We start from the raw sequence: 72,089 nt of genomic DNA, 5'->3' as shown, positions 1-72,089 counted from the left end.
CTACGGTTGCAGTCTTCTCTATACATCACTCACATCAAGAAACATTCTTTGTAGCCTAAAGGGATAGTAGCAATAGATTTGGTTAGTCAGATGCACCCTTTCTCCCAGTGGTAAAAAATATAAATACGATAACTCTGGATAACCTCCCGGGTGAAATGCTCACCGATATCCGTGTGCTTGCGGATCATTTCCTGATTGCGTTACCAAATATCAACAAGCATTTCTGGCGCCGTTGCCGGGGAGAAAGACGGTTTGCTGAGATAATTTTGAATCTTGCTATTATCTTGTATTATACTTTTATACTTTTATTCTTTTATCTTTTTATTTTTATCTTTATGGATAACTTAAATTCCATACCTATTATTGAATTCTTTGCACCTTCAGAGACCAGCCATAGACCATGGGAGTCAACAAGTCCTGCCCCTAATTATGATCTGTGTCCGGAGTTGATTGCAATAGGTCAAAACTAACCCTTTTCTATAGCTGAGGTCCTATCTTTTAATCAAGAAGATAATGCACTTTTAGCTACACCTAGGGAATCTTTTAATATTTCTACAAATTCTGGTTTAAACCTAGCCCTACAAGACCATGTTTTTCCTCGATATTTTCACATTGGTCTTAATTATATAAACTTTGGTATAGTTTTTCTTTCTTTATCTGTTAGTAAAGAAACGTATGTCTTCATCCGTGGACATCCTTCTTATACTAGTCTTCATAGAAAAATCTTAGAGATAGAGAAGGAATCATCTCCCAGACGAGGAAAGGAAGTTTCAATAGCCAATTTCCAAACATATCAATCCCATGATTCGACTATCCATCCCATCCTTGAGCTTAATAGTTTCTACTATGCTCTTTCTCTTGAACCTCCCGATAATCCTATGAATCTCTCTAGACATCCCATGCATAAGAAGGAGGATCGAGAAGAGCAACATCAATGGCTAGAGGGCATTAAAAATCTATGTGCTATCACCATTGAATGGATAGATAAAACAAACTTGAGAGACAATCCTAGAGGAATTTTAAGCATTTATGAAGAATCATCCTTGGAGTTTGAGAATGAGAGAAATAACAGTGAGCATGGAAGTTATTTCATAAATACCTCACTCAGTCCTTGCTCATATAAAACATCTCCCCAATCAATTGGTCTCTCCAACATCACCACATTTAAGATCTCCTTTTCTATTTATAACAACTTTAAAAGAGCGGTTGTCGGTGCAAACGTCTATAATAAATATTGCAGATCTCGTTGAGTTGATCTTGATATAGGTTAGCGTTGGAGGGGAAACCACTTCGCTGACATAAATTGATGGTTTCCCAAAGCTTAGTGTCCTAAAACAAGCACTGATCATGAACTTCTAATTATTTGCAACATTGCCTTGTGTATCGAGCATATAAAGATAATTGTAGAAATATTCTTTCGGGTATTCTTGCCACTAACCTTTCTAGGATTGGAGCAAGAAGATCCGATGAATGACAAGCACAAGGTATGTCCAACCAACCATCATACAACATTGAATTAAATTCATCCAAACTTGAATTTCGCAAAATTCAAGCTTGGGGGAGTACTTTACATAAAAACATCCTTTGCCATGTTGCTATGTTGGTTGTCCCTACCTTTGAGACATGCTCAATTTGTTAAGTACTAATCACACTACTTCATCTCCACTTGAGTAGATATCTATAAATGCTGTCATGCTACCTTTATCTATTTACTAGCAAGTGTTGGTTTGGAAGTACTCGACATACTTCCATTGGCATTTAAATTAAGCATGGTGCTTAGGTTAAATAGCCTTCCTTAATCTGATTAGACATGGAGTCTGGTTTGGTTACTGAACTAAAAACTGCTTGAGTAGGCATTGGTATATTTTGTCGGACTAACCCCTGCAGGAAAACTTTCAATATTAACCTGGGAAGTCCTGAGCTACAAGCTCATTGGAGATAAAGGAGACACATGAAATTTAACAATTTACACAAGGAATACATAGCTCATTCATCATAGAGAGATGATCCATGGAACAAGACAAAGAGTGTCACAAACACAGTGCACAACTGCTAAGAAAGGAAAGCTTCCACAAGGTGATACTATACCATCACTCTTCAAGTAAGGTAACACCTTAAGGTACTTGACTATCACTTTTATAAACTTCTCCTTGGTTCTAACATTCACATAAATAAAGAGACAAACATGTATGATTTGTAGCTCCAAATTAACCAACCCAACTGATTCAGCATGTTTAGTCCTTTGCTCTGTGTTCTTAGTACTACCTTCGTGATCCCACACTCCTAATCATATAAGCTAAAGTATTGAACATTCAATCTTTGGAAGATATAAACAAAACATAAATATAGATAGATTATCTTTCCATCAGGTTGAGCCATCTGATCTGACAAATGCTACACTCATGATCCATCAACTTTTTCTTGCTCACTATGCTTAAAGTTAGAGAAGAACAAATACACTTTTGGTTCTGTTGGTGTTTTCCACCAACAGGGCCCATGCACTTGATCTCTGCCTTGTCTCTATGAGCAGGTACACTTCAAGCAAAACATGGAGAAGTTTTACAACTCCCAGACTCCACCAAGTGAAGAACCAGGATCTACGAGCACAAACACACTGGAGATACTGGACACTCAGGCAATCACTGCCCTGAGATGCTTGAGGACGTGAACTACATCAACAACAATAACAACTATTACTACAACCATCCTCAACAAAATCAAGGTTGGAATCAACAGAGGCCTAATTACTCAGAGAGGTGATCCAGGACGCCCCGTCATCCCGATCTCCATCGGCATGGTGGACTTCCCAGAAGCACTCTGCGACTTTGGCTCCAGCGTCAACATTATGCCCAGGGTTGCAGATCGGACACTCAGTTTCCCAAAGGAAATATTGAAGAACCTCTATGTCCGAGTTGGTACCTGTACGCACTAGCAGACTTCGTGGTGATAGAGACTGGTACTGAGGAGAGGGCACCCATCATCTTAGGGAGGCCATTCCTAAACACCAGAGCTGTCATCTACGTTAATGCTGCCAAGATCAGTTTCTACATCAAGGGGAAGAAGGAGACTTTCCTTCAAGAACAAGACTAATCCTGACACGAACCAAGAAAGAAGACCAACAGGAGGAACAGGAACAAGCAAATGTGGACCGAGTCAGCTAAGATGGTCACTGCAGTTCAAAGAGGTCAAGATCGTCGACTCAAGTCACCTTTCCTCATTAAGAAGGACGACCCTGGTGTTCCAAGCATCGAGTGCACATTCAATGGATACTCTTTTCAGAAGACACTCTATGACACCGGATCTGACAACAACATAATGGCCAAAGTCACTTATCAGCTCCTGCATGGAACCATGCCCCTACAACCAATATACATTCAGCTCTAGATGATTTTTAGGTCATTGATATGGGAGAAGACGAGTACGATCCACCCATCATCCTTGGAAGACCGTTCTTCAACACTATCAAAGTTATCATCTGTATTGGAACCGGAGAAGTCCACATGCACTTCCCCTCTGAGAAGAAGGCGACTCAACCAAAACCAGAGGAGGCAAATCATCAAGGACGGATGCGTAGACTACGAAGGAGAAGTGATAAGGTCTGAAGACATACAGCTTGAACAGAACTGTCCTGAGGAGACCGTAGCACCGAGTCAGGTGTGGAGAGAGAAGATAGTTACACACGAAGAGGAGGCGCCACCGGAACCACCGACTACGCCATCCAGCGAATCCCAGGACGACTGAGAAAACGGAGAGTCCCGTTCGGAGGACTTAAAAATACCGAACGCCTTGCCAAGAGGTAAACTTGGTAGTTATCCTTTTCCTTTCAATTATTTAATTATAGTTTGCTTAGTTAATTAGGTTCATATCATCTCGAAAAGCAAATAAAAAAGTTAAAAAGCCTCATGTGAGTATGCTCATGGCATAAAACCCATAGGTACATTCACTGTGGTGGCATAAAATAAATATGTTTTCATCTTAAAATAATAATATAAATAATAAGTGTATGATCCTGCTAAATAAATAACATTTATTGAGGAGGCTCAACATGATAAAGGCTAGATATTTATGCTAACACTTAACCAGTTCCACAAAGCTTTGTTGTCTATTTGAGCTCCACAGAATTCAAGGATCAAAAAAGACTAGCAGACGGAGGACATCCTAATCGCTCTCAGGGTGCTGCCAACATTCAAACACACCTCCGTCACTTGCTAGCTACATTAGATGAAATTACGTCAAAATCCAGCTTGGGGGAGAGCACCCCCATTTATCCAGCTAAGTGTTTCTACTCATGTTTATACTTTACTCAAATAATAAAAGATGCATAATCATGAAAACCCAAATAAAGATTTTGTGCTTTTATATATATATATCTTTGCTTAGTTTGCTACATATATAAATAAATAAAGTTTGCTATGAACCCTCATGATAATCTCTCACATGGAAATGATGAATAGTTGCTCTGCCATGACTAGTTCTCAAAATTGAAATCTCTCTCAAGTTTAGGCATGACTGTTATGAATTAAGATTTGCTCTAAAACTGAACTTGTGGGAAGAGTACTTGATCTAAAATCTAAGTCGTTAACGGATACGATATGGGAAGGTTGAGCTGCTATTTATCTGTTTCTAGAGATGCTAGAATTCTAGAGAATTTTATCTTTGAAAATCTTTAAAATAACACATGATGAGTTCCTGTATGATGAGAGTTTAAATTCCTACCACAGCCATATATACATGCTTATTAGACTTTGAGCCACACATTTACTTACTGCTTATGAGCATTGAGTGTGGTCAAGCTGTGTAGACCCTTAGGAGCTTGTCATGTGGTTAAAATCAAGATTCACTTGCACGTTCACTCATACATGCTACTTCTACTCCGGAAGTACCATCCACATATATCCACTCATTTCCATCTTCAGAACCACCCAAAAACATTCTACTCCTAATCCAGGAAAGAATGGCCAAAAAAAATATTTCTGTTTTCCCCTGTGGAATAAATGCTCGAGTTATTTTAGTTACTACCACTTGCTACATTATTTCAGGAGATGAGTGCTCTAGTAAAGAAAAGAAAAGAAAAAAAATACGAGGAAATAAAAAGGGACAAGTGCCCGGAACCTCGAAAGAAAATAAAAAGTGAGACGAGAGGTAAAAATGGACAAGTGTCCGACAGTAGAATTAGGGGTACAAAGCTACCCACCTGAGAGGAAAGAAAAAAAATATAGAGCATCTCATTCTCCTCAAAAAGCTTCAAAGTGCAAGAAAGGTATGTATCCCCTCAAAAGAGCAAAAGTAGAATTAGACTTTCACCATTGTTATCACCATCATCACCATACACCATTCACTCGCCACACATGCACATCTTGATTTGACTTATTGACTTGTTTCTTTGGATCCATGGTTTGACTATGCAATAAATGTCTTGTAAGTATGTATTAGCTGTCTCCCACCTATGAGCTCTAGATATCAAAACCTTATTAGAGTAGGGTGAGAGAGAAGGTAATATCACTATGCCTTATACCAAAAATACCACATACTTTGAGAGAAGGCATATACCATTACTACCTTGGTAAGGATCCAGAAATACCACAAAAGAGAGATCTGAGAGAGTCATACAAGGAATCTCTGAGTTTTATTTGAAAATCTGCAAAAACTCCAGAGCTATAGCTGATCAAGAATAAGAGACATGGCGCTTGACTTGACCGTTCTATCTTTTAACTGCTCAAGACACAAGTGACGGTTACAAGCCCCATGGTGAAAGGTAAAATGAGTAAGTTTTAAGTCTTAACAGTTTATTCTAACTCAGAGATGAGATCTTGCTTGAATGCGTGTATACTTTTAAGGCATGAAACCACTGCAGAAACTCTTGAGTTCATCCTTCCTCAGGGACGAGCAAGAGGTAAGCTTGGGGGAGTTGTTGACGGTCCTTAAGTACCAAATATAATCATCAAATAAATAAAGAAAAGGATCCAAATGCAACCAACACCTAGACTTAGGGTTTTATCTGATATAATTCCATGAGTTTTGGTGTTTGTCTATTTCTGCAGGGGGATATCAGGAAATAAGGAAGAAAGGCCCACATGTCGGGATCACATAGAGATATCAGCGCACCGCACAATTTTCTACCATCTAGAAGACTCCAGAAGCCACGGGAAGAAAGCAAAGGCCGAAAGGGGCCAGGCCCAGGGCGCCCGCCCTGAGGACCTGGGCGCCCGCCCACCTCTGGACTCCGTTCGGGACTCTCTTCGCACACGATGTTCCACCGACCTAAAGGATCAAGGATAACGTAGTACCACATCGCCTACCGACCCAAAAACGCATAGAGGAGGAGGACTATATAAGGAGACCCCCCTGGCCCCTGGAAGAGACAAGAAGTTATCATAGAGATTGAGGGGTGCCCTCGAAGGAAAACCTCTTCTCTAAATAATATTTCTTTTTAGGCTTAGCAACCAATGTAAGTAGAAATAGATCTTCTAGTTTCTACTAGATTGAGAGAGATAGAGTGGAGGTGTAGATCGGAGGAAGGCCGGTCTGTCGGTGTCTACTCTGAGTTTTACCTGCGGGATCAAGTCTTCTAACCCGAGGCTTGCTCCTAAGATTCTTCAGTAATTCGACTTCTAATTCCAGTAAGTTCTTGTTTTATTGTTCTTTGGTTTATGAGTTTACTTTAATCCTCTTCCGGTTGAGTATTAGAGTAATCACTGCTAGCGTAAACGTGGTGTTTAGGCTAGGGTACTCATAGATATCCCCTGACTAGCTGGACCATGGTAGTAGCGAGGAACGTGACATTTCCGAGTTACCTTTGTATCCCATATCTTGTTAGCAGGACGGGTAGGTTTATAGGTGTGGGTCGAACATCCTTTGTGGTGTCTAGATTCCGTAAGCTTCCCCAATAGAATAGTAGATCATTCTTACCAAGGTTAGAACGAGACTACGGTTGCAGTCTTCTCTATACATCACTCACATCGAGAAACATTCTTTGTAGCCTAAAGGGATAGTAGCAATAGATTTGGTTAGTCAGATGCACCCTTTCTCCTAGTGGTAAAAAATATAAATACGATAACTCTGGATAACCTCCCGGGTGAAATGCTCACCGATATCCGTGCGCTTGCGGATCATTTCCTGATTGCGTTACCAAATATCAACACTCTCAACTTGCCACGCCACTCAATCCTAACACGTATGCAAAGTTATTAGATCGCTCAAGTGGCACTAGATGACCGATATGCAAACAAGTTTGCCCCTCTTGATAGTACGGACATCTATCCTAAATCCGGTCATAAACTTCTCTACACACCTATGACCGGTGAAATGGAAATGCCCCTAGGTTATACCTTTGCCTTGCGCTTTCCATTTCATCTCCTCCAATATTGATGCAACACATGCACCAACCAATCACCAAATGATATGATCCACTTCATATCATCACGTGACCGTATTGGTTCATCGATCTTGACCTCACTTGCTCTTCACCGTTGCCTCGGTCCATCGGCGCTAAGTTTTGATCAAGCTTCACCGTTGTTGACACTAGCTAACACCACTTAGATACTAGATTGTCATCCCCAGCATGATGCCAGAGTGTACAAAGGTATTTATAAATGTAAAGGCTCTCTAGAAAATAATCTATTCTATCCGCAAGCGCATAGATAAAACACCTCATTGTAGCAATTCACTAGAATAAGTATTCCAGGTATCGTTATTTATAATTTTGCTTAAGAGAACAAAAGGGATGAAATTAAAATAAGGACAAAAATCTAGTAAGGCATAGACTAGAGATAAACTTGCAAGAACATGATTACTAATGAGAAACTCGTCACACAATCACTTACTTTGGCAGGGGGTAAACCATAAAGATAATGATAATGAATTATAAGTTCATGGGTAAATAACACAGCGATTAGAAAATAGACTACTCCTCATATATGTAGGTGACGTCGGATTAGCTAGAGAATGGATTCTAAGTTATCAACTATCTACTAAGTCATAATCTACTCTAGTTATCTACAAGATCATATATAGCATAAAAGACTCTTTATTCATGTATAAGAACATTGCTAAAGTAAATCAGAACATCGCAAGACTTACTCCACAATACCAATTCTGCCTGTCCTATCAACGGAGGGTGGACTATAGAAGAAGTTGTCACTATCGCGAACTACCACACAACCCGGCCAATAGGATACATTTGTAGGTAAACAACATCTAAGCACCACGCCCACATGTGATCTACCACTTAACTCCCTCGCGTCAAGAGCTAAGCGCTTTGCAAACTTATACATAAACTCATTATCAATCATAACTATATCAAATATAGAACTAGAGCAAACTAAGAACATAATAATTAGAGACATAATGCAATTAGAACAAAGAATTAGAGAAAGATATGAATAATACCAATCTTTATTACCGAAGATCTGAATCCAGAGCGTAGTGCTCTACTTCTCTAATTGCTATCTAATCAAACCTCTAAACTTGAAGGATTAGGGAGTAGCTAATTCTAATTCTCTGTGGGAGAGAAGCTCTAAACCCTAACTTTGATGGCTACCTCTGATAATGATTTCTTCTCTTCTCTTCTCTTCTCTAGGGGTGGAGGGGCCTTGGTTATATAGTCCTTTCAAGTGAATTTGGGCCGTTGGATCAAATCGATATTGATTGGACGATTTTCCTTGATCCTTTAGGTCGGTGGAGCGTAGTCCTGAAAGAGAGTCCTGATTGGACTCTAACCCTGGGCGGGCGCCCAAGGGGGGTGGGCGGGCGCCCTGCCCCCGAGCCCGATCATCTTCTCGTTCGTTCCCGTGGCTTCTGGACTCTTCTAGATTGAGGAAAATTGCACGGCACGTAATAATCTCGTTGTAAACATGACATGTGGGCCTTCTCTCCATATTTCCTGATAACCCCCTACAGAAATAGATAAACACCAAAGCTCGTGGAATTCTGTCAGATAAAACCCTAATTCTAGATATTTGGTGCATATTGATCCTTTTCCATGTTTATTTAATGGTTAATTTTAGTACTTAAGGACCGTCACACGCGGTCCCTTGCTTCAAAGCCTCCGACTTGCCCTTCACTCTTGCAACTGGTCCATCGAGCTAAGCCTCATCTTGATCTTCTCCACCTTGGTCACATGACTCCATGTCATGTCTCATATGCAATGAGCTCCTCCATCATCACATAATCACCTGTGGACTAATCTCATGTGTATCTCACATAAACACTATTACTCCACCTAAGTTGTCACTCAATTACCAAAACCAAACAAGGACCTTCCAAAAGTGACTTGAATCATTTCAACACATGTGAGTTCAATCCATGGCTTCAAGTCACTTCCATTAATGATTTGATCCTCAACACAATATGACTTCTCATAGCTCAATTAGTACCTCGACTCAATGCAAGTACTATCTTCTTCACCTTAGCCATGGTACCTCGGTCTATAAACCATTGCTTGCTCTTCACCTTCACTTGCCCCTCGAAGCCCTTTCCTTGCTATCTTCACCTTATCGAGCCATACTCAAGCCACATCATATTAAGCATCCATTGAAAAATTATTTCTTCAATATTGTGATCCTTCCTTGAATATCTTCTTGATATGAGTGTTGATATCAATCAAGCTTCAGTTTATAACAGTAAGCAACTCTGGCCTTCATTTGAACATTATATGAAATACCATCAAGTTTGCTTTCTTGTTGAACCTTTGATACCATCAACATTATATGAAATATCAATCAAACTTGTTAGACCTTTAATTGTGTTGTCATTCAATTAAACAAAATCCACTAAAAAGCTAGATGCACTTACACACATGCTACATGTTCTTTAAAAGCACCGTCTTTCCTAAAGTAAACTTCAGAACGACCGTACCAACACCAAGAACATCTGCACGTGAGTCGTTCCCCATCAACAAAGCGCCAGTCCCACTGACCTGATAGGAAGCAAATAAAGAGATATCAGCACATAAATATTTGTACCACTATCCATCCACCACTCAGGTGAATAATAAACTGAAAGAATAAAAGGTAAAGAATAACCATACTCAGATGTTCCTCATCCAGTTTCATCTAACACTATGTTTGCTGATTTTTTTTTCTTTTGTTTATATTTGTAGTTTGGGCATGAACTTGCCCAATGCTCCTTGCTCCTGCAAACAAAGTATCCTCCACCTTTCTTGTTATATGTCTTCTTGAACTCAGGTGTCTGTTTAGACTTTGTGTTTTCTCTTGCTTGTTCTTCTTCTTCTTGTTACAGAATGCAAATGAGTTCTTTTCTGCACCATATTTGCAGCAGAGGTCTCAGCCCCATTTTTATGACTGTCCTTTGCTCTCGCCCTCTCCTCAACATAAAGGGAACCAATGAGCTTAGCCACATTGAATTCTTGCCTATTATGCTTTAGAGAGGTAGCAAAATCCTTCCAAGAAGGTGGCAACTTTTTTTTCGAAAACACAGGAGAGCTATGTTTCATTGTATTAAAGAGAATGGGTGGTCCTCAACATGATCCTCACTCATATGAGGACCAAATATGAGTGAGGCAACTTCATATCAAAACTTTTCCACATAGCTCACACACGACTCACTGCCCTAGGTTGCAAAAGTAAGCTCACACATGCCTCACTGCCCTTGGTTGCAAAAGTAAGTCCTAACCCCTGCAGTTTCTTCGCACCAGCCAAGCACCATAAGTCGTGCCCATCCTTTAGTTCCCACAAAATTGTGTTAACTAAAGGAGAAACCCCTTGAAACACACAAGCATTTCTATGTTTCCAAATAGTCCAGGCACCAAGAATAATTAGAGTGTTCACTCCTTTTTTCTGCACCTTCTTTACTCTACTCAACATCTTACGCCACCAATCTGCAAAGCTCCTTTCATTTTGCAGGGGGACTAAATCCGTTAGCTCCAAAGGCTGGAGCAATCTGGACCACACTTGTCTTGCCACCATGCATGTTGTTAATAGGTGTTGTATCGTCTCATCTTCTTGATCACATAGAGGGCATTTATCTAGATGAGGGAGGCCCCTCTTAGCAAGCCTATCTGCTGTCCAACATCTGTTTTGAATTGCCAACCATAGAAACATTTTGCATTTAGCTGGGACCCAGGTCTTCCACAATCGACGCCAAGGTTCAAAGGTCACATCACCAAAGAAATAAGCATTATAGGCAGATTTGGAGTAACATCCGCTAGCATCTAACCTCTAAATGTGATGATCCTCTTGATCAGTCAAAGCAATTTCTATGAGGCAGTCCCATAACTGTAGGATTTCCCTAATGCCAACCTAAGACAGGCCTCCTTGGATGTCCCTGGGCCATTCCCCATTGTTGAGAGCCTCAGCCACCATCTGGGTCCTACGTATTCTTGGGGGGGATACATGCAAAGACCATTGGCGCAAGATTTTCAATAGAGCAACCGTGCAGCCAATGATCAGTCCAAAAAAGAGTGTTATTTCCATTCCCTACCTCCGTAGTGACCGCAATGTTAAAAAGGGCTATCTAGTTGGGATGCGAGGGGAGCTCAAGGTCAGTCCATGGCCGATCAGCTCTGGTCTTCTTAAACCATTGCCATCTGATTTGTAGTGTCTAGGCCATTCCCTCTAGATTGGGGATGCCTAAGCCTCCAAGATCTAATGGTCTCAAAACCTTCTCCCAAGCCACCAGATAGCAACCTCTATTAGCCTTTTCCTTTCCTTGCCATAGGAAAGCTCTTCTAATTTTGTCCACTACCTTGATGAATGTTGGTACCCCTTATATTATAATTATAAACATCATTTTAATAAATAAAATAAATAGATGGTAGGGCTTTGAACTAACCATTCCACAAGTTTTGTTGCAAATATCAATTTCAGGTATGACACGTGGAAAGGCGCAAAAGACACGAGAAAGCGCACTTCAAGAAAGTGTATTCAGAAAAGGCACAAATCAAAGATAAATGGAAAAGCCCACCAAAACACCGAACTGCATCCATCCGAAACCACAGGAAGGATCAGGGCCTAGGAACGAACCGACCATGCGAAGGCGGTGGCCAGGGGGGCCCACTAGTGGTGCGGCCGCACCGTGGTGCGGGCGCACCCCCCGTGGCGGTAACTCGGTCCCACCTTTTTGAGGCGGTTGCATGGCGGTATGCATAGGACGGTTTCACCTCCTACCAAATTTAGATCACCATGAACCGTCCTTATTGGGCTATAAATAGATGGCTCCACTCCATTCAACACACACACACCATCATTTGGAGCAATACACCTCACATTTCTACACTTGTTCTTTAGTTTAGATTCAGTAGTAGAGCAAGGCAAAGCTAGCAAGGAGAGCTTGTCTCCTTGGAGGATCTTAGAGCTTCTTGGTATGAATACAATTTAGTTCTCCTCCATGAGCAAGTTCTTATCTTATTTATATGATTATGCAATTGAATTAGAGTATAGTTGTGTTCATATTTTGTTCATAGTATATGAACTAGTTCTTAGTTCTTGTGCTATGTTCTTGATGTGTTCATCCTTGTTCTTCATCGTTCATTGAATTAGTATGAATAGACAAAGAATTAAGATTGGGGTAACGGTTTGTTGGGCTATGATGGCCACTCTTAGCCGAGCCTGTCAATCTGAAGGGTTGGGGTCCCGGGAGGCTAGGAGGCGTTTCCAAGTACACGGGTGAGGTGCTCGGGTATGCGGAGATCAGCGGATGCGCGGGTCCCTTTCGGGTAGAGGGGTAGGTGGCAGGGTAGTGACAGCCCTGTCGTCCCTGGTATTCCTCCATGATCACGTATTCCGGTAGGAGTTCTGTAAAGTCCGTATCGGCTGGATGTCCAGCTGCGGGGATCTCCCTAGAGCCTCAGACTTAGTTCTAACTCTAGGTATATTGATTAGATGTTCTACTAACAATTCTTTGCATAGTTATATAAGATCAATGCCGGCTCAAGTAGTTGTTCTTTATTTCTTTTATTTCCTTATTTTCTCTTTATTCCTTGAGGTTGCCCCGATGAGTGTGTCCACTATCAATATTTTAAAGAGCCTGCCGTGACCCCTAATTAGACTATGTCTACCTATGCATCTCAATAAGTGATCATGCTACAAACCAAGCTAGATGCATTTGTTACGCCGTCCTACGGGATTAAATACGATAACCATTGAATACTCACGGGTTGAAATGCTACAATGATAGTTCTGTTCGCTTGCTATTTTATTCTTTATATTCATGAACTATTGATTGGCGTACCTAAGTACCATTACTTAAGATTGTAAACTCTGTGCATTTATCTGGACCGTGCTACAGCTTTGCATATCGAAAGTAAGGATGGTTAGGATGGCCAACCCGGTATTCCTAATTATTGTTACCAGACTGCACTGCTAAGGCCGACGCCGTTAAAGGCCTTGGGTTATCTCTCTGACGTAACGATAGTTATGGTATACCAACACCCGACATTTCTAGTGCCATTGGTAATGATGGATTTATATTCTATCTTTAGTAGTGACGCTAAGAAATGCCAACAAGCATTTTTGGTGCCGTTGCCGGGGAGGGCAAAGAACAATGCAAACATCTAGCTTTGGCATTTAGCATTGATTACAAAATAACCATTGGTAGCCATAGTTTGAGCAGGCTAATCTTTGTTGTTTTCTTCCTCTTTTTATTAGAATGAAAACATGATAGTGTATGAGCGGTTTCCACTTGCTGGCAAACTTCAACAGCAATCCGGAGGCACTCCTAAGGAAGAAAAGGACTCATGCTGTTTCTTCCTCTGCCACACCGCCGATAGTCGAACCAATCACCCCCGCACCATCCGTTTCAACCACCATGGCTAGGTCACTCCGCGACTATTCCACCCTCGTTGTTGCCAACGTGCCCGTTGGCCCCGCAGTCAACACTCGGAATGGAAACTTCGAGCTTCGCACTGGCCTACTCATGATGGTGTAGGCAAACCAGTTCTATAGTTTGCCAAGTGCGGACGCAAACGCGCATCTACAGAACTTCCTTGAGCTGTGCGAAACCATCATCATCAAGGATGTCGCACCTGAAAGTGTCAAGCTCCGCTTGTTTCCCTTCTCCCTCTCGAGGAAGGCGAAGCAATGGTTCTACCAGAGCAAGGAAGCTGTCAACACGTGGGACAAATGTTCCGCGGCGTTCCTTGCAAAATTTTCCCCATGAGCAAAACAAATGCTATGAGGGGAAAGATATCAAACTTCCAGCAGACTTCACTCGAATCCATTCCTAAGGCTTGGGAAAGGCTCCAGGAGTACATCCAGGCCTGCCCCCACCACGGGATGGAAGATTGGCTCGTGCTTTAGAATTTCTATGAGGGGCTCACGCCCATGTCTAAGGGGCACATCGATGCCGCTGCTAGAGGCGCGTTCCTCTCCCAGACCATCGAGAATGCTACGGCATTAATTGAGAAGATGGTAGCCAACCAGAATTGGGGAGAGGGACGCAAAACACAAAAAGGCATGCATACCGTGAAGGAGACAGATCTGTTTGCCACAAAAATAGACCTACTAATGAAGAGATTGGATGGACAGGCCACCGACACTGTCCAAGCCATCGACTCATGCATGACGTGTGAGGAATTTGGGAATGTTGGCCACATGGGGATCAATTGCCCTGGAACCTAGGAGGACGCATCATTCATCAACAACGGGTTCCGCTAACAACAGCAAGGTAATGGGTGGAACAACCAGAACCGCCGCCTAGGTAATTACTCTAGTTTTAATTCCTCCCAGCCTTCGCTGAAAGATCTTGTGCTAGGTCAGGCCAAAATCAATGAAAATCTTGTTAAAAAGCTTTCTGAAAATGATCAAATATTTATCAACATAAATACAAAGCTTGATGGCCAGTCCCTTTCTGTTAGAGATCAGCTAGCTTTTAATAAGAAAATCGAGTTAAAAGTAGCTCAGCTTGCTTCTGCCGCTAAAGCTGTTGTTTCTCCTGATTTTGTGGAAAATGTAAATGCGGTGACCACGAGAGGGGGTAAGACCACTCGTGATCCCCCTTATCCTAACCATAAGACAGGAAGGGCGCCACGACAATAGGAAGAAACATAGGCAGAAGGGCCTGCTCAACCATCAGAAGAATCCATGGAAGACGAGCCGACCCCAAACAACTATGGGGACAGCATGATGCTACCCTTTCCCACAAGAGAAAGGAGGAAGAAGAAGGACAGAAATGAACAGTTCCTCCACTTCATGGAAATGGTCGAAAAGACGCACGTCAGTGTACCGTTGATGGATGTCTTGCATATTCCGTCCAACTCCAAGTTCATCAAGGACATCATCAACAAGAAGCGACCATTGCCGTCCACTGAAGTTGTCAAGCTGTCAGAAGAATGTAGTGTAGCTATACTCAATGAGCTCCCCGAGAAGAAGCAGGATCCTGGGTGCCCCCACAATCTCTTGCTCACATGGGGCCCAGCAATTCGACCACGCCCTATGTGATTTGGGGGCGAGTGTGAGTGTCATGCCGAAATCAGTCTTTGACAGGCTGAACTTCACCAACTTGGAGCCAACCACCATGACACTCCAGTTGGCAGACTCGTCAGTCCGGTACCCGGTAGGGATTGCTCAAGACATCCCTGTCAAGATCAGAGGATACTATGTTCCAGTGGATTTTGTGGTGCTCAACATGGAGCTCACTAAAGAAACACCACTAATCCTAGGAAGACCATTCTTGAGTACGGCTGGAGCATAGATTGATGTTGGGGCTGGAGAAATCTGCTTCAACATTAATGGCCAAGAAGAGAAGTTCGAGTTCAGGCCACGCCGTCAACAAGAGTGCAACATGATAAGCATCCTCTATGGGCCAAACCCCCAAGGCATCAGGCAGGTTGAGATCCAGCCTCAACTTATTAAAAATACAAAAATATCTAAGCAAAAGCCGGAGCCAAAAGAAAAGGCAGCTCCTAAGAAAAATAATAAGAAGTAGAAAAAGAAAATAGCTCCTAAAAAGAATGAAAAGAGGGACCAAGTCCCCAAGCCTTCACAACCGAAGCAGGTGTGGAAACCAAAGCAGAAGGTTGAACAAACTTCCACACCTCCAAAGGTGATACTGCTAAAGTGGAGGCCCAAGCAGGTGCAACCGTCTACTCCTCCCAAGACGGATGTGCCATCATCAAGCAAAAAGTAATGGGAGAAGAGTCCCGCTTAACGGACTATAAAGATGAGCCCTTGCTGAAGGTAAATCGGTAAGTTATCCCTAGGTAAGTTTTTACTTATAAAAAATATATATAAATATATATTTTCTTTTGACTTATTTATTTTGAATAAATTCTTTCTATTTATGTTTTGAATAAATGGTGCATTTGTTGTATTTATGAGTAGTCCATATTGCCTCTATGATCTTTTCTTCACTTTTGAATCTTTTTGATCATGGGTATCAATCACTCATAAATGCATGATAGTGTGATAGCTTTTAGAAAGTTTTCAAAATTCAAAACTCTATCCCACACACTATCACTCTGATTCCACTGCGCATCACGATTGATCGTAACCAGGATCGTGAAATACTCAGAGAGGGAAAGAAATACCCGAAAGACTAAGGCCGACTGGTGGACCCAGTGGTGCGGCCGCACCCTGGTGTGGGCGCACCCCCAGGTCCGCCAATCGGCCCCAATCTTTTTCCTTTCCTCTTCTGCACTGGTTAGCATCACGTCCATGGTTACGATCAAGTTGTTTCCAGATCAGAGATTGTGTTAGCACCTATAAAATCCTCCATAGGCCTCTTCTCTTCTCACACCAACCATTTCTCATCTCCCTCTTGTGAAGATTGCTAAGCTCTCCCATTCTTCAGTAGTGACCATGTCTAGCTATGCCCTCTCGCTGATCAATGCTCCCAAGACCATAGCCAATCTAGACATAGCACCTTACCAAGAGAGTTCTAGCAAGGAGGTCCATGTTGAGAAGAGAAAGTCGTTAGCGTTGTTACCAGCAAACCACAAAGCGCCCACCAATAACGCCGCCAACATACCCGCTACTACCCGTTCGTCCACTAGCAATATAGGACTTAATTAAGAGAAAAGCCCCTAGTGGTGATAGGCAAGGCAATCATGCTGGTAGCAAGATGGGTGGCAAGTCCAAGAAGACGGAATCGTCCAGTACTCTCCCTAGGATCAGGAGGCACTTGCCACAGTCGTCAATCAAGCGTCGTGCAGGACAGTACGAGAGCAGCGATGAAGAAGATGATCCCAATATCATAGCCGAGCTTTTAGCTAAGCAGGCTAGCCTATGTGCTGAGTTACGGGTTTTAGAAGACGACCTAGAGGACAAGAACACTGAGATTAGGAACCTCAGTGATGATGTTAATAGGTTTCGCTTCAAGTTTAATACTAAACTTAGAAAGGTCGTTGAAGCCTTAAGTGTTGGTCGCCTTGTTGAAGATCTTTAGACCACACCTCCTGCACGAATCTTTGTTTAGGCACATTTTTCCTTTTCACAATATTTATGTTTCAAATATTTTTTCCCTTCCAATGTAATGTGCCTATTCAAAGTTATCAATAATAAAAAAAGTTTGTTTATCTTGTGCACTTGTTTTCTATATATATTGTGACTAACCATGACAGGAAAGAAAACAAGTGTGGGGGAAGGACTATTCAATCAAAAATCTCGGTTTGTGCAAACCCTCTTCCCCCAAAAAGATTTTCAAATGAAATGTTTAAAATGATGTTACCTTCATACTCCATCGAACATGTCTCCTATGTTCAAATATGTTTTTGCATACTTTTTATTCTTAGCTAACATCCCTAGAGATTTATGAACACTTGTTATAGGGACCCCATTTTATCTAAGTAATTGACGTATGTGATATAGTGGGATGACATGATGCTTGCTGGTTCTTGCAAAGTACTTGGGTTTTCTTTTATAAAAAGCAAAACTCAATAGCAAGTTTCTTGAATGATCAAGCTTTATTCCAACCATGGCCAAATATTTATTCATGATTAAACCTTCTACATATGTTGCTTGCTCTGTGTTGAGTTTGGTCAAATTTTTGGACCGCTGTAGAGAGATGTTTTATGCCTCTAAGATCAGAATTCACTTGCAACCACCATATAAAAGCCGACTCTCACACTGAGAAGTCGCGCACAACATGCTTTATCCATCCACCCAAAATTTCGCCAACTCTTACACTGAGGGTTGCGCACATATATCCACCAAATAAAAATGCCAATATCTCACCCTGAGAATTGTGCATTCATATACAATCCTTGCATTTGTTATCATAAAGCTCTCTTTCGTTTTCATCAGAATCATAGGAATGGGCTATATATATATAATAATTATTATGAGAAAAGGCCAAAGGGGCAAAACGCGGAAAGATTCATACCCGTCCAAAAAAATAAAATAAAATTTGTGTTATAGCTCATATCCTCTCAAGTTTTCATCTCATTTCAAAAGAGAGTCTTGATGCAAGGAATGTTGCAATAAAAGTAGTGATAGAATTCCACCAAAAATTCCACACATTTGCACATTTTGATCTAAGGGTATGGCGCACTCCCTCCGGTATGGTCCTGGGTTTGACTCGACAACATATGTAGGGTAAGTAAGTTCCACCATCATACCTACCCAAAACTCCAGATAAGCCTTTTAGATGTAGGATGATCAAAAAGAAGGCATCAACTCTTTATGCCTTGGTAAGGAACCACTCACATATTAGGAGGGACTTGAGAGCATCATTCAAGAAACATATGCTATCTTTATTTTTTCAAAATCTTGCAAAACCCCAAGTTTCTGCGCAGGGACTATGTAAGAGGATTTGAATCCAGGTTGTTCCATGTTTCAATTACCCAAGATAGCTTGGTAGACACTTTGAAGTTCATAAATCCAGGTGAAGCTAGGAATAACCTGTATGCAGATTCTTTTGACAAGGAAGATGAACCCATTTGGTCTTTAGTGCCTTCACTCGAGGATGAGCAAAGGACCAAGTGTGGAGGAGTTGTTGGTACCCCTTATCTTATAATTATAAACATCATTTTAATAAAATAAAATAAATAGATGGTAGGGCTTTGAACTAACCTTTCCACAAGTTTTGTTGCAAATATCAATTTCAGGTATGACACGTGGAAAGGCGCAAAAGACATGAGAAAGCGCACTTCAAGAAAGCGTATTCAGAAAAGGCGCAAATCAAAGATAAATGGAAAAGCTCACCAAAACACCAAACTGGATCCATCCGTAACCACGGGAAGGATCAGGGCCCAGAAACGAACCGATCACGCGAAGGCGGTGGCCAGGGGGCCCACCAGTGGTGCGGCCGCACCCTGGTGCGGGCGCACCCCCCGTGGCGGCAACTCGGTCCCACCTTTTTCAGGCGGTTGCATGGCGGCATGCATAGGACGGTTTCACCTCCTACCAAATTTAGATCGTCGTGAACCGTCCTTGTTGGGCTATAAATAGATGGCTCCACACCATTCAACACACACCATCATTTGGAGCAATACACCTCACATTTCTACACTTGTTCTTTAGTTTAGATTCAGTAGTAGAGCAAGGCAAAGCTAGCAAGGAGAGCTTGTCTCCTTGGAGGATCTTAGAGCTTCTTGGTATGAATACAATTCAGTTCTCCTCCATGAGCAAGTTCTTATCTTATTTATATGATTATGCAATTGAATTAGAGTATAGTTGTGTTCATATTTTGTTCATAGTATATGAACTAGTTCTTAGTTCTTGTGCTATGTTCTTGATGTGTTCATCCTTGTTCTTCATCGTTCATTGAATTAGTATGAATAGACAAAGAATTAAGATTGGGGTAACGGTTTGTTGGGCTATGATGGCCACTCTTAGCCGAGCCTGTCAATCCGAAGGGTTGGGGTCCCGGGAGGCTAGGAGGCGTTTCCAAGTACACGGGTGAGGTGCTCGGGTATGCGGAGATCAGCGGATGCACGGGTATCTTTCGGGTAGAGGGGTAGGTGGCAGGGTAGTGACAGCCCTGTCGTCCCTGGTATTCCCCCACGATCACGTATTCCGGTAGGAGTTCTGTAAAGTCCCTATCGGTTGGATGTCCAGCTGCGGGGATCTCCCTAGAGCCTCAGACTTAGTTCTAACTCTAGGTATATTGATTAGATGTTCTACTAACAATTCTTTGCATAGTTATATAAGATCAATGCCGGCTCAAGTAGTTGTTCTTTATTTCTTTTATTTCCTTATTTTCTCTTTATTCCTTGAGGTTGCCCCGATGAGTGTGTCCACTATCCATATTTTAAAGAGCCTGCCGTGACCCCTGATTAGACTATGTCTACCTATGCATCTCAATAAGTGATCATGCTACAAACCAAGCTAGATGCATTTGTTATGCCCTCCTACGGGATTAAATACGATAACCATTGAATACTCACGGGTTAAAATGCTACAATGATAGTTCTGTTCGCTTGCAGTTTTATTCTTTATATTCATGAACTATTGATTGACGTACCTAAGTTCCATTACTTAAGATTGTAAACTCTGTGCATTTATCTAGCACCGTGCTACAACTTTGCATATCGTAAGTAAGGATGGTTAGGATGGCCAACACGGTATTCCTAATTATTGTTACCAGACTGCACTGCTAAGGCCGACGCCGTTAAAGGCCTTGGGTTATCTCTCTGACGTAACGATAGTTATGGTATACCAACACCCGACATTTCTGGTGCCATTGGTAATGATGGATTTATATTCTATCTTTAGTAGTGACGCTAAGAAATGCCAACAATGAACCACTTTGTAACGTTGATGGCAATTAACAAGTGAACATGCATTGCTGAGAGAACAGCCTGAACTAAGGTGGCACGTCCTGCCCTATTCATGAGTGGCAACTTAGCGATAATACTACCAACCATAAACTTGTGTGGTAACAGACATGGAAAAAGTTCTAGTTCCTTAGCTAGTGCCTGAATCTCATGGGCCTATTTCACTACTGAATGGTTCTCAACCATCTTGTAGTCATACAATTGTTCCATGAGGTATAGCTTGCTACCAGCATTAGAAATCTCAAACTTTACCTCAAGAGCATCACATAAATCTTTGCTTGACGGGTAAGATATATAGTTTTTATCATACTTGCTATGAAGAGCACTTATCACAACATCTCAAAATAGGTTATCGGTAGCCCAAAACTTAGCCTCATCCTCAGGAGAGAGTTTCTCAGGCTTCCCTTATGCAACATGATAGCAATTCATAACAGTCAACCATAGTTCCATGTTAGCACCCCATATCATGAAATTTTTCCCATCAAATGTATTCGGCTTCAAAGTGACAACAAAACCACTAAGAGAAATTTGTCTAATACTAGGTTTTTGGATTGTTAGATATTTAGGCAATTTCTAGTTTATTTTAATTTGGAAAAATAACAACATCATGATGATTGTTGACAGTCATTAAACACCAAATATAACCATCAACTATGGCATAAATTGATATGAAATGAATCACAAAGTATAGTTATAGGGTTTGATTCTAACAAGTTCCATAAGTTTTGGTGCTCTCAATTGTCTTATAGGATATCTAAAATTTACATAGAATAAAAGTATCTCAAATGATGAATTGGAGTGGCCATTGCGAAAAGCTCATCGAGACGATTGAAATGGATCTATCATTTGCTATATTTGGAGTCCAAAATCAAAAGATATCAAATCCATGATGAAAACAACTCTAGAAGGTTCCAAAGGACATGAGAGGATTTCACATCGAAGTGGGACCCGTAAGGATCCTAGGTGGGGCCAGCCGGGCCCAACCCCATGTCGACCGGTCTTTGGTTATGCCGCCTCACCTCTAGCTTCTAGAAACTTCCTCCACTGCCTTCTAGGATGCATCTCTACTGTACCTTGAAGTCGGTTTGATCTGAGGGCTCATGTTCATCCCACCGGGCTATATAATCAGACCCCTACATCCCTCCCTAGAGCTATCTAGAAACCCTAATTCATATCTTAGGGGATCAATTGAATAGGTGTCCTGTCAAAGAATAAACTCTCCTTTAGATCAACATCAGGAGAATTAGGACTAGACTCTCCAATGTAGTAGAATAGATTTAGTTAAGAGTTAGGAAGAGTCGAGCTATGCTCAGGTTCTGGCGAAGTCTTTAGAGGTCAGGTATATCTTTGTAAGACTTATGCTTTAATAAATTTATCTTCTCTATTACTTTTATGCATTTAATGTGTATGGTTAGTATCGTTATCATATCTTAGCATAGGATCTTCGCTTTGTATTGAGTGCTCTAGTTAACCTACGTGGCTAGAGTAGTAATCAATAGTGTAGTCATGGTGTCTAGGCTATGGGTTATCTAAGATTGTACCCAATCCTATGGGTAGTTGTGGTAGCCCTAGGGGTGATAGCTCTGGTAGGCCTTTGTAATCCACCACTTTCGGATTGGTGTTTCATAGAGCTTAGACAGCCTTCCCCTAACTACATTTTCATTTATCATGGAATTCTCCAATATGTGTGATATTATTCATAACTCCTATCATTTATCACTTACCCTCACTTTAGTCTAGTCGGTATATTAAGTTAGTAGATACATGATAGTAAATCATCAGTCTCTTTAACCATTGCTTCCTTGTGGATAAATACAATGTTTTGGAATACTCTAGTAAAAGCTATAACGGTATCCGTGCACTTGCGGAATTCTCTATTTGCGTTAACAAATACCAACAATGATGACATAAAAGAAAATAAACAAGTTTAACATGACATCACATATGTTTATTTGAGTAACATAAACATGATCAAAGATATCAAGCCATGGCATATGGATCCTACCAGAAATAATATATAGCATGTAGGTGACATAAACATGATCAAAAGCATAGAAACATATAACCATGACATATAAAGCGTACCAGGAAGAATACATGTCATCATAAATATAAACAAAGCATGATATGGGACATCATATACATGGTTATAGATATATGAAGCACAAACATGTTCAAGAGTATATAACCATAACATATTATGCATAACTGAAAGAACACAAAAGAAACATGTCAAAAAATAAGACAAGCGTTTAAGTTATACCCACAAGAAGGTCCCATGCCAAGAGCGTTTGAAGCGGAAGCGCTTGCAGTAGCATCTTCTCCTCCAGCCATGGTGATGCTGCGCGAGAAGAGGATGATGAGTAGTCGCGTGATCACTCTTCAAAAACCTAATTGCCCACATGTCTCGAATAGGACTCTTAGGCAGCAATGGTTCCGGAGGCACCTGCTCTTACATAACTCCGTGCGAGGAAAGCCAGAGAGATCGTAGGACGAGGAGACAAAAAGATAGGAACTGACAGGATTGAATAATGCAACAGTTTAGGAACTCCCGCAATCAATCCACGCCACCCGCCCATGGCCCGACTCGGCCGGCGGTGCGTGCACGTGGCACACCCTTATCCTTTTCTCAGCTTTTCAATATAAATGAATAATTTTCAATCATATAAGTTGAGTTAATATCTAGTTAAAATCTCGTCCGATACTAAGACCATCTACTACCAACATATTACATACCATAGAGTTTATTAATTTATTAAATTTATAATGGGTCAATCCCATAATAAATCCAACATACATTATATAGAATTCTCTATCCCAATCGTAGCCGGTAGCATTGCAAGATTAATTTAAAATTTTGACTTATATCTTGATGAAAAGATAATAATAAAAAGAAAGCTCCCGACCTTAGCCAGCGACGCTATCAACCAGGTCAGTTTCACACCAGCAAATTAATAAAGCCGTGGGCGGTGGTGACGCAGCAGCCCGTGGCAAAGAGCCACGACGCCACGCCCGCCAAGCTTACCCGTACCCGGGGTCGGCAACAGAGACGCCACCGCCGCCGATTTTCTTTTTCTCGACGCCAGGAAGAAAAAGAAATTCTCGTTCACGGCGGTCAAAATAGGAGATAGGGACGGGGAGCAGAAGAGGAAACAGAACACACCGCGAGTAGCGGCCAGCAGCGTGGCGTGGACTCGTCTCTCGCTCGCGCGCGCCCCCTGCCCTGCACCTGCCAAAGTGGAACTGCAACTGCCTCCGCGGGCCCCACTGGGGCAAATGAAGAGGTTGGAGCTGGCCGTCTCATCCCCCTCCTTTCTCTCTCCTCTCTACTTTCTCTGTCCTCGCCCACTCCCAACCCAAGTCCTCGCCAGCAGCAACCACACTCCGCTTCCTTCCTCTTCGTCGCGCTCATCACCCTCGCCGTGCGCGCGCGCGGGCGCCTAGGGGTTTGGAGATCTCTCGCTTGGCTCCCGAGATCCGCGCCGATCCGCCCGCCGCCGCATTCTCCACCGGCGTGGCGGTTGGGCGCGCCGCCGCCGCCGCACGATCTGTTTCGTTCCGGCGCGGAATCGGGGGACGACGCTGCCAGCGAGCGGGGCGGTCCCGGGTCCTCTGCTGGCCTCCACGCGCGCTCGGGGAGCAGAGCAATGGTTCGGAGTGACCGGCGGCGGCGGCGACGATGAGGTGCGTCGCGTGGTGGGCGGTCCTTATTCTCGCGGCCGCCGCGTTGGTCGGCGCTCGAGGGAACCGCACTCTGTCCGCGCTCGCGTCGGTGTCGGAGACGTGGTACGACGACCGGTTCGCGCTGGTTCCGGTTGAGTTGGGTGTCGGCGGTGCCGGTGACGGCGAGGGCGCGGTGAGGCTTCGCGGGGAGCTCCCGTGCCAGACGTACTCGGCGAACTCGAGGTCCTGCGAGGAACTGAACGGCTCCGGGTCGTTCAACACCACCTGCGTCATAAGCTCCAGCTCTTCGCTGGATGGTGATCTGTGCGTGTACGGCGACGGGAGCGTGGAGATTCGGCCCCACGTCAAGATCATCTGCCCCGTCAGGGGATGCTACATCACCGTCAATGTCTCGGGGAGCATCAGGATTGGCGAGCATGTCGAGGTGATTGCAGGGTCGGTAAGCCTGATGGCCACCAATGTGTCGTTGGATCGCCACTCCACCATCAACACCACTGCGCTCGCTGGTGAGCCTCCTCCCCAGACGAGTGGGACGCCGCACAGCCTGGAAGGGGCAGGTGGTGGACATGGTGGGAGGGGTGCGTCGTGTAAAGTTTCCAATGACACCAACTGGGGAGGCGATGTGTACGCGTGGTCCACGCTAGATTGGCCCTGGAGCTACGGCAGCATGGGCGGCGGCATGTCTGCTGATCAGTTTGGAGGGTATGGTGGAGGCCGCGTCATGCTTAGGACAACCAACTTTCTGAATGTTGATGGAGAGGTGCTTGCTGAAGGTGGTGTTGGCAGTCTCAAAGGTGGTGGCGGCTCTGGGGGAAGCATTATAATACAGGCTTTCAAGCTGTAAGATCCATGTCACCCAAACTCCTATCTGTTTTATTTACTATGAGTTACTGTGGCAATCTAAATTCTTTGGGGAGTTAGAAACCATGTTCTGTTTAGTATTGGGATACTCTGCTAACTGATTCTGTAGTCAGAACCAGTGTGAGAAAAGCCACTGCGATCGTTAGGCTTCTGACAATGCCACTCCAAACTTTTGGGACTACAATATATCACTCACCTTGATGTTTAGCTATCTATGGACCAAAGTGGCTTTGCTTTTCTTTTCTTGACCCATCTTTGATGTTCTCGCTAGTTATAAGTCTTCATTGTGGTCACCTTGGCTTGCTTTGTATTGTGCGTTATGTCCGTTGTCTTAGTTGGGTGTTCTTCCAGCTTGGTAGTACAAGGGCGAGACTCTTTACAATTAACTATGAAGAAAAGTTTAGTTTCTAGCTTCTGATCAGAAAAGGAAGATGGACCCTACACAGTGATGAGCTTGTTCTTTGCTTCATTGCGGAAGCCATACATTGAGATAGTTCTCTCTCCCTGTCATTGATCAGGACATGATCTCGTCAGGGCATCGTGCCAAGAGGTTGAGTTGGACCCAGGTTGCTTTGATCACATAGTGCCTTGGTGAGGAATACAAAATCACGAGACCAGCAGTTAATTGATGACATGAAACATTGCGGCCATAAAAAAAAGCAGAGATATACCTGCCACAGGAGCAATTTGCAACATGCTATAGATAGCCATGATTGATTTACACCCCCAAGCACAGAATGCTCTCCGTGATTACTGAGGAAATGAAGTTGCAGTGGTGATGACCTGCATTCTTTGCTGTGTGCATCTGTAGCATTGTTCTAAACATGCCATTGAATCAAATGGGACCACCTCAGATTATGGGCATGCTTTTGAGTCCTAAGGGAACTGTGCACTTGAAGGTCTGTCAAGGGAGTTAGGGGAAAAAGGTAATGGTCTTTTTGTCCAATGTCACAAAATGCGGTGGTGGCATGGTGTTTTTGTTTTTTCTAAAGCCAGCCTCAAGCGTTTGTAATGGCAGTTTTCAGAGGCTTACGGCTTACCATTGCAGTGGCATTTCTCAAAGTGGTTGATGATTGCAGTGGCATTTCCTAATAAAGTATTTCTAATATTCAAATCATTATATGATTTCCCTGTCATTTTCTCTGTGGGGATTGGCTAGCGTAAAATTTTATTTATAATAGGTAAGTAAATTTGCATCTATTGTTCCTAACAATGCTGATATTAGCTGGGAAAACCCTTAAATGCTGTTTCTTGGTTGTTCCTGCTTGCCATGGAATCAAGGGGGGAAGTAATACATACCTTAGGAACTCATACCATACTAGTCAGGCTTATCTAAATGGTTAAATTGCCATGCATAATCTAGTTGAGTGTTCTCACTTAGAAATTTATAGAATTATATGAACAACCATGCCTCTGCAGAATTTGGTTGGAACTTCACATTCTTTAGAAACACTATATCCGTCAGGAAAAAGAAGGAAGTGTAAAAGAGAATTTATGTGACTTGTAGAGTTGGTTTAACTACAGCCCTGGTCAACCCAGCAACTATTAGTTCATTATTGTATGGACAAGCTTGTCCCTATCAAGGACACTGCCAATGAAGTGGAAAAAGAAATAGAAATTCTGTGACTTGTGGACCTTTTTCCCCTGGAAGGACACTGAAACAATCCCCATACCCTATGCTACACCTTTTTGTTGTGACTTAATCTAACTTTTATTATGGCATGCCATTCTTAGATATGGAAATGGCACAATAAGTGCTGCTGGTGGTAATGGATGGGGTGGTGGCGGCGGTGGGAGGATATCTCTGGAGTGTTACAGCATTCAACAAGATTTGGAAATAACAGTTCATGGTTAGTATTTTTCTGACCTTAATTTTTATGCAAAGTGTTGTATCCACTGTCCAAAACAGTAACCGTCATTAGTTAATGACTACAAGGGCTGTTTAGGGTGATTTATCGATTGGTAGTATCATTAGTTATAAATTTACTATAGGAACTGAGAGTGTGGCATGGTGGTATGCTTTTCGCAGAAATGCTCCGCCAATGCAACTGATAAATTAATTAAAATAAATAGAAAGACTGTTTGCTTATGTTTAGTTAGTGGTCACGGTATGCAAAATTGTGCATTTTTGGAGTCTGTTTTTTGGGTTGTGGCTTTTGGTAAAAAACTGGCTTTCTTGGTTGCTAGTAAAAGCCTGCTTTTGAAAAGTTGTCTCTGTGGATAAGCTTTTGGATGAATGAAATATATAAATACAATGGCCCTTGGAATAGCATTCCCAGAAGCCAGCAAAGCCTCTCCAGATCAGCTTCTGACCTTTAGTAGAAACCAAAGTTCAAAAAGATGATGCCTTAGGCGCGACTAGTCGCTAATTGATGGGTTCCTGCCTGGCCTATGGGGGTAGGCGGACATCCAGGCGCAATGCAGTGATTCAGCGGGCTAGGCAACGCGGAGGCGCGAACGCACGGAAAATTGTCGCAGCAGGAGGTCGCTGGTGGGGAAGGAGGAGCTGCGAGCGGTGGCGGGCGAGAGAGAGAGAGAGAGAGAGAGAGAGGGAGAGAGAGAGGGAGAGGGAGAGAGAGAGGGAGAGAGAGAGGGAGAGAGGGGGAGGGGAGGGAGAGGGAGAGAGAGAGAGGGAGGGAGGGAGAGGTGGTGGCGGCTGATGTGGGATGCGGGAGACTGAGATGCGGCGTATTGCAGGAGACGAGTAGATGGATAAGGTTGGAGTTCTGGAGTGGGATAAGGATGGAATAGTGGGCTGGACTGTTGCCTCTTGGGCCTTTCTATCTCTCTAAGCCAGCCTTTCTATCTATCTAAGCCCACTATTCAGCTGTTTATTTTTTGTTTTAGAATATAAATGTATGTATATTAGTATATATACAAAACGCCTTGGAACGCCTAGGTTGGCCTAGGCGCTAGGCTAAGGGTCAGCGCCTAGAAAGCCGGCTGCCTGTTGGTTTCAGCTTCGTCTTTTCGCCTCCAAAAGTCAACTACAGGCTGAAACAAACAGGCCCTTATTTATGATGATGAACTTAATGCTGATCTAGCTTGGGACTGTTTTTACATATGAATAACTGCCTTGATCTTGTGCACAAGTATCATTCTAACATACATGAGCGTAAGACGTAAACATCTACTGTATAATATTATTGTTATATGTACTCTATAAGCTTAGAGGATTTTTTTTAATTATTGACATACTTCTTTTGCAAGTACAAATCATTAAGATGAAAGTTTTGAATGATGCAATTTCTAAAACCCTTATTTTTGTTCAGCTAAAGCATTAGTTTCCTGTTGCTTTTCTTATGTTGTTGCCAACATATAGCAACAAATCAAAGTCTTTTTGGTTTTTGCTACTGAGCTAAAATTCATCATGATTATGTATTTCTGTGGAAGTGGTACCCTAAATTCACTGCTTTCTTTGGATTGCAATTTGCACGAGATTGGGTCCAATTCCTTCATACAGGGACTGAAGTTAGTTCATTTTCTTCCGAATCCCAAAAGATTTGAGCATCTCCAGCAGTCCTCCAATACCACCCCTCATCCCCATAAAACTGTCATATTGGGGAAGATGGAGCTTTTTTCTTGCTCCAGCAGTCTCCCAATAGCCTCCCCTATTTTTGGTGGTCACCAAAAAACTCCTCTTCTCCCCTCAAATAAAGGGGGAGTAGGATCTCCCCCAATAAGGTGGATCGCATGATAACTGCCTCTTCTTCCTCCTTCGTGCTGTGAACAATGGCTGCCGCTGGGGTGGTTGGCCCTTTCCCGCGCTCGTTGAGGCTGGTGGCTTCCTCCACGGCCTCGTCCTGTTGCTCCTCCATCCCACCATCCAGCATTGGTGGCAGCGACCTTGCCATGGTCTTGTTCTGCGACCCGCATGTGTGGACGGGATCTGGAGGTTCAGCCCAGAGCCCCGCCTTCTGCGACCTGCGCGCTCATGGGAGAGAAGAAGTGGCGGCAACGGGAAAAAAATGAAGTGGCGACCAGAAAGAGAGACGACCGTGTGGGAGAAGAGAAGTGAGAAAAAAAAGAAAATATAAACTTCTCACTGACAAGTAGGGCCTGTTTAGTTCCAAAAATTTTCTTTTTGTCCCATCACATCGAATCTTTGGACGCATGCATGAAACATTAAATATAGATAAAAAATAACTAATTGCACAGTTTGCATGTAATTTGTGAGACGAATCTTTTAAGCCTAATTAGTCCATGATTGGACACTAATTGCCAAACAAAACGAAAATGCTACAGTAGCCAAATTCAAAAAATTTCGCGAACTAAACAAGGCCTAGGACTCATTTATATTGGGGATGAGTTATTGGTGATTTGCAAAAGCATCTCCCCAATAATCTAAAAAGTGGTATTGGGTCATCCCTGTTAACATTTTATTAGGGGGGGGGGGTATTGGAGAGCTGCTGGAGATGCTGTTATCTGCTCAAATACAAATAAACACTAAGATCTCTCTTTTATGACTTCCACCATCCATTCTCTGTGTTTGATAAATGTGCTTTTTGCAATGTAATTCCTCACTCTTTTCTTGTCCTCTAATGATCATTCTGTGAAACACATCAGGTGGCCAGAGTTTCGGGTGTGCTCAGAATGCTGGTGCAGCAGGTACAATATATGATAGTTCATTGCAGACTCTAAAAGTCAGCAATGGGAATTTCACCACACACACGGAAACTCCATTGCTTGGTTTCCCAATGACTAGACTTTGGTCCAATGTGCTTGTTGAGTGCTATGCAAAAGTGCTGGTTCCCTTGTTGTGGTCCAGAGTACAGGTTTGTTACAAGAGCCTCATTAACACCATATTGATGATTTCCCATTATGCCTATGTATCTGTAGATCTCTGTGGTCCTTTGTTGCAATACACTGTATCCATTTTTTCTTAAATATTAAGTGGTTCTGCTGTAAGTCATGCAGCTATCTTCGGATTCTAAACTTGACACCTCAAATTTGATGAGTTCTTTCCAACAAGCTAATTAGCTTATAAAGTTGTGCTAGATTGGGTGTGGAAAAAAAAATTGGATACTGATTAAATTCTCATAATCTTTCTTGTCCACCATGACACATCTGCTCTAGGTTTTCTGTTACATGGTTCAACGAACAATTATGCACTTAAATATATAGAATAGTTTTACTATATTGTTTCCAGGTCTGACCATGCAATAGATATCAGACATCATCATAGTTGTTTAATTTCTATTCTGAAATCTTATTTAATTCCTGATTTCAGTTACTTATTTCTACCATTTTCTCTGTCGCATGCTAGCATTTCCATCCCTATTTTCTCATTGTCAGGTGACAGGTCAAATTAGATTACTAACCAAGGGTAGTATCTGCTTTGGGTTATCAGAAAATCCAATATCAGAATTTGAGCTGGTTGCTGAAGAACTTTTAATGAGTGACTCTGTTATAAAGGTGCAGCTCATTTCCTTCAGATTTTCTTTTGTTGATGGTTCTCGTAAGTAAATATGTAATTAATCCAATATCAGAATTTGAGCTGGTTGCTGAAGAACTTTTAATGAGTGACTGTTATGAAGGTGCAGCTCATTGCCTTCAGATTTTTCTTTTATTGATGGTTCTCATATAAGTAAATAAGTAATTTTCATATGCATACATCATGGCATGTGACGGCAGGAAGTAATTTTCCAAATATGGACTTGGAGGCATAGTAATATATATGTAAGCTGTATTTATCAAATATGGACTTGAGACATGACAACATGCATGTAAAATGTATTTTCTTCCCATTACATCATGGCATCATATATCATACGCTGCATTTGACTTGTCATGCTTGTTTGACAGCTGTCCCTTTCTCTATATGTTGCATGCTAGCGATGTAAAGTTGTCCAATCTTAAGTCACTACTCATTGAAATATATGTGTCATTGATGCTTTGATATGTGCTGTATTTGGCGTCCTCAGTGTACTATATGATTGCTTCATATATGGAATTATGGATGAAAATAGTACAGATAATTGTTGAATCCAATCCAATCTGCATCTGATTTATAAGGTTACAGAGTGTGATTTTGATATTCATGAGGTTATGGATAATCTGATATCGGACTTGGTGCACATGCGGAATAGGATACGGTTTTGCTATTATCTATCATGCGTCATATATGGATTATCTGAACTTCTTAGGCAGATTATCCGATGTTACAAATAGCACTATCTGATTTCACTGTACTTATTCGCTTTTTTCTTGTTTATCTGCACTATTTTGAAAAATAACTCATGTACTACAATATAAAATATGCATATGTTAATGGCATAGCAGTTAGACATAGTTTATTATGAATCTTATTCCTTCCGCATATGTCTATGATTTTTTAAACCAGCGGCTCTCTATACATGCACGTATTATTAGATTATGTTATCCTGTCTCCAATCAATTTCTGCAACTCGAACATATGAACAAATCTCTATTTGGATCTGCATCTGTGCACTATCCGCTCTGAATAGGACAGACATTATATGAACTGATCAATTCCTTTTTGATGTTGTCGTATAGGCCAGAAACAAATTTGTGTGTGGGTGTTTGTGTGCATTGTTCTTTCCTTATTCCTGATTTCTCCTCTTATGGAAGGTCTATGGAGCTTTCAGAATGTATGTTAAAGTGCTCTTGATGTGGGATTCAAATATTCAGATTGATGGTGGGGCTAAGGATGTTGTTCTTGCATCTATGCTTGAGGCAAGAAACCTTGTAGTCCTCAGGGTATGTTGTTTTAAACCTGTATTGCCAAAATCTTTATTAGCATTATTGTTCATTTTTTTATATCATTGTAACAGCACGGGTCAGTGATATCTTCCAATGCTGATTTAATGGTCTATGGACAAGGACTTCTTAACTTGAGTGGCCCTGGTGATGGAATCAAAGCTAAGAGACTGTTTCTATCTCTATTTTACAACGTTGAGGTAAGACTATAATATGTCTACTTTGTTATTGTAGTGCCATGTTACTATGGTGAGTGATTTGTCTTAGTAAATTATTGGAACTATATTGAACACCGATGTTATTGATAGATGAAATATCTAATAATTTGTTCATAATGTATTTGCATAATAATAATTTGTAGTTGGGTGCAACCTCAATCTTGTCTTTTTTTTCGATAAATTGCTTAGGCCTGTTACTGTAATGCAAGGTTGTGCTTGTTTTTCAATGCCTGGCTTCTTGAGGAAGTGGAAACTTTAGAAAACCTTTGAGCTTATATTTGCTGAAAAACCTTAAGCTAGGAAATATAACCACATTGGCCTGAAAGTTCAATGCTGGTTTTATAGTACCGATGCATGACATAAATGAAAGATTCAGTGAATAACTATGGAAAACATATTGTCAAGGATTGGTCTTTGTGCAGAAATAGTCTAGTAACTGATTGGAGGCTAGAAGCTGTTTCTTGTTGGTTGTGGTTGATATTGTTTATCTGCATGTAGCTGGTAAGTCAGTTACCTTTTTGCCCTGGTGCCAAACAAAGTTTGAGCTTAGGTCATACGCAGAGGGAACTAGTCACAGCGGTATTGGGAATGGAATTGCTGTTTACGTGATTTGTTTGGTTTATCCTGTAACAGCCGGTCGAGCCGATGGGGAGAGAAATATCTGGGCTGGAACTCATAACGCTCGATCATGGGCCGGGTTGACCTTAAATAGTATGGGAGCAGATCCCACCATGAACTGATTACAGCCAGGTCCAACCAAATGTGAACTAACAGTGTTGAATGCACTGTGAACTGTTTACACCGCAAAAAGGAGTAAGCAAACACCACTATAATACAGATGAGTGTTACCACCCACAGAAGCTTATTAAAAGAAAGGAAAAAACCTTGACCTGTGGGGAAAATCCACCCCCGTGGCATTGCATTAAGAGGAGACTTCTCTCATGTAGGCTGAGAAACACCCGAATGCTGGCTGCCCTGGATGTCTCACCAAGCGCCCAGGACACATGCCTGCGGTCATGTGCATCTCGTGGAAAGCGACTTAGGTGGTTAGGTTGTTCTTTAACCCACGCCTGTTTAAATTCACTCCCATGGGGAGTTGAACCTTAGGACCTGAGGTGCTGCTAAGGTTGCTGCATACCGCTAGACCACAGACCCGTTCGCTAGAAGCTTTTGTATCATGCAATATAGTTGTCTTATATGGGTGGCATTCTACACCGTTTAATCGTTTATACATAGTAACTTTCTTAATTGTGCTGTATGTAAATACCATGCCAGATTTTAAGATGAAATCTTTGGTCTATTGTGGCTTCATATTCTGCAATTTTATGTGCTTAATCAGCATCAATAGAGCAGTGATTGTTTTATTGAAGTAGTGTTACTAGTTTACTACAATATTTTTCCTCCACTTGTTTCAATTGGTATCAACTAGACCTTATTTACTTTTAACCTCTATGGCTCTATCACTACTACTACCACTGGCGAAAATTTATGTGGTGTGATTCCCCTAAAACAATAAATTACCAGGCATACATGTATGACAAGATTGAAGATTCAAACTTATAGCTTTGATAAACAATTAGACTAACCCCACTACATTGGGTTTAGTGGTTCAAAAGCGATGCCATTAGAATTTTGTTCTAATTTAAACTCCTATGGCTATGACTTTTGTAACTAGCAACATAACTATTATTGAGATTGTCTTGATTTTGTAGCAAGAAATGTTTGAAGAGTTTGTCGTTCAAAAATGTCTTGTATTGATGTATGGAGAGAACATTAAATATGTGACTTTTGTGAATTATCGATTGGTCATTCATATGTACGCTATCATGCTACAATTTGATGTCTTGACTAAGGATTAATGATTCCCAACAGATATGGAGGTGCTTCTGATGGGATAGTTATGTTTTTTATTTTTCTGTAACATCAATGTCATATTCATTTCCGACAGTATCATATTCAATTTGGTTTTTGAGAAGAGAAATGAAATGGAAACAATTTTAATCCCTAACCATTTGGGTACACTGGGTGACAACTTCCTTACAGACAAAAATTAAATTTGCTTTTCATGGCCATTCTGCGATGTGCTATTGTAGATTTATAATCAGTTTCCTTTTGGTGGCCTATTATCCAGCCATTTCATGTTTTGTCATGTCAAAATTGCATGCAATAGTTTTTTTTTCTCGGGACTCAACCTTTACTATGGGTATGTGAGCAGGTTGGCCCTGGTTCCGTTGTTCAGGCTCCACTTGATGAGGCTGTTTCAAGCAGCTTGTAAGTTCTTTTATGTCACTGTGAATTAAGAATATTTAATTCCTTCTAAACAATGTATTTTGATTGAGATTTGTGTTAACCAGGGATGCACTTTCACGCTGTGAAAGTAAAACATGTCCTAGTGAGCTTATTACCCCACCTGATGATTGCCATGTAAATCGCTCCTTGTCATTTACACTGCAAGTAAGGATGATTTATTCTGACATTCTTCTCTTCTGAAAGATGCAATAATGTTCACAGCTTTGCATGTTTTTTCCCATATAATGACCAAATTTACTGTGATGCTACCAATTGCCACCTTTGCTCAACACTTAGCTTTTGGGTGAAATGCTGGGTTCATAAAACCCAAGAGGTCCTAACTTTGAACCTAGAGTGCAGGCTTCATGGAGCCTTTATGTGAGGGGGAGTTTTGGAATGTATTGGGTATCAAGATTCCTCAATAACATAAGCTCTCTGGTGAACTGCATGGCTTATGTCTTCATGAAATACAATTTTTAAGACTAGAGAATCTGAATCTGATAACCTCATTCGTGTTTGTCAGTTCATGATACACCACCTTACCAAGTTTTATTGTTTGTGGTATATATCTTTGCTTTAGGAACCCTGAACGTGGTTCAATTCACTTCTCTAACAATTCTAGAATATATGTCTGTAAATTTTGGGCTTTATTAACCTGATTTCTGTATAGGTTGACCTCAAACAACATTTCCAATACAACAAAAATGAAAAAAAAACAATAGTTTAACACCAAATGTAGCACAGCAGAGGCAAAAAGAAAACATTTCTTGTATCACAACCTGGACAGAATGTGAAAGTAACAGCTAGACACTCCAATCTATCCATCTTGTAATCATATAGTTAATATAATGTTGCCCAGGAAACCAAAAAATGGATTTCAGATTCAGATTGGTAATGTCAGAGGGCAGCTTGGCCCTAGGCCGCTTGTTGGAATTGAAATGCAATAGCTTAGTCTTTACAATACCCTGACCTTGCTTTTATAGGCAAAGAGCCTCTACTTCTCTACCTGCCCCAGCTTATCTCTAACCACTAAAGTCGATACTGGGCATATTCCTAATGCTAGGCTTTAGCAGCTGAAAATAACATGACAGTGCACAGTAAGATACGAGAGCACTGGGCTTAACTCTCAAATCAATATGTGGGAAATTTAGGGAAGTGAATGAAGAAAGATAGACAAAAGTAGAAGAATCTGGTAGGTGGACAAAATTGTCTCATATAGCCATCCTATACTCCCTCTGTCCCTAAATGTGTGTTGCCACGGTTTGCATGCTGATAAGTTTAACTTGATTTATAGAAAATACGTGCAACATTTGTGTGTTCAAATAAATTTGTTAAAAAACTAGATTCAAATATCTATCCAATGATACAAATTATGTGCCATAAATATTAATATTTTTTAATATATATTTAGTCAAAGTTGTTTCTTGGGAAGTGAAAATGACAAACATTTAGGGACGGATGACGGTGGGAGTATTTCTTAAGAGAGGGGAGAGCCTTGTGATTCGTGAACTGTTCCCTTACATCTCACACTTGCACAGCACCCTGAAACAATACACTGACACTAAATCTATTTGGGTGACGAGGCACGAGGGCCACAGCTGAATCCCATGCCTGGGATAGGGCGGGCCAAATTCTGAGGGTGGGCCCAATCTGGGGGTATCTCATCAACTCAAGGCACTCGTCGGTGTGTAGGAGCAGCCAGCTGATCCGCTAATCGGGATCCTCATCCTGCATACTGTGAACAGCTGATCCCCAGAAGTACAGGAACAGTATCAACACTGCAGCAGAGCAGGCTACAGTGCAGCCGTGCAGGTGGTGCTGTACTGCTGTGCACTATTAAGGCACTGTTTTACCTAACCGGTATGGTCTGCACTATATTCGTACTGGCCACCAGGGTACAATCAATGCGGGACAATACTACTGCATACAGTGGACACCGCATAGGAATTCCGGTTACCTCAATAGGAAACCAATCGGTCGGGTGTGATCGTAAATAGATAGGCAATAGTATGGTTGACTGTTAGACTGTCATGGGGCCACCATATAATGTGATCGTAAATAGATAGGCAATAGTTGGTCAAGCTCTAGTTGGATGAACAACAGCTGGTCCCTATCTGTTGCTATGCATCGGGATGAAAATACTGCATTCTATGAAGCTTAACTTGATTTTTGAAAATTATTTCTTCCCCTGCTGATGCAAAAGCGATACTAAGTTCACCTTTTATCATAATCATGTGTATGTGAAATGTGTCAAGATACTTTGCTGTTGTATTCTAACCATTGTTCTAAGTTTTTTTTTCACATTTTGCAGATTTGTCGTGTTGAAGACATAACTGTCAGTGGCATAGTTAGGGGAAGTATAATTCATATTCATAGAGCAAGGACTGTAACTATTGCAAAGGACGGCACAATTAGTGCCTCAGAGTTAGGTGATTCTATGTTTTGGTGTAATAGTTAATATTTAATCAAGGTGCTGGAATATGCTATCTTAGTGACATGACTATTTAACCCTGTAATTTGGATTATTTGATAGGTTGCAAGGAAGGCATTGGAAAAGGAAAATTTCTCAAGTATGGAGCTGGTGGTGGTGCTGGGCATGGAGGCCGAGGTGGCACAGGGATTTACAATGGAATGAGAAGTGAAGGAGGCCTAGAATATGGCAATGCTGATCTTCCATGTGAACTAGGGAGTGGTAGTGGTGGTTCTGCTTTGTCAGCAGATAACACTGCCGGTGGGGGATTAATTGGTTGGTTCCCTCTTATCCCATAAAACTATGTTCTAGAGTCTTGTATATCACATTTGGCTCCCTTTGTTTTTTGTTTTTCATTTTTTTCCCTCTCATGATGCCTGCTACCATCATCTGAGTTTCCTTTCCAGTGCAGTATCTTAGCCTTTACTTGGTGCTTGACACGCATCATGCACCACACTAAGCTAATATTCTTTTCTTTATTTACCTTTTCCTTTCTGCTCTAATTGCTGATCATTTTCACTTCCAGTCATTGGATCCATGAAATGGCCACTTTCAAGGTTGCTAGTGTATGGCTCGCTGAACTCTGACGGGGAAAGCCGTAGAGGCACATCGGAAAATTCAAATGGTACTTTTAAAGGTGGAGTTGGTGGTGGTTCTGGAGGGTCAATTCTTTTATTTCTTCAATGGCTTCTGCTAGAGAAAAACTCATCATTATCGGCATCTGGTGGCAATGGAGGTGTATACGGTGGTGGTGGAGGTGGTGGTGGTAGAATACATTTTCATTGGTCGAATATTGCTACTGGAGATGAATATGTTCAGATTGCTTCTATCAATGGTACAATAGCATCAAGGTACGTTATTCGTGTCTAATGGTGGTTGCTTGTTTGTCATGGCACTTTACATGGTTGCATGATTCTGTAGCTTGTGGGATTGGCTAGTTTACTAGTGTTACATGGTGTGATCTTTTCTTAAGTTGTGCGCTTATGTGCATTGGATTTCTTTGTATAACATGGACCTGCAGAAAGGGCCCATGTAGCACTTGACAGCTTTCCATCTTTTACTACTTCTGGATAGTACCGGGAAAAAAAATCCACGCACAGTCCCATTTCTGCAAAACTGCTATGTATAATGAGGGCTGTAGTTCTGTTGCAATTCCAGTTTACAGTTTCAGTACTTCGCTATCTGATGGTAGTTTATGTAATCACTGCCATTTTTTCTTTTTCGAAATTCCTTGGTTACTTTTACTGTCAATCTTTCCCACGTTGTAAATTACAATGCCATGCATTCAATAAAACTTTTCATCCTTTTAGTACTAATATATAAAGTAGTGAGGTATATGTTAATCACACCCAAGTCCCAACACATTATTGGAAAATTATAATGATATTACCTTTTGCTTGTTTGATCGGTGATGTTTATGACAAAATAAAAAAATATTCTCTCTCTATGCTTGGTACAAGATAAATTCCAGACACCTTGTGGCAACAAATTCCAAGATGTATGTATTCTTTACCAGTGTAACTTTTGCGGTCTTTGTGCTTTGTGACAGAAGTCTTATGTTTCGATTATTGCTGGTATTCCAAGGGTTAGCCAAGTATGCCTTTTTTCAGGAACTTGTGCACTACCTTGAGTTGAAGTGTTAGCTAACTAATACATGTTTCTGACACTTCATATTGCATTTTCTTTTTGTAGTGGTGGATCTGGTAAGAATGACGGACATTTTGGAGAAGATGGAACAGTAACAGGAAAGAAATGCCCCATGGGCCTATATGGAACATTCTGCACTGTATGGACACTAACACTTAATTTGACATATGTTGTTGTTTCAGTAACAAGACCATAGGACAAAGATACTTTTAAGTGCATATATTCAGTTGCCTGTTTCTTTCATTGAAGTTGTGTAATGTATGTCATGTGGAACAGTTGTGGGAGTTTCTGAACTTCTAAGGCCTGTGGTTGGATGGGTCGGTTGAAATTTGGTTAGTTAGAACCAGGTTTATAAATAAATACAGGAAGGGCATATAGTAAATATCGAGAACGCAATTTGGATAACATTCCTGATCTTCAATTGTTCCAAAAAGTGCTACTAGGTGATAGGCAGTTGGTCAGGCTAAGAATAGAGCTAGTGTTGCCTAGGCATCGCTTAGGTGATTATATTTTTTCCTGATGGGTTGGAGTTCCTTGTTCAATAGAAGGGGATATGGCATATTAAGAGAAAGAATTTGACATTATTACACATGTGTTCCATGGCTCTAGCTCATTTTCCCCTGTCTCCATTTTTCCCATTTTTATTCATAGATCAAGTCCTAAACCACTTCTAAGCCGAAAAATACCTATGTGCTGGCAAGGTGATGCTGCTCCACCTAGCACATATTTTTGAAAAAGGGCTGATCATATTCCATTTCAGGAATGCCCAGTTGGTACATATAAAAATGTTGTTGGGTCCAATTCATCTCTGTGCAGCCCTTGTTCTGTGGATAATCTTCCAAACCGTGCTGAATTTATATATGTAAGAGGTATATTTTTAACTTGCTTGGTGATTTATAATTTATCATTGATGTTTCCTTCAATATCCTTAATGTTGAATGCTAGAAACCAGCATTAATTTTGGCTTTTGCTAGGTGGTGTTACCGAGCCGCCATGCCCGTATAGGTGCATATCTGATAAGTACAAGATGCCAAACTGTTACACACCACTTGAGGAACTTATGTATACTTTTGGTGGTCCTTGGTCTTTTTCAATTATCCTTTGTTTAACAATTATTCTTTTGGCACTTGTCTTAAGTGCTCTAAGAATTAAGATTGGTGAGAGTGATATCACATACCGGGCAACAAATGCAATCCACAATGATGGCTGTTCTTCTTTCCCCTTTTTGCTTTCTTTGGCTGAGGTATATTTTTTATTTCATTCATCATATTTAATTTATTAAAAACTACTGCAGGATAACTGGATCTGGTGCATTGAGCAAATTACTCCATAGACATTTCTATATATTCTTTATTTTAAGAATAGCTATTTATTGGAAACCACATGATCCTGTGACTACCACTCATATTTGTAAAATTCATGAGACCTTCTAACTCTAAAGTTGATCCTTGTTGGACAGAATGAAATGAATTTGTCAAGAAATATAACTTTGAGGGTGCTTGGTTTCCAGGCAGCCTCTTGCCTCACCTCGCTCAATAAGAATGTCGTTTGGTAAGGATAGAAACCCTTTCTTTGCCAAGCAAGCTCGTTCACCTTGGCAAAGATATCCTTGCCCACCTAGGAAAGCTGATTGGTCTCTCCTGCTTGGGCAAGATTTGCCCATCCGCTTGTGTGAACTCCCAGCCAACAGCTAAGTGCCTCAAAATCGAGCTTGGATCAACCTGGTTGCAGCCAAATCGGGTTCCTCGTCCCACATCGAGCTCCACTATCCTCAGATTTAGCATCTGACCCAAGAATCAAGCGAATGCTCCTCCGAATCTGTGTGGGTCTTCCAAAATCAAGTCTGAATGAATTTCTTCTGTTGTGCATCACGACAGCAGCCATCCGTCCATAGACTTATCAATTTCTTCTTCTGTAGTTCCTAGCTTGCTTGTTGGATGGATCTGATTGTTTCTCTATCATCTATGTGAATGGATTTCTTTTCTTTTTTAGTTTGGCCTGCCAACAGATCCAGTGTCAAGAAATGGAGAGAACAGAGAAGAGGATGGCATGGCCACTAGATAAGAGAACTAAACTACTTCCTCTTTCTTTTTTGAGCGAGAATACATCAGGGGAAGCCCCCACTGTAAGAATTTTTTTATTAAATGAAAAGAGGAAAAAAGAACAAGCCTGTACAACTAAACAACAGACACCAAAACCGAAAGAAGCAACAGGTCTACGGATGACGGAAGAAGAAGAAACTAAGCTAGGGAGTCTATACAAAGAGAGAAAGCCGGTCGTTTAGCATCACTGAATCTCAAAGCTTGCAGTTTAGCTTCCTCCATGAATAGCCTCTTCCAGGAGCTAAAGGATGGACGTCCTCTTTATTGCTATGCCTATTTTTCCTGGGTGAGGCAAGGCAGCTGAGGCTAGGCAAGCCTGGCAAAAGATCTAAGCAGGCCCTTTATGTGTACCTCGATATGCAATCATGGAGAGTGTCAATAAATATAATGAAAATGTGTCTGAAAAAGTAAAAAATTCCTGAATGACTACTAAAAACCAAACATAATTTCAAGTGTACCTAGAAAGAAGAGGTGTTTATAGCCTTTTTCTTTTTATGAACTCTTGATGTTGTGTTTGTACTGATAAATGGTGTGCTCTTCCTTTGTAGGTACCTGGGGCTAGCAGGGCAGAAGAAACTCAGAGCCATGTCCACAGAATGTACTTCATGGGGCCCAATACTTTCCGAGAGCCCTGGCATCTCCCCTACTCGCCTCCTGATGCAATAATTGGAATTGTGTATGATTTTCCATCTTAGAAATATAGAGTAGCTAAGTGCCATTGGACATTCATATTACTGTTATTCATTTGAATTTGATTCACAAAAAGTTAATTTGCAGTAAATATTCATTTGAATGTGATTCACAAAAAGTTAATTTGCAGTAAAAGGATTATATCAATTTTGAATTCATTTACTTGTTGCTAATGTTTAGAAAGAGATTGCCCATTTGCACAAAGCTCGATCGGACTAGTTCCTGTTTTTTAGGTAGCTTTGAATGTTCTTTTAGAGCCATCCTTTGTGTAGGATGTTTTTCCCCTTGGGTGAGTTCTGTCCTACCATCATTCCAGCATAGTTTGTTATATTGTTCAACAGGATTGATCTATTCTAACTTGAGGAAATGAATTATTTTCTTAAGTACAGAATGGCTTCCGATAAGTCCAGAAACATCTGAGCCTTTTTTTTCACTTTCAGTTATGAAGATGCTTTCAACCGTTTTATTGATGAGATCAATTTGGTGGCTGCATATGAGTGGTGGGAAGGATCAATACATAGTATACTTTCTGTTCTTGCATATCCTTGTGCCTGGTCTTGGAAGCAATGGCGCAGAAGAAAAAAAATCCATCGTCTTCAAGAGTATGTTAAATCTGAATATGATCATTCATGTCTCCGCTCCTGCAGGTCACGGGCTCTATATAAAGGCTTGAAGGTCAGTAGTCATGGTACATAACATTTATGTGCTATCATCTAGAAAAGAAAATGTCATTTGATATAAGAATCAGCAGCATCGCTCCTTATATCCTGAAAAATCAAAAGAGTAGCAGCTGTATGATGGAGTGCAGGTGCATGTAGCATGAAGGTATGCATGCAGCAGTCCTGCCACGGCAGAATCCAGATATATATGGAGTCCTTAGCCAATTGAAGAGTTGCTAGCTTATTGACAAGTTAGTTAGTGTTAGAGTAAATAGGAATAGTACCATATTGTGTACCCACATAAGGTGTTAGTCCTATGTACCCTATATAATCAGCCCATGAGGCCCAATGCAATATATCAGATATTCCATCAATTATATTCTCCTTCATGGTATCATTCGCCTAGGTTTAGATTCTAATCCTAGCCGCCGCCACTTCCGCACTGGCGCCCCCGGGGAGAGGTCGATCTCCGCCGGGGGCAGCGCCCCTCTTTAGGCGCCCGATCCTCTTGATCCGGCTGCCATCATCGTCGTCGCACAGCAGATCCGGATCTCCCCTACGTCATTGTCAGGTTGCCGCCGCCTCGCCCTTGGGCTCGCCGCCGGCTGTCGCCATCAACACCTGATCTTCATCGCATGGAGGCAGATGGATCTCATCCTGTCCCGTGCTGCCGTGGTGGCAGCCAGGGCCGGCCACACGCCTCGACCCTACGCTGCCATGGAGGCAGCCAGATCTGGCGTGTCGCTGTTGCCGGGCGGATCTGCCCATCTCCACGTCGTCGATCTGCGTTGGCGCCTTCGACCCCGCCTGTTCGTGACCCACCGTGCGCCTTGCGTCGCCCGATCAGGACGCACCGCCACCGTCGTGTCGTCTTGCTGGGTACACCCGATCTGCTGCTGCTGTATCTTTTTGGTTGCCCGATCACTGAACGGGATTGAGTCGCCCACCGCCCGTCGACCTCGCGCGTTCTACTCCGGCATCGGCATCGACTTTATCGACACCGTCTCCGAGTATTACGTGCATTTTCTCCGAGCAACAGGGCTACTATTGTGTCGCCTCATCAGGCCACAACACCACTGTCCGTGTGTACGCTTCGCCGTTGCATCTCCATCGCCGTCATCTGTGCATCGATGATTGTGCTGCGCAATCCCTCCTGCGCCATCAGTCTGCACAAGGTCTTCGTCCTGATGGTTCTTCGTCATTGAGCTGCCACTACCCGCGTCGTCGCTGAGACCTGCTCGCCGACGCGTCTTCTCCCGCATTGCTTCTTCTTCTCCCAGCACAACCACACGGTTGGGGCCCTCTTTCTTGTACGCTTGGTATCGGCAACACCGACGTGTGCTTTCGTCCCCAATGCTGGATCTGGCAAATCCAGTTGCGCCTCGGTGCTCAGGCGGCTTGACTGCATCGACTTCGGCATTGACCCTCCCGTTCCTACCCCGTCTGCCTCGATTGTGTCGTCGCCCTTCTATGACGGTCCTGATTGCATCGACTTCGGCATCGCCCCCTCCCACGATGACTGCCTCGACGCGTCTCCGTCATTACCATGGCGCCCCTTGTGTGCCTGCAACTCCATCGACACGCAACCCAACCACAACTACGTCGACCTCGGCCATCTTCAGCACGGCTTCTTCGACCACGGCTATTGTGCCCTTACACTCGGCTACCTCGACATTGGCAGAAAGGGCTACCGCCTTGCATGAGAACTCATCGGCTTCTTCTTCAGCCACAGTATACGCGGCACATCGACTGTTATGACTGCGGGGGGATGTTACTTATCAGCTTCTTCTCCAGTCTTATCTATAGTGTTTCCGCTGTGACTGCGGGAGGATGTTAGAGTAAATAGGAATAGTACCATATTGTGTACCCACATAAGATGTTAGTCCTATGTACCCTATATAATCAGCCCATGAGGCCCAATGCAATATATCAAATATTCCACCAATTATATTCTCCTTCAGTTAGGTCTTTAAGGAGTCCTAGTGTTACGAGCATGTACTCTCTAGTATTAAGCAAGTTAATCTACTAGTTGGTTAGCTAGGCAAGTTGAAACAGTTGGTTATGATATAGTAACATTAGTCTTGTTTAGTTACGCTCCTGAGCTATAATGGCATCCATTATAACTTTGGTTGAGATCAATCAGGAAAGCAAATACAAAAGTTAATGCAACATGGTCAAAGTCCATGCATATGACCTGAGTATCTCGCCTCATCCTAGTCAGGCCTTTACCTACATGAATTGGCTCACTTCTTAACTAGTTCTTGTGGAGTATCTCTTTGATTAAACCCCAAGATGGACAAAGGAACATTGTTGCCAGAACTCATTAGTCATTATAGGAAGAGCTTGGAGTTGGGTGGGTATCTGCTGAGTTTCATTTTTAATTAACATTGATAACTCATCTAGTGTTCACATACTTCTGAATTTAGTGCAATAAAATATTACTACCACTATTTTGAATGTTTTTTTGTTTGCTCGTTAACCTGCACTATGATCACTATTGTATTGTGAATCGAGCTAAAACACAATATTGACTTTTATTGTATGTATATGAACAAAGGTATAAGTAGTGCACAGCTAATTGTTTGAACTTGGCAGGTTGGTTCAACTCCAGACTTGATGGTTGCGTACATAGATTTCTTTCTCGGGGGTGATGAGAAACGGCTTGATGTAGCATCCACCATTCAGAAGAGGTTTCCCATGTGTCTAATTTTTGGTGGTGATGGAAGCTATATGTCCCCATACTACCTACATAGTGATACATTGCTATCAAATCTTCTTGGCCAGGTAAATTTAGATTTTGCTGCTATGTTAATACAATTTATTGTTTACCATAATCAAGTTCCACATTCCATTTTCTGTCTACATTCTCTTGTACATATACAGTATATATAGAGCTCTGGTCTGTGATAACGATGATTGAATTGCCCAAAGCATAACCTAGTATCCAAGCAAACCAAACCTTATCCTGATGCACAGTGTGCAGTCCTAATGTTTTTTGTTGGCCACTGATGTACACTAGATTTCCTAGTTGATTATTGCATTAGAACTCGACATCGTGTCCCATGTCATCAAGGTGGAGAATGTGATTGATCAGAATGAGAATAATTTGGTGGATAGGGGTGGGCACTAAGGGTTAAAAAACCTTGCAGCATTTTTTATGAAATTTAATTGGCTTGGTTTGCGTATTCCTTCTTGAGCATGTATGCTGCTGATATCATTATATATTTGGTGTTCTGCTAAAAAATTGTGTAAAATGAATTTGATTTTGTTTTATTTTTATAGTATGTATCGACTGCGATCTGGAATAGATTAGTCGCTGGGTTGAATGCTCAATTAAGGACAGTAAGACAAGGAAGCGTCCGTTCTACTTTGGGCCCTGTTGTTTCTTGGATCAACAGTCATGGGAATCCTCAACTTGAGAGACATGGTGTTCGAGTGGAGCTAGGGTGGTTCCAGTCCACTGCTTCTGGATATTACCAGCTAGGTATTGTTGTAGCTGTGAATGAGAACTTCTACAAGAGTCTCCACCACCATGAGCACGCCCCAGAATTTTGTGAACGATTGAGGTTTGAAAGGAAATACCAGCTACAGTATCATTTTCTAATTCCTACATCACTTGCTGTTTAGTCTTTAATTACAGGAATGCTTTTAATTCTACAGGAAGAACGTTGCAGTTTCACTTCAGGATTTCAATCAGGCAAATCAGGATCAGCCTTGCACAAGCTATACTGTTTCTAGAAAGCGATTGACAGGTGGAGTGAATGGCGGGATCATAAGTGATGGGACACTCAAGTCACTACACTATAAAAGAGACTACCTCTTCCCATTGTCATTGTTATTGCAAAATTCCAGGCCTCTAGGCTATGCGGTAATTACCTGACCATATTTTAAGCGCAAAACATGCACATGCTGAATATGATGATAACCTTGATTGAAACCATGCTATATATTGCAGGAAACATTGCAGTTGCTCATTTGTATTGTACTTTTGGGTGATTTTTCCATCACCCTGCTCATGCTTGTACAGTACTATTGGATATCCGTCGGAGCTTTTCTTGCCATACTGCTCATCCCCCCTCTTGCTTTGCTTTCACCTTTTCTTGCTGGTCTCAATGCACTTTTTAGCCGAGGACTAAAACGATCTTCAGTGACCCGCATTTTTGCACTTTGGAACATTACTTCTGTTGTAAACATTGTAAGTCCTTCCGACATGTTTGTCCACGAACAATCTTGTTTAGTAACATGCTCATATTTCTGTTAGTTCCTGTTGCAATCAGTTAGCATTTTGTTACATTATATAAGATAAAATAATTGTTACTGCATGTTGTTGCAAGTCTCTAATTGTCAGCATATAGTGTTTAACTCTTTCTGAACTGGGCACAGCTCCATGGCAATTAAATTCCTGTTTGGTACTAAATGGTAAGCCTGGGCATTTTTAACCGAAAACCGAACCGAAACCAAAAAAATCGGTTCCTTATTCGGTTCTAGATTGCAAGGAACCAGAAGAACCGATCAAATTTCAGTCCTACTCCGAGATAACCAAATTAACCGAAGGAACCGAAATACATATTTTATAATACTATGATCGATTTATTTATGATTTCTCGTATTGAATTGCTATATACTTGTGTTACTATATTATCGCTAATGTTCTCTTATCAATTATTATTATTATATTTATCTAAAATAGAGGTAGTGTTGCTTAAATTTTCTTTAAAACCTGTACTTTTTTGGTTGTATTAACCTCTGCTGAAAAAATTCGATTAGTTCGGTACTTTGGTTAGAACCGAAACCGAACTGAAATAACCAAAAACTGAAATACTCAGTTCCTAAATTTTTTTTGGAATCAATCGGTTCCTATTTTCTAGGAACCAAATTTCATCAATAACCAAGGAACCGAACTGAGGAACCGAATGCCCAGGCTTACTAAATGCGGGGTGCATCTGATGGTAAATATCGTGCTACATGAGGGTAGACCTTGAACCTTGTTAGACGTGCTAGAGCGCACCATGTGTGGGCGTGAGTCCGACCTGCATTCTAAAATAAAATGTTTGGCTATTCAACTCTATTTCTTTGTAACATCACAAGCCATGATAGTTTTTAACAATGATAGTTTTATGCAGATTGTAGCAATCATATACGGCTCTTTGTATTTTTGGTTCTCTTCTTTGGTGGTGTCCTCAGTTCATCAAGTATACAACACAAAAAGGTTTGATCCTTTCTATTCCTGCATGGTGATATTCACCTTCCAAATAAAGAGAACAGTAGGGTCATGCTGTGCTTGTGCTTTCTATGCTATATATAGAATCTAGTACGTAAATAGATCTACTAATTGTAGTGATATTTTTGCTGTGGTTCCCAAAAAAGAAATTGTTCAGACTATGGCTAATTGTTGTGCTCAAAAGTGAGTGCTTTAGAAAGGTCACAGGATAAACAGAGATTTCTAGATATGGTATTTAGTGTAGCATATTGTGGGTTAGACTTCTTTTTCAGGGATGTGTAATTGATATCTTTGTTTACGTCACCTGTGCAGCTTCAAGAGTAGAGAAGACAATGAATGGTGGATACTACCTACTATCCTTTTTCTCATCAAATCACTGCAAGCTGGATTAGTTAACTGGCACGTTGCGAATTTGGAGATCCAGGACTACTCGTTATTTAGCCCTGACCCAGATAGATTCTGGGCAATGTAGTCGCCTGCAGCAAGCTAAGACTTGCAGAAAGTATGGTTTGGTTGATCCGAATGACAAATATCAATTTTGATCCTGAATATCAACCCGATGCAATCTCTGAATCTGAAGGGGTCTAACATGCTGGACCTGGAACTTCCTTCTATTTCTGGGAGCTCTCCAGCTTAGTGCAGATATGTCAAATTTTTTTTCTCACAGTTGTGTCTTGGTCGTGTGCCTAGAATAGCTCTGTCGCCCGGGTGGGAATTAGATTTGTGCATTTTCTTTGGTTCAAATTAAATCGTTGATTCGAGTGTACAGCAAGAAACTAATGAGATTGGCGTTCTAGTATGTACATCATTGTAAGTAATAGAACCGTTCCAACTGTAAACAGTTCTCATGGAAAACTGGAAAAGCATGTTTCTTTCTTTCTGTTGTGTTTTCCCTTTTGTCACTGTTACATTTTGTTCCAAGTGACTGATCAGAACAGCATCTTTGGCAAGAAAATAAGTGCAAATTCTTTTCCTCAGCTGATAAACTCGCTACTTCTGCAACGGGTCAATGAGCTCTTCATTCCTTGAGTCCTTGCTGCAGATGCTGGCACCGAACTTAATGCTTCGCCGACTACACAGCAGACGCACATCCACCATCTGATGGCTCGCACATGTCTTAGCTTTCTTGCTTGGTATAAGGAGACCAGCCTCTGCTTAAACTCAACCAAATCCCCTTTTCACTTTTACTTAAAATCTAATATACGGGATTGAGAAAACTGAATTTGAAATCATAGGGGATATAATCCCCAGCAGATTAAGGACATGTTTAGTTCCTCCATTTTGACAAGTTTTGGTGTTTTATCTTAACTTTTTGCAAAATGGATCTTAAGAGCATCTCCAAGAGTATCTATTTTTTTTGTCCTAAAAATATGTAGTTTAGCAACTCCTAAAAAGATATTGGGAAGGGTAAATAAGGTCATCTCCAAGAGTTTCTAATAAATGGCTTCTAAAATATCAAATTGGCCATACAAATTTTTTTTTTTACAGCAACATGGTCATGGTTGTCTCCTTCCATGCTACGGCCGTCTCGCACTCAAGCTCTCTCTGCCGGCCACAAGAAGCGACACTTACATACGTGTATCACAAGTCTAGAAGAAAGCAAAGCTAGCGGATCTTAGTTGCTTTGGAGTCATCTTCTTGTTGCTTTGGAGTCGATCCGGCATGGTGAAGATCTGCATCAGCGCTAGTCATGTCGGTGGGTCGTCCATGGCCGTGATTGCGCTCAAGTGCCTGGCCATCGAGGTGACCTGCGGAGGTCCGGGAAACCTACCAAGAGCCGATCCGTGCAACGCCCGTTCGTGTAAAGTTACACGCAGCTGGGTAGTTTTTAACAAGTGCTGAAATTTTAGGATGTTGGATTGGGAGTTGTTGGAGAGGTTTTTTTTTAATCTAGGTTGGATTGGGAGTTGTTGGAGAGGTTAGTCTTATGTTAATTATCATTCGCCAAAATTAGACCAAGATTATGCACCAACCATACCTACTAGATGTAGGCAACTGTCCCAAAATGCATCAGATGCATGCTAGTAGCTCACAAGCCAATTGTACGAGTAAGATTTCAAAAAAGAAAAATGTACGAGTATGGATAGATTCTGTGATGACCTTACTAGGATGATTACTCTATCTAGGGATTGATCTTTAGCAAGTATAAATTATTTTGTTCTCTTTTGTACACTTTATTAATGGTTGTAATATATTGGCCCCAAATGGTTGATCTTGAAATTGTAATAACGTGCTGCCATACAATGCTCAGATTTTAGATATTAATTAAAACATATGTACATCATATTACATTAGTACTAAACAGTTTGCCTCAATGTATCAAACAAATGAGTACACATCAGTTCAGACAGACATGGATACTATGGAGAAGTCCAACATAAACTTCTGTTTTACGGAATCACCCACCAGAGAATAAGGAGCTATTAGACAGACACGGGTACTATGGAGAAGTCCCAACATAAACTCCAGTTTCACTCGGTCAGCTAGCCAAGGCAGAAGCGCTTCCACCAGAGAAATCACCCACCAGGAAGTGGAACTCTACCAAACTAGCCCTTAATCCTAACATGTACGCCATATTCCTCCAAATATCAGAAAGAGCTAGTTTAGCCTGTAAACAATTCAGCAAACCACTATGGAGCTAATTCAGCAGGTAAAAAGTTTCTGAAATAGCGTCTTAATTAGTTCATGGAAACACTTATTTTATTTGTAAATGGTCTGAACTTTTGGAGAGACATCTTTATTGTAACTTATACAAATGAACGTCAGACCACATTCAGTGAGGAATAATATACAAATTGTTACAAGACACCTGCTTCATTTTTTAACTTGTCAAGGAGTTCGTCAACAGATGAAAGTATCACCCCTGCTTTCCGTTTTGGTGGTTCATTGACCTCAATGACCTCCATGTCTGATCTAATATCTACACCGAGGTCTCCAGGGGCGACTTTCTTAATAACTTTGGATTTTGCCTTCATTATGTTGGGCAAAGTTGCATATCTTGGCTGGTTAAGTCTCAAATCCGTGCTGCAGCGAAGACAAAATTAATGGTTAACACATGTTCAGAATTTATTTATTATAAAACAAATCCTTGAGTATTTCCCTTCTCCAACATGGAATAATAAAATGAAAACAGCATACTGAAATGTTTCATGGGTCCTACGTGATCACTGCTGGCAAATCAAGGCAGATGGTTTCAATTCCACCATCAACTTCTCGCTCAACAGTAGCTTTTTGTTTTTCTGTGTCCAATATAACCTGCCAAATTGAGAAAGAAACTTTTATTCAAAATTTCAATTAAGCGTAGTAAAACAGGGGGACAATTAAATCAGAATTAACAAAAAAAAAATACTTTCAGCTATTTGTAAACCATTGAAAACAATTCGCAAATGTTTCTTTTCCTAGTGTGGCACGAGCTCATTTATTAACTAAGAGCACATCATATTGTTGGTCAAGAAACAGAAGCAGAATGCGTCAAGAAAGTAAGTGTGATTCATTAAGGACTCTAAAAAAATCCAAGGACTAAAATATTCTTCCAACAATCTATATGCAAGACAAATATGAAAGTACAACAGTTAGTTGTTCAAATTGAACTGCATGTTGATGGCAATTGCATAGGTTATTATGAATAGTATGGAAGATAATAAGTTGGATAACAGAACATACTAAGATTTGGAGGATCATATGCAACTGCGAGAGTCCTTTTCATGGTCGTATTCTAGGTGTTACCAGCTAATCAAAAGAGTAGGGAAAAAAGGGTACCTTGGAGGCAAAGGTTCCTTGTGGCCACTGAAGCAATCCAGCTAGCATTTGTCCAGTTTGGTTGCAATCGTCATCAATTGCCTGTTACTAAAAAGAAAAGGACTCAGGAACACAGATTATCAGCAGATTTACTCCCAAGTTAAACTTGGTGACCCTGACTAGAGGGGATTATATCTTTTAATTTATTTGTGATTGTGACAAAAATGCCAATTGAGACTTTGAAAACACTTCCTCCAAGGAATAATTTCAAAAGACTGAAAGAATGCTAACAAACAATTAATCTTCCATCAGGTCAAACCAAGATGTCAAGAGGAAAGGCATAAGTTTGGATGTCGGTATGCTTCAGGCAACCCTCAAAACAGTTCTACATACAAAACCAAAGCAAAAAGGAAAAATGTTTCTCAGGAAAGGATTTATTGGTATGACAGAGCTATGACACGATGAAGTGCCTATTTACCTGTCTTGTGGCACAACAAATGAGTGGCTGTATTCCTCTCCTGAGCAGGAACTTTCAATATGTAGGGCTCTACTGGCGCTTGCAGAAAGATAAAGCACATTTATCTGTTTTAATCGCTGAAGTTCTGAAACTTACTTTAGCTACTACTATGGACTATGAAGCATGCACACCACCTAAGGAAGAAAGCTTAATATTGTATAATGGCACTTTTCTACTTCACACATAAGGATGGTAAGTATTCTATTTGCTTAAGTTCCTAAAGTGAAAACTAAGCGCTGCTGTGCATAAGAGTATTGAAAAATGGTGGTGGTGGTGGTGTGTGTGTGGGGTGGGGGTGGGGGGGGGAGCATCTTCTCATCTATCAGAAGTATATAATTTTGTTTGAGCGCAAATGCACAATGAATGGAAGAAAATCAGAACAGAAGGTCTGAATACATTCAGCTTGTACCAATCATACCCTAGCTACAAAGGATTTACATTGTTGGTGGAAACTGAGGAATAGAGCAGAAACCAAAGGAAAGCAACTATATGGACAACAAAGTTAAAACTGCTGCTATATCTGACAAGATTCCACATATCCTTGATTTGAATAACCAAGCTAATTTTCAATTGCAATCCAGAACATACTAAGATGCCTCTCACGGTCTCAACGCCCCCCCCCCCCCCCCAACAACCCACAAATGCCATGTTAAGGTCACCTTGTAGCACGAAAAATTAATCTGAATTCGCAAAAGATCAAATATCCTATCTCCAACAAATCCCACACACAGGTTTGTCCATATAAGCACATTGGGTCTAACTAACTGGAGAATGATCGCAACAAACTGTATACTAGTGTGTCAAAGCAATAATCGTCTCCTCCCACCCCAATCTACAGTTGTTGAACGTATAAATCAGACGCCTGATTCTTGAGTCTTCAAAATGGAATTAGCAGTGCACTGCTAGTCAGGAATCAGGACAGGGCGAGCTAGCGCGCACCTGCTTGCCGAGGATGACGAGTCCGGGCTTCTCCTGGAGCGCGACGGCGCGGAGGATCTTGGCGACGGCGAGCGGGAGGAGGGGCCGCGCGGGGTCCGGGTCGTGGAGCACGTGGACGGCGCGGTCGGCGCCCATGGCGAGCGCGGTGCGGAGCGTGTCGGCGGACTGGGCGGGGCCGACGGTGGCGGCGACGACCTCGGCGGCGGCGCCGGCCTCGCGGAGCCGGAGCGCCTCCTCGACGGCGATCTCGCAGAAGGGGTTCATCGACATCTTGACGTTGGCCGTCTCCACGCCCGTCCGGTCGGGCCTCACGCGCACCTTGACGGCGTAGTCCACCACCCGCTTCACCGCGACCAGGATCTTCATGGCGGCGGCGGCGGCTCTCGGCCTCTCTCTCTCTCGGCCTCTCTCTCTCGCTCCGTTCTCACTGGGAGAGTGGAAGTTGCGAGTTGGAGCCTCTCACTATTTCTGACTCAGCAGTCAGCAGTCGTCACCAACCCGCCCATCCTCTCTTGTGATTTTTTTAGTCAAATTTGAATCAAATTTCAAATTTGACCCTGTTTGAAAAATAATTGCAAATCTAGGCCGTTTGGCCCCGCCATCAAGCATGGCGGGACAAATGCACAGTACCCCGCTATGCATGGCGGCGGGGTCTTAGCAGCCGGGGTACGGGAACATGGGCACGTTCCCCGTTCCGGGAACTTCGTCCCGAAACGTGGAACAGGAACATTATGGAACATCGTTCCCAAATACGGTGGAACACGAATCTATATAGGAGCAATCATAGGAACGTCAGTCCCAAGCGACTATGGAACTTCGTGGTGTGTGTGCATACTGCGTCATGCCCGTCCGTGAGCGGTTGGCGAAAAATCTAGATGGTGATTGACTCATTGGCCTAGACCTGCAATGAGCCTTAAGGTTGGAGTTGGACAGCCCTAAATGAAACAAAAATACAATAGTAAACTATATCACGCTAGGAATCGAACTCATTTGGTTCAAAACAATACGTAAAACTACCTGAGCCAACCACTACGTCCCAAACACATTTCTTTAGAAAGTGGAACGCGTTCCGCAACTTAAAGGAACGAGACGAAGCTATATACCCCCTACGTTCCATAGTTTATGAGAATGTCGTACCGCGTACCACGTTTCCGTACCACGTACTCTATGTTTCGAGAACTTGGCTGCTAAGGGCGGGGTAGGGCCTAGGGCCGCCACGTGGCGCCTGGCTGGTGCGGCTAGGTGACGTGGACCCTGCCATGATCCAGGGCGGGTTAGGGGCACCCCACCGTGGATCATAGCGGGGTATGCCCGCGCCCATTTAAACCCTCCGAGAGTCCACCCTAGCTCATTTCTCTCCCTCTCTCACCCCGAGGGCCTCTCTTTCTCTCCCTCTCTCACACCCGAGCGCCGCTCTTCTCCAGTGTCCCTCCCCGTCATCCTTCCCCTCCATTGCTCCTCCCTGGCGGCCCTCCCCGCTGCAGCCGGCCACTGCCGGTCCTTGTCCCGGTCACCCGTCGTTTGAAGAAGGTAAATTTCTTATTTACTTTACATTTCTATAGTTTAATTTAGTTATAGTATGTTTGGTAAATTTCTTATTACGTTAGTTTGTTTAGTTATAGTTTGTTAGTTTGTTTAGTTATGTGATTTGTGTTGAATTATTTGCGTATTTTTAGATGGAGGACTCGTATCATGAGTCGATTTGGCGAAAAAAGGGTCGTCCTAGAGAGTTGTACTCCAACATGTCTGGCAAGGATGCCCCCGTCCCTCCTGAGGAACCTATTTCTAACTGTGATTGTGGACATCCGGCACACGTGAGCCAGTCGAGACATCCGGATACTGCGGCACGTTGCTTCTACACATGTTATAGTTGTAGCGTAAGTCATTGTGCCCTCTATTTTTTATTGGTTTTTGATGTTTTATTCCCAATGAGACAATTGAAACTCTTTTGTAGCCCTACTTCCGGTGCTTTTTCTTCCAATGGATCGACGGGCCGGACAAGTTTGACCCAAGAATTCTGCTTTTCTACCCCAGCGTTGATCATTGCAAACGTGAGGTGTTTACTTGCTGGGTTCTGCCCCCCTAACCCTCCTCCTATGACGGAGGAAGAGAAGGTCGTAGCCTCTGCACGGCGGCTCAAGGATCCTCCAAAGTGTCATTGCGGAGAACAAGCCATGATAAATCCACAGAATGAACAAGAGTTCATTTGTCCTCTGCGGCGTGAAGTAAGTTTTGAGTCAACCTTCAAATGTCATTTCATATATGTGTGTTCTAATGTGTTGTTTTTATAGGATCGTGATTTTCCAAAGTGTCGTTTCACGGAGTGGGTCTATGGTTGAAAGCCCAAGTTTGGTTTTGGTAATTAATGACACCAAGTTGCTAATGCCTTGTGTCTAAGTGACTTGAGTTTGGGATAGCAACACATGTGATGAAGGTGCATGGTGGCATGGAAAGGTGGCCACATGATCACAAAGGGATGAAGCATGACGTGAAGATCATGGTGATAGACGAGGAGCAAAGTTATCAAGGCAAAAGGTATAAACATAGGGTTTTACTTTTGCCGGTCTAAGATGAGTAGAGAAGTGATTGACCGGGTTTAGGATAGATAGCCGACTATCAAGAGGGGAAATCACGATCATCTCTCGAATCAAGTGCTACTAGGTCCATATCTTGAGCATATGCATTAGGATCTAGTAAAGTGCTAACTTAACTCCTTTGTTGAAAATGTTTGTGAAAAGCTAACACACATGCACTTTGGTGGTGGACACTTGTTGGTGTTAGCACATTTGCAAAGGAGGTGGAGTTCCTAGGGTTGAGAGGTGGATTCGGCGCTTTTGAGAAAAATAAGTGTATATTTTCTTTTGCACTGGTGGGAATTTTGGAGAAGTCACGGGAGTGTTTTTCATTGAGAAATACTCACCGGACGCTGAGTGCGGAGGCACCAGACGCTGGCCTCAGAGTCCGGTGTGCTTGACCCTGCTAGGGTTGAGCACCGGACGCTCTCAGAGAGCGTCCGGTGCTTAGCGTCCGGTGTGAGGGTGTTTTGCAACCCTCTCTGTGTCCGGTGAGCACCGGACGCTCTGAGGTGCGTCCGGTGGCTCACGTCTGGTGACCCTGCAGGTTTGCGGAACTCTCTGCGCATGAGTCCGGTGTGCACCGGATGCGTCCGGTGTGGACTTGCAGAGCGTCCGGTGTGTTGCAGGTAGCCGTTAGAAACTGACACGCGAAATTGAGGAAGGACACGTGGCCAACCCCAGTGCACCGGGTCGAGCGTCCGGTGCTCACTTGGTAGCGTCCGGTGCCCCCGTTTTCAGCCCAGTAAAAAGAGCCAACTGCTCTATTTGATGAGGGGGCTTATAAATAGGAGGTGACCGGCTTTAGGAGGTTCTCTCTTGCACATTTGAATACTTGAGGCATACATTGAGCTAGAGAACACTCCATTCACTCATCTCCTTGATTGATTGCTAATCCTAGTGAGATTGAGTGAGATTCAAGTGCATTGCTTTGAGAGTTGCATTTAGTGGCATGATTCTTGAGTTTGCTACGGATTTCTTATTACTCTTGGGTGTTTCCCGATGCCCTAGACGACTTGGAGCAGCGGTGGTGTTGAGCTCGTGATTGGAGATTGTTTCGAGCCTCACCAAGTGAATTGTGAGGGGTTCTTGAGCCTTCCCCGCGGGAGATCGCAATTGGCTACTCTAGTGGATTGCTCGTGGCTTGGAGGATCCCCATCTTGTGAGTGGATGTGCGGCACCCGTTGAGGGTTTGGCTTTGGATTGCCAATTAGCTCGTGATCCATCAAGTGGGTGTTGACAGTCCTTAAGTATCAAATTTAATTATCAAATAAACAAAGAAAAGGATCCAAATGAAATCAACATCTAGACTTAGGGTTTTATCTGACAGAATTCCACGAGTTTTGGTGTTTGTCCATTTCTGCAGGGGGTTATCAGGAAATATGAAAGAAAGGCCCACACGTCGGGTTTACATAGAGATATTAATGTGCCACGCAATTTTCTACCATCTAGAAGACTCCAGAAGCCACGGGAACGAACGGGAGGCCGATCGGGCCCGGGGGCAGGGCGCCCGCCCAAGTCCCTTGGGTGCCCACCCAGCTACAGTAACCAATCAGCTTCAACTTCACGGATCATGCTCCACCGACCTAATACTTCAAGGAAAACCACACGATCAATGTCGGTTTGATCTGATGGCCCAGATTCATCTGAAAAGACTATATAACCAGACCCCTGGCCCCTGGAGGAGACACCCCTTGATCATTATTCATTAGAGCTCTCCTCTCTTCTCTAAACTAGAGTAGATCTAGATAGTAGCAAGATGGAGAGCGAAGGAGGATTAGAGGAGAAGCCGGCCTGTCGGTTCTTCCTCCGGTTGTACTTCGTCATGATCAAGCTCTAATCAAGCTTGCTCATGGGATGACTCTAGTAATCTACTTCTAATTCATTATGCAATTACTAATTATGTATGTTCTGGTTCACAACTCTTTTGAGTATTCTAATCTATAGGATGCTATAGGTGAGAGTTGTAGTATAGGTGCAAGCGAGGTGCTTAGATCTAGATTACTTGTGGATATCCCCTGTCTAGCTGGATCGTGTGGTAGGCCGCGTAGGTGACAGTTACGTTGGTCCTCTGTAGTCCACCTCTCGTTAGCAGGACGGGTAGGGTTTATCGGCCTATGGATAAGCATCCTTTGTGGTGTAATCTTATCACGTGGTTCGTCCCAGACATAGACATATCCCTTTGAAGTAGAGAAACCATAATTATCCTCTCTATTCTTCTACCATCGCCCATATACTAGAATTGCTCTATTCTCTATTCCCACATTATCACTCACTGTTATCTTACCTTTAATATTGTTCTTATTCGATTCTACTATCTTTCCTATTTACACCTATCTATCTATCTTGGTTAAGTTAGAGCGTAGTTGGTTCTCCCGTTTCCCTGTGGTTACGATAAAACCTTTAACCGGGTAAAAAGCTATAACGGTATCCGTGCGCTTGCGGATTATCTGTGTGCGTATAAATACCATAGTACACTCTAGTGCCATGCTGGGGATGACAACCTAGTATTCAAGTGGTGTTAGCAAGTGTCAACAAGAATTTTTGGCGCCGTTGCCGGGGAAACGGTTGTTGAGTTGACTACGAACTAGCTTAATCATTTTCTAAAAAAATAATAATAATAAAAAATATATATTCCTTTTATCCTTTGCCTCATCTCTGCTATTCTTTCTTCTTATCTAATCCTTGATCTCTGGTCTATCATGAATTCAAACATGTCTATCTACGAATTTCATAGACCTACGGGCACACATCTCGAACCACCAAAATCTTCAAAGCCTATCATAGCATCTAGTTTTGAGATAGACCCCGAATACATAGATTGTTCAAAAACAACCTTTCTCAGGAGAAGGTGAGGAAAATCCATACACACACCTAAGAGAGTTTTATCGAGTCTGTGACCTCCTTCGCATAGAAGGAATGTCCGATGAGACCCTTAAATGGAAGCTCTTTCCGTTCTCTTTAATGGGAAAAGCTAGACATTGGTACAAACTCAAAATAGGGAGTGTTCATGGAGATTGGAAGGAGTTATATAGTAGTTTTCTTTCTAAATATTTTCCAATCTCCAAAGTGGCGGAACTTCGGCGTGAGATTATTTCTTTTAGACAACTGGAAGAAGAATCTCTTAGGAAATCATGGGACCGCTTTATTAACCTTACTCTCACTGGCCCAAAGCTTTCTATTCCAGAAGAAGTTCTTCTAATTCACTTTTTTGAGGGCCTTAGTGGGGAAAATAAGCAAACCTTGAATACAACCTCTAGATGATCCTTCTATCACCTACCTGCTAGTGAAGCTTGGACTTTGATTGATTTAATGAGCGGAAAGTCTCCTAGCTTTTATATCCCTGAGAAAGAGAAAGAACCAGTTCCTAGACAAGAAGACGAAGTTTCGATAGCCAGATCACAAACACTTCAATCCCAACCTTTAGCTATCGATCCTAAACCATCAATGCCCCAAAATTCTCTAAGGGAGGAAGGAATTCCGAACTTAAATTTTTCAGATACTGATGGTTTAGACTTCTGGTTCCATAAGAGACTTTCAAGCATAGATAATTCAAATCCTTGCAATGATGGTTCTCTTAGAGAATGTCCTGGTTCCTGTTATGAAGAAGTCGACGATGACATATCAAGTGAAGGAGAGCTAAGCCATATAGAAAATTCTAACACCTCCCCTTTCCTAATCATAAGTTCCAAATGGCTAGAATGTGTAGAATGGATGGATAAGGAAGAAGCCTTAATGAATTCTGACTTTGGTTCAATTTCAAAAGGTGAGTTCTTGACTCCCTTTGAAGATGGGATTCATCCAACTATAGAAGGGGACATAAGTGAGACCAATCCAAGAGAAACTCTGAACATTCAGATTGGAGACGAAGATAACATTAATGAGCATGGAGTTTATTTCATAGCCACTTTGTTTACTCCATGCTCATATGCAACATCTTCCCAATCTATTGGTCTCTCCAACATCACCACATTTGAGATCTCCAACCCCCTCTTCCTTTCTATTTATAAAAACTTTAAAAGGGCGGTTGTCGATGCATATGTCTATAATAAATATTGCAGATCTCGTTGAGTTGATCTTAATTTAGGTCAGCGTTGGAAGGGAAACCACTTCGCCGACATAAATTGATGGTTTCCCAAGGACAAGCTTGGTGTCCTAAAATAAGCACTGATCAGATCGTAACATGAGTTTTTAATTATTTGCAACATTACCTTGTGTATTGAGCATATAAGGATAATTGTAAAAATATTCCTTCGGGTATTCTTGTCACTAACCTTTCCAGGATTGGAGCAAGAAGATCGGATGAATGACAAGCACAAGGTATGTCCAACCAATGATCATGCAACACTGAATTAAATTCATCCAAACTTGAATTCTGCAAAATTCAAGCTTGGGAGAGTACTTTACATAAAAACATCCTTTGCCATGTTGCTATGTTGGTTGTCCCTACCTTTAAGACATGCTCAATTTGTTAAATACTAATCACACTACTTCATCTCCACTTGAGTAGATCTCTATAAATGTTGTCATGTTACCTTTGTCTATTTACTAGTAAGTGTTAGTTTGGAAGTACTGCACATACTTCTATTGGCTTTTAAATTAAGCATGGTGCTTAGGTTAAACAGCCTTCCTTAATCTGATTAGACATGGAGTCTAGTTCGGTTATTGAACTAAAAACTGCTTGTGTAGACATTGGTATATTTTTGTCGGACTAACCCCTGCAGAAAAACTTTCAATATCGATTTGGGAAGTCCTGAGATAAACTCACGTCAGAGACGAAGAGAGTGACACATGAAGTTTAACAATTTGCACAAGAAGGACATAGCTCATTCATCATAGAGAGATGATCCATGGAGGGTGCCACAAACACGATGCACAACCGCTAAGAAAGGAAAGCTTCCACAAGGTGATATTGTACCATCACTCTTCAAGTAAGGTAACATCTTAAGGTACTTGACTATCACTTTTATAAGCTTCTCCTTGGTTCTGGCGTTCATATAAATAAAAGAGACAAACATGTATGATTTACAACTCTAGATTAACCAACCCATCTGATTCAACATGTTTAGTCATTTAATCCTTGTTCTTAGTACTACCTCCATGATCCCACACTCCTAATCATATGAGCTAAAATGTTACACGTTCAATCATTGAGAGATATAAAGAAAAAGACATATACATAGATAGATTATCTTTCCATAAGGTTAAGCGATCTGATCTGACAAATGTTATAAGTGCTACTTTTCAGCCATCAACTTTGTTTTGCTCACTATGCTTAGGGTTAGAGAAGAACAAATACACTTTAGGTTCTGTTGGTGTTTTCCACCAACAGGACTCATGCACTTGATCTCTGCCTTGTCTCTATGAGCAGGTACACTTCGAGCAAAATACGAAGGAGTTTTATAACTCTCAGACTCTACCAAATGAAGGACCTGGATCTACGAGCACAAACACACTGAGCAGGATACTGCCAACGCCGCACTTCGAACTGCTGGGCAAACGAAGAGGTGCAGACATCAAGGTCCGCATCTGAATCAAATGACGCACTTGAAGAATGAACACGGTGAGAAGTCTTGTTATGAAGACTTAAAACATTGAACCCTCGCCGAAAGGTAAGATCGGTAGTTATCCATATTTATCCTTTCTGCATTCCCTTTTCCCTTTAATTATTTACTTTCCTTAAATAGATTATTAGTTAATCATGCTATCTTGAAAAGAAAATAAAAATGTTAGAAAATACTAAGCCCCATGTGAGTATACGAGTGGCATAAAACCCATAAACCCATAAGTACCTTCACTGTGGTGGCATAAAAATAAAATAAATATTTTTTTTGCTTTATAAAATAAAAATATAAAAACTGGAAGTAATATTTATTGAGGAAGCTCAACATGATGAAGGCTAGATATTTATGCTAACACTTAATTAGTTCCACAAGCTTTGTTGTCTATTTGAGCTCCACAGAATTTAAGAATCAAGAAGGCTAGCAGACGGAGGACATTCTAATCGCTGTCAGAATGCTGCTGACTTTCAAATACACCTCTGCCACCTGCTAGCTACATCAAGAGAAATTACGTTAAAATTCAGCTTGGGGGAGAGCACACCCATTTATCTCGCTAAGTATTTCTACCTATCTTTATACTTATATTATATTAGAATATTAAAATACATAAACTATGAAAAACCAAATAAAGATTTTGTGCTTATAAATAAATCTTTTGCTTAGTGTGTTTAATAAATAAATAAAGTGGCTATGCTAATCTGAATCTTAATAATAAAACTCTAGCATGGATATGATGAATAGTTGCTCTGCCTAATTTGCAAATTTGAAGTTCTCTCTCAAGTTTAGACATAACTGTTATAATTTAAAGCTTGCTCTAGATCTAAACTTGTGGGATGAAAACTTGATCTGAAATCTAAGTTGTTAACGGATATGATATGGGAAGGTTGAACTGTTGTTTATCTGTTCCTAGAGATGCTAGAACTCTGGAGAATTTTATCTTTGAAAAATCTTTAAAATATTGCATGATGAGTTCCTGTATGATGAGAGTTTAAATTCCTACTACAGCCATATATACATGCTTGCTAGACTTTGAGCCATACATTTATTATTTACTGCTTATGAGCATTGAGTGTGGTCAAGCTGTGTAGACCCTTAGGAGCTTGTCATGTGGTTAAATCAAGATTCACTTGCACGTTCACTCATATATGCTACTTCTACTCCGGAAGTACCATCCACATATATCCATCCATGTCCATCTCCAGAACCACCCAAAAATATTCTACTCCTAATCCGGGAGAGAATAGCCAAAAATATTTCTGTTTTCCCTTGGGAAATAAATGCTCAAGTTATCTTGCTACTACCACTTGCTATATTATCTCAAGAGATGAGTGCTCTAAAAAGAAAAAAAAAGAAAAAAGAAAAAAATAAACGAGGAAATAAAAAGGGGCAAGTGCCCGGAACCTCGAAAGAAAGAAAAAGTGAGACGAGAGGTAAAAATGGACAAGTGTCCGATAGTAGAATTAGAGGTACAAGATACCCACCTGAGAGAAAAGAAAAAGAAGAGCATCTCATTCTCCTCATAAAGTTTCAAAAAGCAAGGAAGGTATGTATCCCCTCAAAAGAGCAAAAGTAGAATTAGACTTTCACCATTGTTATCACCATCATCACCATACATCATTCATTCGCCACACATGCACATCATGATTTGGCTTATTGATTTGTTTCTTCGGATCCATGGTTTGACCATACAATAAATGTCTTGTAAGTATGTATACTTTATCTCCCACCTATGAGCTCCAGATATTAAAGCCTTATTAGAGTAGGGTGAGAGAGAAGGCAATGTCACTATGCCTTATACCACAAATACCACATATCTTGAGAGAAGGCATATACCATCACTGCCTTGGTAAGGATCCAGAAATACCACAAAAGAGAGATTTAGAGAGTCATACAAGGAATCTCTGAGTTTTATTTGAAAATCTGCAAAAACTCCAGAGCTATAGCTGATCAAGAATAAGAGACATGACACTTGGCTAGACTGTTCTATCTTTTAACTACTCAAGACAGAAGTGACGGTTACAAGTCCCATGGTGAAAGGTAAAGTAAGTAAGTTTTAGTTCTTGACAGTTTACTCTAACTCAGAGATGAGATCTTATTTAAAAGCATGTGTACCATCAATTTTTTAAGATATTGCAACAACTTCTGATCCATTGCTGAGTCTATCCTTGCTCAAGGACGAGCAAGAGGTAAGCTTGGGGGAGTTTGTTGACGGTCCTTAAGTATCAAATTTAATTATCAAATAAACAAAGAAAAGGATCCAAATGAAATCAACATCTAGACTTAGGGTTTTATCTGACAGAATTCCACGAGTTTTGGTGTTTGTCCATTTCTGCAGGGGGTTATCAGGAAATATGAAAGAAAGGCCTACACGTCGGGTTTACATAGAGATATTAACGTGCCGCGCAATTTTCTACCATCTAGAAGACTCTAGAAGCCACGGGAACGAACGGGAGGCCGATCGGGCCTGGGGGCAGGGTGCCCGCCCAAGTCCCTTGGGTGCCCGCCCAGCTACAGTAACCAATCAGCTTCAACTTCGCGGATCATGCTCCACCAACCTAATACTTCAAGGAAAACCACACGATCAATGTCGGTTTGATCCGACGGCCCAGATTCATCTAAAAAGACTATATAACCAGACCCCCTGGCCCCTGGAGGAGACACCCCTTGATCATTATTCATTATTCATAGATAGAGCAAAAGCTAGGGTTTAGAGATGAGAGCTCTCCTCTCTTCTCTAAACCAGAGTAGATCTAGATAGTAGCAAGATGGAGAGCGAAGGAGGATTAGAGAAGCCGGCCTGTCGGTTCTTCCTCCGGTTGTACTTCGTCATGATCAAGCTCTAATCAAGCTTGCTCATGGGATGACTTTGGTAATCTACTTCTAATTCATTATGCAATTACTAATTATGTATGTTCTGGTTCACAACTCTTTTGAGTATTCTAATCTATAGGACGCTATATGTGAGAGTTGTAGTATAGGTGCAAGCGAGGTGCTTAGATCTAGATTACTTGTGGATATCCCCTGTCTAGCTGGATCGTGTGGTAGGCCGCGTAGGTGACAGTTACGTTGGTCCTCTGTAGTCCACCTCTCGTTAGCAGGATGGGTAGGGTTTATCGACCTATAGATAAGCATCCTTTGTGGTGTAATCTTATCACGTGGTTCGTCCCAGACATAGACATATCCCTTTGAAGTAGAGAAACCATAATTATCCTCTCTATTCTGCTACCATCGCCCATATACTAGAATTGCTCTATTTCTCTATTCCCATATTATCACTCACTATTATCTTACCTTTAATATTGTTCTTATTCGATTCTACTATCTTTCCTATTTACACCTATCTATCTATCTTGGTTAAGTTAGAGCGTAGTTGGTTCTCCCGTTTCCCTGTGGATACGATAAAACCTTTAACCGGGTAAAAAGCTATAACGGTATCCGTGCGCTTGCGGATTATCTGTGTGCGTATAAATACCATAGTACACTCTAGTGCCATGCTGGGGATGACAACCTAGTATTCAAGTGGTGTTAGCAAGTGTCAACAGTGGGTGTATCGCCACAATGAGGAGTAGCTTGCCGAGAAGCAAGTGAACCTCGGTAAAAAATCTTGTGTCATCTCTTGCCGAGGTCTCTCTTGTGATTGTGTACGTGATTGATTGGATATATCTCATCTCTACAACGTCGGTATAACAATCATTCTCCTCTCTTTACATACTTGCCTACCTTGTTAGTTTAGCTTGTGTAGCTTAGTTCTTGCTAGTATAGAGTTGTTGTGTTTTAGTGTTTAGCCTTCTAGCTAGACTTATATAGGTGGCTTGCATAGCTTAGTTGTGCTAGTGCTAGAATAGCTTCGCCTTTTGTTTTACTAATCAACTTGTCTAGTTGAAGTCTGTAGAAAATTTAAATAGGCTATTCACCCCCTCTAGCCATTTGGACCTTTCAATGGTCCAAAGAGCCATTTGCCAGAGCCTGAGAAGGAGGAGGAGGTGGCAGAGTGGAAGAAGAAGAGGAGGTCTATTGCGCCTCCCGTGATGTGCAAATGTGGTGTTGAAGCTAGCTACGATCTAGTCCCTTCAGGTCTTGGGATTGGCCACTTCTGTGGCCACATGATTGACTATGATGAGGTTTGCTAGGACTGTAGATATTTAGTACTACTATATTCATATATTTGTTTTTGTGAGGCTGCATACCACAACCAGAAGACACCGTTGTTCGACTCATGGTGGCAAACAGACATGACCGAGGAAGAGGGACAGTTATACTCTCAGGTGGCGGAAGAGGCGGAGACAGCTTACTACGAGAGACAGGCCAGTGAGGCCAAAGCAGCGGAGGCGAGCATGGGTAAGGAGGTTGTAGTGGACGCTTGGGAGTCCGAGGATGAGTTCCTTACGCAGTGGTGCACGCAGTTTGATTGATGTAGTAGTGTTTGTTAGTGGCTTAGGGATGAGAGTTTTCTACTTTGAAACTTGTCATGTAATAATTTGTATTCCGACGTATTTCAATTTGATCGCATGTCGCCAAAGTCCGCAACTGTCTGCATGTTTAACTAATATAACATTTTAAAAGGTTTACTAATATGTTTAACTAATATAACACTTAAAAAGTTTTGTTACTTGCATGTTTAACTAATTTAACAAGTTTACTAGCTAGGTCTTGATGGAACATTTAAAAAGGAATAGAGGAAGTAACTTTGAGTAGTGCCATATGCATAGATAGAAGTGGTTCTGGGATTTTTTGGCAACCCCACCATGGCTGGGGGCGGGTTAGGACTACCCCGCCATGGGCCATGGTGGGGTACCCCTAACCCGCCCCCAGCCATGGCGGGGTTGCCAAAAAATTTCGAGAACGTTCATTGCACTGCATGAGTTTGGTTTCTGTTAACGGTTCCTATACGTTCGCAACGGCTTTGGCAAGACAAAGATATTTACGCAAATAACAAAGATAACAGAGAACGAACAACTTACATAATCCTCAGGAAATAACAAAGTACATCAGTTGTAGGACCAAGACCAACGTGCTGGAAATAATAATATGTTAGAGCTACTACATAGCTAAGATAACAACTGTCAATCATCATGGATAATGTCTCAACTGCTAAACATGACTCTTCTAATCATCTTCAGGGGTGTAGCGGTTTCGCGGCTTCCGTTGCCTCTTCAGATTAGTAGGCACCACGTTGCTTCTCCACCCCACGCCCGTGCGGTCCCGCCGCTGCCTCTCGCGCTGCCGCCTATCGACACACTCCAACTCCTGCGTGGAGGTAGTACCCTGCAAGCAAGCACCCTTATGAGCAACTCCAATTTTTGAATCATGCAAATGTAGGAAAGTAAAATTACATCACAGGCACCTGTTGCTCGACCTATGTGTACTCCTCCTGTGTGTACTCCACCCCCTGTGTACCAATAGGAGCACCATGTAGCTGTGAGGTACCCATCTCCTCGTGACCGGTGAACTCCCACTGTAACTCGTCGTCGTCGTCGTCGCCACTCGTCATAGAGTACTAAAGTTCCTTGTCCTCATCGTCCTCGTCCGCTGGACCCTTCCCTAGTTCCCTGTGCACTACGGAGTACGTATAGAGGAGGAAGCGGCCCTAGTGTTGCTAACCGAAGCAGCTGTGGTGGACATCGAGGTCGTCTGGCTCCTAGATAACATGGGGTGCAATGGTGGCTCATACGTCATGTCTACACAGCTCAGATTAGCCGCTAACTTCTTGCAGCCCTTTTTGATTAGCCACTAACTTCTTGTAGCCCTTTTTGATTAGCCGCTAACTTCTTGCAGCCCTTTTTGATTCTCTGCAGGATAAAATAACCACATGCTTTATTGAGTATGAATTTTGAAGATAATTGAGTTGTAATAATAAATGTTTTTGTCGAAAGTACCTTGACAAAGCTGCGAAGAGGTTTGCTCTTGTCGTCCCTAGTTCGGAAAAGTTGCCTTGAAGCTTCCTCAGAGTAGTTTGACAACTGTTGTGCCTACAACATCACACACAAGGTTACCTCGATCATTTTGACAACTGTTGTGCAAAGTACTTACTACATATCTATTTAAAGGGGCCCTAAGAAGCTATTTGTCAACCCTTTCCGCCTCGTCGAACGCATCGGCGATGTCATCCTCGCCGCCCTCATCTGCAGGCTTGTTGGTGTACGGGACCATGAGATGAGTCCTCGTACTCCAGTGCAGCCACTGTAGGTACTCCATCCATCTCGCCAGGTCATGCGGTGGTAGTTCTTTGAGGAGGGGAACATGCCTGTGATACCAATTAAGCAAATGTGCTTCATGCTTGACCGCCCAATCCTTTTGCGTGGTCCGAAACCTACGATCAATCCAGCAATAACAGATTGCATTAGCAATGAGGCACTTAATTAGAACAAACAAAGTGGCATCATACCTATGCAACTCAGCGTTGGTGGAATACAGCGGTGGAATACCCTGCAACCTCCCGAACTATTTGTGAACCCTACAAGGGTAGTGCATCTTGACCATGTGGAAGAAGATAAGTGGGCCTTCGTAAAGCCAATCGCCATCCTCCTCATCGCAGCGTGGACTAAAGTAGTCCTCTAGCTCCCACCTAGACCACGGTGTCCATGTGACCTGCAAATTTGCAAACTTATTTTAGTATTTTGAAATCAATCGCATTAATGGTGCCTGTTGGGTATTTTAAACGCAAACAGAAAAATCCGCAAGCGCACAGATACCGATGTAGCTTTCACCCGGGAGTATTCTAGAGTATCGATTTTCCGCAGGGAACGTGAGTGTACTAATTAAGATTCAAGATCGCCTAAGGATAACTATATAATTATTTTTGGTGGGAAGAGAGAAAGTTTCCTGAGAGTTCTCTAGTTGATCTAAGAATCAAGAATTACTTCAAAGATTATTTATTTCAGGACATCAGAACACTAACCACAGAAAGAGATGAGAAGGGGGCTAGGAAGCTCTGACTACGGTCCTACAAACACCGATCCGAACGAGGTGGAATACGTCGACCGTTAGGGCTGTCACTACCCTAGGGCTACCACAACAATCCGCAGGATTGGGTGCAATTCCAGGTAATTGCAAGACTAAACACCACGTCTAATCTATTAATTACTACTCTAGCGTTATAAAGACTAGAGCACTTGATGCAAGCGGGAATCCAATAAATAACTTGAATGTAAATAAAAGTAATTAAAGAACTCAGGAATTATGAATTGAAGAACTTGGAGAACGATGAAGAACGAACCAGTTGCTGCAAAAGTATAATATTGAGGAAGATCCGACAGATCCGGCTCCTCCTCCGCTCTCCTCTTCTCTCTCCCTATTTTCTAGATTACAACTAGAACTAGAACTAGAGGAACTAGAACTAGAACTAGATGAACTAGAGGGATCCTCTCTACTTGGATGAAGAATTGAAACCCTAGCTTTGATTCTGTAGAAGAGGTATGCCTCCAGGGGTTGGTGGGGGTCTGCTTATATAGTCCCCTCAGGTGAATTTGGGCTGTCGGATCAAACCGACCTTAATCGCACGGTTTTCCTTGATCCTTTAGGTCAGTGGAGCATGATCCGCGAATTGGACTCTGATTGGGCACCATAGGAGGGCGGGCGCCCTAGTCTCTAGGGCGGGCGCCGTGGGCCAAGCCCCGTTCTGCCTCCGCTTCGTTCCCGTGGCTTCTGGAGTCTTCTAGATGATAGAAAATTGGCGCACACGTTAATATCTCTATGTAAACCCGACGTGTGGGCCTTTCCTCCGTATTTCCTGATAACCCCCTGCAGAAATAGACAAAGACCAAAACTCGTGGAATTCTGTCAGATAAAACCCTAAGTCTGGGTGTTGGTTGTATTTGGATCCTTTTCCATGATTAATTGACGGTTAAATGTGAGCATTGAGGACCGTCAACAAGCTCCCCAAAGCTTAACCTTTGCTCGTCCCTGAGCAATGATGAACCCAAGAGTTTCTGTAGTGGTTTCATGCCTTAAAGATATACATGCGTTCAAACAAGATCTCATCTCTGGGTTAGGGTAAACTGTTAAGATTTAAACTTACTCATTTTTCCTTCCACCATGGGGCTTGCAACCGTCACTTATGTCTTGAGCAGTTAAAAGATAGAACGGTCTAATCAAGCGCCATGCTCTTGTTCTTTGATTAACTATAGCTCTGGAGTTTTTGCAAATTTTCAAATAAAACTCAGAGATTCCTTGTATGACTCTCTCTCTAGTCTCTCTTTTGTGGTATTTCTAGATCCTTACCAAGGCAGTAATGGTGTAAGCCTTCTCTCAAAGTATGTGGTATTTTTGGTATGAGGCATAATGACATTGCCTTCTCTCTCACCCTACTCTAATAAGGTTTTGATATCTGGAGCTCATAGGTGGGAGACAGCTAATACATACTTACAAGACACTTATTGCATAGTCAAACCATGGATCCAGAAGAACAAGTCAATAAGTCAAATCAAGATATGCATGTGTGGCGAATGAATGGTGATAATGGTGAAAATAATGGTGAAAGTCTAATTCTACTTTTGCTCTTTTGAGGGGGTACATACCTTTCTTGCTCTTTTGAAACTTTTTGAGGAGAATGAGATGCTCTATATTTTCTTTTTCTTTTCTCTTAGGTGGGTATCTTGTACCCCTAATTCTACTGTCGGACACTTGTCCATTTTTACCTCTCGTCTCACTTTTTATTTTCTTTCGAGGTTCTGAGCACTTGCCCCTTTTTATTTCCTCGTATCTCTCTTTTTTTAGAGCACTCATCTCTTGAAATAATGTAGCAAGTGGTAGTAACCAAGATAACTTGAGCATTTATTTCACAGGGAAAAACAGAAATATTTTTGGCTATTCTCTCCCGGATTAGGAGTAGAATATTTTTGGGTGGCTGTGGAGATAGAAATGGGTGGATATATTTGGATGCGTACCTCCGGAGTAGAAGCAGCATGTATGAGTGAACGTGCAAGTGAATCTTGATTTTAACCACACGACAAGCTCCTAAGGGTCTACACAGCTTGACCACACTCAATGCTCATAAGCAGTAAAAAGTAAATGTGTGCCTCAAAGTCTAGCAAGCATGTATATATGGCTGTGGTAGGAATTTAAACTCTCATCATACAAGAACTCATCATGTGATATTTTAAAGATTTTCAAAGATAAAATTCTCCATAATTCTAGCATCTCTAGGAACAGATAAACAGCAGCTCAACCTTCCCATATCGTATGCGTTAACGACTTAGAAGTACTCTCCCCACAAGTTCAGGTTTAGAGCAAATCTTAATTCATAACAGTCAAGCCTAAACTTGAGAGAGATTTCAATTTTGAGAACTAGTCATGGCAGAGCAACTATTCATCATTTCCATGTGAGAGCTTATCATGAGGGTTCATAGCAAACTTTATTTATTTATTTAGCAAACTAAGCAAAGATATATATATATATATATATATATATATATATATATATATATATATATATATATATATATATATATATATATATATAAGCACAAAATTTTTATTTGGGTTTTTATGATTATGCATCTTTTTATTATTTGAGTAAAGTATAAACATGAGTAGAACACTTAGCTAGATAAATGGGGGTGCTCTCCCCCAAGCTGGATTTTGATGTAATTTCTCCTTATGTAGCTAGCATGTGGCGGAGATGTATTTGAATGTCGACAGCACCCTGACAGCGATTAGGATGTCCTCCGTCTGCTAGTCTTCTTTGATCCTTGAATTCTGTGGAGCTCAAATAGACAACAAAGCTTTATGGAACTAGTTAAGTGTTAGCATAAATATCTAGCCTTTATCATGCTGAGCCTCCTCAATAAATGTTACACTCTTTGGTAGGATCATAAATTTATTTTATATTTTCATTTTTATGATGATATGAACCTGATTAACTAAGCAAATTATTTTAAATAATTGAAATGAAAAGGATAACTACCAAGTTTACCTCTTGGCAAGGCGTTCGGCATTTGAAAGTCCTCCGAACGAGACTCTCTGTTTTCTCAATCGTCTTGGGATTTGCTAGATGGCGTAGTCGGTGGTTCCGGCGGCGCCTGCTCTTCATGTATAACTATCTTCTCTCTACACACCTGACTCGGTGCTACGGTCTTCTCAGGACAGTTCTGTTCAAGTTGTATGTCTTCAGACCTTACCACTTCTCCTTTGTAGTCTGCCCATCCGTTCTTGATGATTTGCCTCCTCTGGTTGCGGTTGCGTCGTCTTCTTCTTGTCCTGACCTTCAACCTTTCAGAATGTCTGATCTGCCATCTGGAGCTGAATGTATGTCGGTTTTAGGGGCATGGTTCTGAACAGGAGCTGATAGGTGACTGGGTCGTCCTTTTTGGTCAGGAACGGTGACTTAAGTCGACGATCTTGACTTCCTTGAACTGCAGTGACCAACTTAGCTGACTCGGTCCACATTTGCTTGTTCCTGTTCCTCTTGTTGGTCCTCTTCCTTGGTTCATGTTGGGATTGCTCTAAGATTTGTGTAGTCTTGTTCTTGAAGGAAAACGTCTTCTTCCTCCCCTTGATGTAGAAACTGATCTTGGCAGCACTAGCATAGTTGATAGCTCCTGAGGTGTTCAGGAATGGCCTCCCTAGGATGATAGGTGCCCTCTCATCAGTACCAGTCTCTATCACCACAAAGTCTGCTGGGGCGTACAAGGTACCAACTCAGACACAGAGGTTCTTCAATATTCCCTCTGGGAAACTTAGTCTCCGATCCTGGGCATAATGTTGACACTGGAGCCAAAGTCACAGAGTGCTTCTGAGAAGTCCACCATGCCGATGGAGATTGGGATGACGGGGCGTCCTGGATCGCCTCTCTGAGTAGTTAGGCCTCTGTTGATTCCAACCTTAATTTTGTTGAGGACGGTTGTAATAGTAGTAGTAGTAGTAGTAGTAGTAGTTGTTGTTGTTGTAGTTTACGTCCTCAAGCATCTTAGGGCAGTGATTGCCTGAGTGTCCCGTATCTCCAGTGTGTTTGTGCTCGTAGATCTAGGTTCTTCACTTGGTGGAGTCTGGGAGTTGTAAAACTCCTTCATATTTTGCTCGAAGTGTACCTGCTCATAGAGACAAGGTAGAGATCAAGTGCATGGGCCCTGTTGGTGGAAAACACCAACAGAACCAAAAGTGTATTTGTTCTTCTCTAACCTTAAGCATAGTGAGCAAGACAAAGTTGATGGATAATAAGATCATGAGTGTAGCATTTAAAACATTTGTCAGATCAGATTGCTCAACCTAATGGAAAGATAATCTATCTATATTTATATGTTTTTATATATCTTCCAAAGATTGAGTGTGCAACATTTTAGCTCATATGGTTAGGAGTGTTGGATCACAAAGGTCGAAGGACTAAACATATTGAATCGATTGGGTTGGTTAATCTAGAGTTGTAAATCATACATGTTTGTCTCTTTTATTCATGTGAACGCCAGAACCAAGGAGAAACTTATAAAAGTGATAGTCAAGTACCTTAAGATGTTACCTACTTAAAGAGTGATGGTACAGTATCACCTTGTGGAAGCTTTTCTTTCTTAGCGGTTGTGCATCGTGCTTGTGGCA

At 41.8% G+C, this 72,089-nt stretch overlaps 2 protein-coding genes across 2 annotated transcripts; one reads left to right on the top strand and one right to left on the bottom strand.

The window, feature by feature from the left end:
- LOC8067772 lies at positions 23,951-48,112 on the top strand. Its single transcript, XM_002447489.2, has 22 exons — positions 23,951-25,195; positions 26,951-27,066; positions 29,783-29,991; positions 30,512-30,631; positions 31,808-31,936; positions 32,011-32,136; positions 34,370-34,425; positions 34,509-34,608; positions 36,755-36,872; positions 36,977-37,189; positions 37,440-37,764; positions 38,606-38,699; positions 39,321-39,429; positions 39,535-39,803; positions 41,211-41,338; positions 41,793-42,027; positions 44,607-44,795; positions 45,294-45,577; positions 45,672-45,879; positions 45,967-46,206; positions 47,135-47,220; positions 47,545-48,112. The coding sequence occupies exons 1-22, from the start codon at positions 24,351-24,353 to the stop codon at positions 47,702-47,704; spliced, it is 4,359 nt and encodes a 1,452-aa protein (XP_002447534.2). The 5' UTR covers positions 23,951-24,350; the 3' UTR covers positions 47,705-48,112.
- Positions 49,891-52,903, bottom strand: LOC8067771 (electron transfer flavoprotein subunit beta, mitochondrial). Its single transcript, XM_002446115.2, has 4 exons — positions 52,427-52,903; positions 50,992-51,072; positions 50,393-50,487; positions 49,891-50,256 (listed from the first exon to the last, which is right to left on the bottom strand). Exons 1-4 carry the CDS (start codon positions 52,790-52,792, stop codon positions 50,031-50,033), a joined length of 768 nt encoding a protein of 255 aa, XP_002446160.1. The 5' UTR covers positions 52,793-52,903; the 3' UTR covers positions 49,891-50,030.

Source organism: Sorghum bicolor, chromosome 6, assembly GCF_000003195.3.
Source record: "Sorghum bicolor cultivar BTx623 chromosome 6, Sorghum_bicolor_NCBIv3, whole genome shotgun sequence".
NCBI classification, from domain to species: Eukaryota; Viridiplantae; Streptophyta; class Magnoliopsida; order Poales; family Poaceae; genus Sorghum; species Sorghum bicolor.
This window is presented reverse-complemented; position numbering and strand designations above follow the sequence as displayed.

Excerpts from the sequence above, each read along its gene's own strand:
- LOC8067771 (XM_002446115.2), bottom strand. The coding sequence starts at position 52,792 with ATGAAGATCCTGGTCGCGGTGAAGCGGGTGGTGGACTACGCCGTCAAG. Across the intron at positions 51,073-52,426 it reads TCGTCATCCTCGGCAAGCAG|GCAATTGATGACGATTGCAA; the intron begins GTGCGCGCTAGC and ends TTTTAGTAACAG. Across the intron at positions 50,257-50,392 it reads GATTTGCCAGCAGTGATCAC|CACGGATTTGAGACTTAACC; the intron begins GTAGGACCCATG and ends TCTTCGCTGCAG.
- LOC8067772 (XM_002447489.2), top strand. The coding sequence starts at position 24,351 with ATGAGGTGCGTCGCGTGGTGGGCGGTCCTTATTCTCGCGGCCGCCGCG. Across the intron at positions 38,700-39,320 it reads TATATGGAACATTCTGCACT|GAATGCCCAGTTGGTACATA; the intron begins GTATGGACACTA and ends ATTCCATTTCAG. Across the intron at positions 45,578-45,671 it reads GAATTTTGTGAACGATTGAG|GAAGAACGTTGCAGTTTCAC; the intron begins GTTTGAAAGGAA and ends TTAATTCTACAG.